The 63,895-nt window shown below is 36.9% G+C and overlaps 6 protein-coding genes across 6 annotated transcripts; 2 read left to right on the top strand and 4 right to left on the bottom strand.

Moving 5' to 3' along the window:
• Positions 1-7,344: 7,344 nt before the first annotated feature.
• On the bottom strand, positions 7,345-9,317 carry LOC126760052 (cell division protein ZipA-like). Its single transcript, XM_050475398.1, has 3 exons — positions 9,203-9,317; positions 8,683-8,912; positions 7,345-7,796 (listed from the first exon to the last, which is right to left on the bottom strand). Exons 1-3 carry the CDS (start codon positions 9,315-9,317, stop codon positions 7,353-7,355), a joined length of 789 nt encoding a protein of 262 aa, XP_050331355.1. The 3' UTR covers positions 7,345-7,352.
• Positions 9,318-18,518: 9,201 nt separating this feature from the next.
• Positions 18,519-20,471, bottom strand: LOC126758426 (succinate--CoA ligase [GDP-forming] subunit beta, mitochondrial). The gene is made up of 4 exons (XM_050472687.1): positions 20,245-20,471; positions 20,025-20,166; positions 19,854-19,953; positions 18,519-19,775 (listed from the first exon to the last, which is right to left on the bottom strand). Exons 1-4 carry the CDS (start codon positions 20,302-20,304, stop codon positions 18,806-18,808), a joined length of 1,272 nt encoding a protein of 423 aa, XP_050328644.1. The 5' UTR covers positions 20,305-20,471; the 3' UTR covers positions 18,519-18,805.
• Positions 20,472-20,701: 230 nt separating this feature from the next.
• On the top strand, positions 20,702-22,099 carry LOC126758427 (CAAX prenyl protease 2). The gene is made up of 3 exons (XM_050472688.1): positions 20,702-21,289; positions 21,349-21,585; positions 21,657-22,099. The coding sequence occupies exons 1-3, from the start codon at positions 20,890-20,892 to the stop codon at positions 21,920-21,922; spliced, it is 903 nt and encodes a 300-aa protein (XP_050328645.1). The 5' UTR covers positions 20,702-20,889; the 3' UTR covers positions 21,923-22,099.
• A 46-nt stretch (positions 22,100-22,145) lies between these two features.
• On the bottom strand, positions 22,146-23,211 carry LOC126758428 (glutaredoxin 3). Its single transcript, XM_050472689.1, has 4 exons — positions 23,029-23,211; positions 22,809-22,968; positions 22,466-22,713; positions 22,146-22,406 (listed from the first exon to the last, which is right to left on the bottom strand). The coding sequence occupies exons 1-4, from the start codon at positions 23,088-23,090 to the stop codon at positions 22,229-22,231; spliced, it is 648 nt and encodes a 215-aa protein (XP_050328646.1). The 5' UTR covers positions 23,091-23,211; the 3' UTR covers positions 22,146-22,228.
• A 262-nt stretch (positions 23,212-23,473) lies between these two features.
• LOC126758527 (glycosyltransferase-like domain-containing protein 1-like) lies at positions 23,474-25,606 on the top strand. The gene is made up of 4 exons (XM_050472824.1): positions 23,474-23,660; positions 23,744-24,026; positions 24,089-24,604; positions 24,672-25,606. Exons 1-4 carry the CDS (start codon positions 23,582-23,584, stop codon positions 24,910-24,912), a joined length of 1,119 nt encoding a protein of 372 aa, XP_050328781.1. The 5' UTR covers positions 23,474-23,581; the 3' UTR covers positions 24,913-25,606.
• LOC126758528 (abscission/NoCut checkpoint regulator) lies at positions 25,333-27,032 on the bottom strand. The gene is made up of 4 exons (XM_050472825.1): positions 26,848-27,032; positions 26,542-26,780; positions 25,977-26,478; positions 25,333-25,922 (listed from the first exon to the last, which is right to left on the bottom strand). The coding sequence occupies exons 1-4, from the start codon at positions 26,893-26,895 to the stop codon at positions 25,650-25,652; spliced, it is 1,062 nt and encodes a 353-aa protein (XP_050328782.1). The 5' UTR covers positions 26,896-27,032; the 3' UTR covers positions 25,333-25,649.
• Between the last annotated feature and the right edge of the window lie 36,863 nt (positions 27,033-63,895).

Genomic DNA, 63,895 nt, shown 5'->3' with positions numbered 1-63,895 from the left:
GCGAAAGTTGCTATTAGACTCAGAGAATCTGGGTGCCTAACGGAACACGTTTCTGAATATTCGGAAGTTCTCACACACTTTGACTTCATACTGGATCATCTTCACTTGGATCACGTAGTCGCCAAACCGAACTTTGGCGGCTCCTTTTCTACCCATATGCCAGCGAGGGAAGAAACCCTTGGAGGAGAGAGGCAGTGAGCTTCTTTACGGATGGGTCAAAGCTTGGAAGTAAGTTGGTCAGGAGCTTTCCATCAATTTCCAGCTTCTGACTTCCAGCTTCTGACTTCTGACTATTGCAGTGTTCCCGAAGTTGCAGCCATTAAAGTAGCAGTAGCGGAAGTTTGGACAGCGCTAGGTCACCATCAGTACATGTGTTATCGCAAAAGCCTTTTGGCTCAAGATCGATCGTAAGAGATCTAGTGATATTTTTGCCCTGAGTAGCGCTAGCCTCTCCCTAGTTGTGGACCTGTTAACAGGTCATTGCCCTGTTGGCGACCATGCTATAAGGCTGGGAACTTTACCAGACGCCATCTGCAGAAGCTGTATGGAAGAAGATGAGGTGGAAACAACTCAACACTTCCTACTTGAAGAGAAGTTTGTCTGTTGATTTTACCACGAAAACAAATTGAACAACGAGTTTGCTTGGAGTTTTGTGTTTGGGGTGAAACCACGTCTGCGGAATCCTCGAACAGAAGTGTTCTGTGGCATAAAGCATTCAACGAAGGTCGTCAAGTCATCGAAAACTTGCCTGCTGCGAGTCGTCTATCCAACTCTGTTAATAACAATCGAAAACATCGGAAAAGTTAAAGAAACAGAACTTGAAAATGGTCGCGCTGGCACCAGAGAAATTGCAAAGGATCTCAATATCTCTTATCGATCGACTGAACAATGCTAGACTCATGCCAAAATTACTGTTGCCGAGACTTCGAAAATATCCAATAATCTAGCGTATGATGCTCCAAAAACTAGCTGAATCCGAAAAAAATCAAAATTCGTTGAAGGCGCTGACGGTCGTCACAGCCGACGCTTAAAACAAATATTGAAAATTTTATTAAGCGTCGGTGTGCTTGCATTAACTTGGGTGCCTATATTGTACGTAAAAATACAAATTTGTATTGCAATCCGTGCAAATATATTTTTATATCACCAAGGGTCAAATTTACTGATTTTTCAGCTTCATAAAGTGCACAGCTTTCGAATTTGCTTAAACTATGATGTTGGTACAGCTCTTGCCAAACTCAAACGTTTTATATTACCAAACTTAGTCTCTGCCCTAGCAACTGTAATATTAAAACATTATCGAAATCATTGAAAACCATGCAAAAAGTATACAAAAACAAATTCTACATGTGCAACAAACAGATAAAAATGTAATGAACTGTGTCGCTGTCACATGACTTTTAGTTCCACTTTTGATGCCGCGCATAATATTATATTATAACATTATTATTGCCCAGTTGTAGTGTTCCTTTTACCAATATGTGGTAGCAAGTGTGTGTTAGTGCAAAAAGATTAAGCTTAAAATATGGGTTCCCAAAGAATTTACAGTGCTCTGCGAGTGTAGCGATCCTTATCAGCGTTCCGGTCAACTCAACAAAACCCCGACGCCGAGTGAGAGAGCGACAACAACGAGCACATGGTAATGGTATACATATATAGTGCATACTCACACAAAAAAGATTTTACTTAAAGGCATTAACCGGAATCTGTGCATGACACTGTAGTGCTCTTGTGATTAATGAGCAAAATATTTTATGAAATACCAGCGGTGAAATGCCAATACACATACCCCTTCATATACTCTCCATATTAACAAGAATGAAATGAGTAAACCATAAACACATGGAATTTATTTAAATATTCCTACAAACTCATGTGCTTTTATGTGGTATTAACTAAAATTTAAGCAGGAAGCTGATATACCCAGTAAGCAGTAGAAAAAAAATCGCAAGCGATATATTTTTTTAAATTTTCTCAAACCTCTTTCGCTGTTCGCGCCAATCGGAGATTCTAAGTTTAGCCAGGTCTTTCTCCATCTGGTCTTTCCAACAGAGTGGAGGTCTTTCTCTTCGTCTACTCTCAAAGCTGGAGTGTTTTTATCCATTCGGATCGACATGACCTTGCCAGCGTAGCCGCTGTCTTTTAATTCGCTGAACTACAAGTATGACAATGGCGGCGTATATCTCGTACAGTCCATCGTTCCATCGACTGCGGTCATTGCGCAAAGGACCATAAACCTTCCGCATATCCTTACTTTGAATGGTTTGGTCTTTATTCGTCGAGAGAGAACTTTACTTCTCAATTGCCTACTCGGTCCGAAGTAGCATCTGTTGGCAAGAGATATTTTGCGTTGGATTTCGACGATGACATTGTTGTTGGCGTTAATGCTGGCTCCTAGATAGACGAAATTATCTTCGACTTCGAAGTTCGAATGCGATGGCTGTTAGTTTAATGCCACGAGATATTTCTCCTTGCTTTCGTTCACTATCAGACCCATTTGCTTCGCTTATTTGTCTAATCTGGAGAAAGCAGCTCTTATAGAAGATTGTACTTCTCTATTCAGCTCGAATTACTTTCTCCAGCGGTAGATTGAAGAAGTCGCATGATAGGGAGTTTCATTAGAAATCGTCTATTGAATTCAGAGCAATTGAATCTGTAAATTTTGATTTGTTTGACTGGGTTATTTCATCTCATTTATGCATACATACACATATACATATAAGTACTCCAACTAGGCCTTTCAGAGTTACAAAAAATAGCGCTGTATACAGTATATATTTTTTTAGTTGTTATCGACTCTTTTTAGGGGTAATTCTCCACTGTTAAGCCGCTAAAGTAACACGACATTTTCCCAAGGACGTTCGCACGTATTTGAGCGAAAAAAAGGGTAATGAACTCTGGCCGACGCTGACTAATGTGTTTCCCGTATGAGAGTCAAAATGTATGCATGTGTGTGTGTTTTTAACGGGCTATCAGGAAGTATGTGGCAAATTTAAATGCTGTAACATTTCCTTTAAATATGAATGCAATGAGTGGAATGTAACTTTAATGCTGAAAGTGGAGTTATTGGTTTTGAAAAGAATAGAAAAGGCAATAAATAATTGGTGTGAAATATGGAGACCAGCCTTTGGATATATTTTTTCGCTATTTTTATAAAATACAGTAAATATTTAATGTATTGGTTCATATAAATACAAACTCGTATTCTTCGAAACTTCTGTGGTATCTACTACTGTGAAAGAGACTCGCATATATTGTATAATATATATACTTATATATTTACGGAAACTCACAATTTCTACTTTGATATTGTATGCAAATCCTCGCTATCAATGCTGGACAATCTTACAGCTGTAGCAAAATTACAAACAACAACAATAACAATTAAAAGTCGTCGTACGTGCCTTAAGTCTCACTGCCTAAAAGTACGTAGGTATTTGGAGACGCTGATTCTTACTAGACGTTGTGCCATCTAGACGTTGCGCCATCTTGTTCCGATCAATGGTACACGGTCTAGCTAACAAGCAATTCAGTTCTTATGAAGAAGTCAAAAATTAGATTGATACTTGGATCGACTCGAAAGATGAGGAGTTATTTCGTCACGGAATACGCATGCTGCCAGAAAGATGATCAAAAGTAGTAGCTAGCGACGGCCAATATTTTGAATAACATTTTTGTAACCGTTTTTATACAATAAAGCCTTAAATTTACAAAAAAAAACGGCGGCAGCAAAGTTGTAGACCTAATATTTCAAACATGTTAGAAGGGGTTAAATTCGGCCGAGGGCATAAAAAGTATAAAAAATTCAATATTTAATGTGTCCATACTTATTTATATGCACAAAAATTAAATATGTTGCAACAATTCAGGACTTTTAACCGGTTAAACACTGTCATTACAGCGGCAGTCGCTGAAAGCAGACCAACCAATTTAACTCATTGAGCCACTTGACAACAATCATGTTGTTGTTTTTGTAACGGGTACCTAATCCCCGTTAGGATGGTATGGATTAGATAAGTTGTCATCGACGTCAACCAACGGTAGGCCCAGGAAACGTGCTGTTTCGACGGGTTCGGACCAAATGAAGAGGGGTGTCAGATGTGTAGGATAAGCAGGGCATGCAAAGAGGTGGCTAGTGTCATGCGAGGAGTCAGTGCACGCTGGAAATATGTTTGATATGTCAGGGGTCTATTCTAGATAGGTGGGAGTTTAACCTGCTACAGTATTCAGAACGAAGCTGCGCAAGGGTCACTCTCGTTTCTCGCGGCAACTCGTGCTCTTCGACTGCAATTGGTGGTGATTTGATGTATGTTATTCACTGTGAGGGAGTCGTTGAAGGTGCTAATGGATCCACTCTGAATGTCGGTCAATATGTGGCATGTGGCATGTCTGAAGTTAGTTGCATCTGAAGTCTGATCGGCGTATTGCTTTTGTCGTCAGCGTTGTTGAGGAAGGACCTTTTGATACTCTTAGTAGGCGGTTCCACTCCAAGCAGGTGACTGCAGGGATGATATCTAAAAAAGCAGCCCAGCTGGGCGAGGAGTTCATTACGTTCCTTAAAGGTGAGCATACGGGCCTCAATATGCTGGTTTTCGATGGAAGATATCAGGAGGCATCCTGTCGTAGTTACCAAAGCCATCGGGGCTAATGTCTGGATATCCCTGCTTTATATCTGTCTAAAAACGGTTTTATTTTGTCCAAACTTGCTATAAGGTCTGAGATTTTTTTTTGAAATACTGAAGCGTTCGTCGGCAGAAATGTTCACTATAAAACTAAACCCCGGATACCTTTAATAGTGGGGCAGAAGTGATTTTCTTTCAACCTGAAGTACATATACATAAGATTTTACGTATAGTATATGTATGTCGTTATGTAGGGGTTCAATTAGTGGTTGAGAAATATACTCCTTTACTGCCATTTTTTCGATAATTTTCGTAAATTTTGGGTAAAGAATTAACTTATCCACGGATATTTCCTCGGATATTTAATGGGACATATTCATTTTTTGATCGAAACTTTACTCTCCGCGAGAACGCCATTTATGCCCACATCAACGCAACTCACCGTTCTATTTTTCCATTTGCAGTGTTGAAAATGGATACAATAATCGAAAAAAACGCACTCATCTCACGAAAAATTAATTTTGTTGCAAAAATGGTCAGATTTAAACGTGCCACATTTTCGTGCTTCCTTGCAGCTGCTACGAGAGCAGAAAGAGGTAATCTTTGCTGGCGCTGGCTGTGGTTGTCTTGCTATTGTTGTTGTTACAGTTGCAAATGCTCGCATTTTTTCACCGGCATCGATTTGAAACTAGGTTATTCGTTTCCAATCGGCAAAACGAATTCTATCAATTCATTGAATCTGGACGAAAACTAATCGCTTACGTTTTTGTTGTTATCTTTTTCCTTTTTCGTCGGTTTCGAAGCTATTGGTGAATTGTTTAGGTTTTTTGGCATTCGGTAGACTTTCGCATGCCAAAATTGGTGGCCTAGATTAATGCGCGTATGCGTTTATTTTGTATGAGATTTGGGTGGAGTTGAGATTAGTACGTGAATCTCACTTTTCTAGACTTTTTAGAATCGTATTTTGGAAAATTTAATTTTGCTAACAAAAACATCCATATACGAGGTGATACGATGAATATTTGGCCTACAAATAAAAAACAAAAATTTAAAAAAATGACGATTTATGAGATAATTTAGCTCGATACACTTAACCCAATGATGATCCAACTTCATTGACCCGTCTAAAATATACCTTTTTTTAGAAGGGTGCAAGGTGAGCGTCATGGTGGAAAAGCAAATCTGGAAGTTTTTTCACCAATTCCACATCTAATCTTTGCATTAGGGGTGCGTTTTAGGTAGCGGGCCCGAAACTCAGCGCACAATCCTGGGGAGTGATGTTCGCTTCTCACTTTAGCTCGCCCTCAAACGGATGTTTTTTGGCTAAGACCGAAAGTCGTGAGCTGATTGAGCCATATGTAAAAGAATTGCTTCTGGCCACTCTCAAGTGAATGGCGATGAAAAAACGTTCCTCACTTGGGTAACACCAGACCCGAAATCTAACGCAGAATAACTCTTGCCAACAGGTTCTACTTCGAACTGAGTAGGCAATTGAGAAGTAAAGTCCTCTCTCGACGAATAGAGACCGAATTCTTCAAGTCACTCATCATCCCTGTCTTGCTATATTATGCAGTGGCGTGAACAATGACAACATCTGATGAATCGTCGTTACGAGTTCTCGCATGTCTAATATTTCATGTAAGTTATGATCCACGCGCTATTTTCGGTCTTTGAGGTGCGTACTATCTTAGTTACCTCGGGCACCTTCAGTCAGTGGTCTACAATCACGAGATCGTGGATTTTAGTCACGTTATTTTCGATGGTGGCCGTTTTTGGATAGGGCGTGGCTTATCAAGAACCGAAATGAGATTTGCTCTTGCGTTAATAGCTTCACCGGTAGGTGAGGCTAATCTGACCGTCCCCTTATACCCATTCAAATCATGCGTGGACCGTTCTTTAGACAGGAGTGCCAAGTCTAAGCTTTAACTACAGGAAGAATAATGAAAAAACGTACTACAAGATTCCAAAGTAAACAGGACTTTTTGAATCTAGCGCTCCCTGGTGGCGCCATTTATATATATGTCGACTGGTGTATTAGAATCTGCTATCTTTATCGATTGTCCAGTGACATTTTATGACATTTCATGGATTGGAAGTGAAGTTATTGCGTTTTAAGTATCAGTATGTTTGTGTTATCGGTGCGAAAATGAGCTTCGAACAAAGAGGCAACATTAAATTTTGTTTTTTAAAGTTGGTAAAACTTTTACCGAAACGTTTCAATTGATGAAACAAGTTTATGGCGATGATTGCCTATCCCGTAGCAGAGTGCACGATTGGTTTCAACGTTTTCAAAGTGGTCGTGAGGACATAAATGACGATCAACATGGAAGCCATTCAAAAGGCTTGCACCGGCATACTGGCGGCCACACCGGCCAAGGAGCTAAAACACTCGGTCGACATGCTTTTGGACCGTGCTAAAAGCTACATTGAAGCAGAAGGAGACTATTTTGAATAAAATAATTTGATTTTGCCGAAAAAACCATTTGTTCTCTTTTTTTAAAGTCCTGTTTACTTTGGAAACCACCTTGTACTCCGACTGTAAAGGCAAAAGAAACATTTTTACTAAAAACTTTTGGGTTCGACTCTGAAATTGTATATTATTTATTACGCCATTCGAATATCTCTTTTATTAATAAAGTTATTTATATATTTAACGAGCTTAAAGTAAATCTTTCGAACGTCATTTTGTAAGCACATTGAAAGTTAAAGTGGCACACAAAAAAAAAGGATCTACTGGAACCAAATGAGTAGGAAAGCCATCATCATCATCAGGACGAGATTGGTTTGCAGTAACTTGTCGGCAGAGTTCTTTTTGAAGTAACCCGTTTTCTTCGACATAACAAATACTTGTGAAGGGCCTTGAGCCGGTTGGGCAGGTTGAGCCTGTTGAACCACTTGAACTGGTTGCATTGGTTGTGGGCCTGTTTGGCCACCTTGTGGCATTTGTACTGTCTGAACTGGTGGAACCGGTTGTGGGGATTGGACTGTTTGTGGAGCTTGTGCTGACGGTTGACCGGCTTGCTGAGGAGGTTGGACAAATCCGATTGGCGGACCATTCAATGCGGGTTGTTGGTAGCCTGCGGGCTGCTCCTGACTTGGCTGCGGAACAACAGCCGGTTGAACAGCTGGCGCGGCTGGCTGAGCGGGTACTACCGCCGATGGCTGGACAATTTGCTACAATAAGATTAGAAATAATATTCATAAGAGTGATGTACAAAAATTAGCGATTTACTTCAGCTTGTGCCGCAGCAGCGTTTGCAACTTGTTCGGAATTATTTTGTGGTGACTTATGTTGCTCTTCCGCTGGTGGATTCGGCTGATTAACTGCCTGTTGTATCCGTAAGTAGGAGTCTTTAATACTAATAGGGGTTTGTTGTGCTGCTTGCTCATCTTTTCGCTTCGCCACACTTTCCTGTACCTTTTTAATAAACGCGAGAAATGGTTTTGACCGCGCTGTTGTCTGAGGAACTGGTGGCGGTGAAGCCGTTGGTGTGGCTGGGATTTCTACGGCTTGAGGTACAGTCTTTTCAGGTTGCTGCTGACCTGAATGATTTGCACATGGAACGAGATGTGGTTGCTGGGCGACGGTCTGGTTGTTTTGTTGTTGTGCACTTGGATATATTTGGGGGAATTGTGCTTGGCTGGCGGGTTGCGGGTACCCAGCCACAGGCAGTTTTGGATATATGGGCATGTAGTAAGATGGTTGAGGCTGAACTTGTCCAGCTGATTGCTGCGTTTGCTCTTGAGAAGCAATTGGAGAGGGATGCCACTGAGTATGTTGGGACTGCTGCGATTGTTGGGATTGAGGTTGTTGCTGCTGCAGATACTGTGGTTGTGGTTGTTGTTGTTGATGTGGTTGCTGCTGTTGTTGGGGTTGTTGAAGATACTGTTGTTGGTGTTGTTGTGGCGATGGTGGTTGTTGCGGCTGCTGCTGTTGTTGATGTTGCAAATGTTGTTGTTGCATATACTGATGTTGCTGTTGTTGCGGTTGCTGCTGCGGCACATATAAATTAGGGTACAACGCTTGTTGTTGTTGAGACGAACCTATTTGGGTACTTACAATTTGTTGTTGTTGTGGCTGTTGCGGTTGATTTGGAAGCGGATCGCATACAATGTATTTGGTTTCAATGAATTTGTTCCAGTCTTCCTTATCCCGTTCAGTTCTAACCTCTCTTCTACAATTTGGTGGCAAGTGTTCGCTCATATCTAGTTTTTCCTTTTTCTCACGACGAGCGGCGACGGCACGTCCTATCAAATGGCCTGCGGTCATGCCAGCCAAGGCGCTGAGCGCTAATGGAATTGAAAAAAAACATATAATTAAAAAAAATAATAAATAAATTAAAGTAAAAATTAAATTATGTGGCAACTCTAGAGTGAGGCAACTATTTCCCCATACAACTGTTGATGAAAATTTCAAAATGTCCGCAAAAATGTGCGAAGAAGAAAAACCTTTTAATACGACCTAACCTCACTTTGAGCAGCACGTGATTTTCAGCTTCGTGTGAACCGTTAATCGTAATACAATGTGATTAAGTATCACCTAGCATTAGAAATAATTAAGATTTGCTACTTGAACCTACCCATATTTGCTTTCTTTCCAGGCAAAGGCTTGCTCTCTGCCCCCGGTGGCATAAATGTCTGCAACAACACCAAAATGACGAACCAACGACAGAAGTTCACATACTTCGTATCCATTTCACTGTTTATATATGCTTCTTAACTTATATATTTACGAGTATATATTTCAAAAAGTATAATTTTCAAAGTTCGATTTTCGACACTTTCGCTTTTCGCTGATCGACAGTGACACCTCGCCTTTTCGGCTTCAACTGGCACATTTTGGGTCTGTGCTAGGGTTTTGCCGTATAGCGGAAAGTACCGTGCGACGTTGGCCTTTTTGTCAGCTTTCGCATGACGGCACAATTAGAGTTTATACACAAAAGCCTTACCTTCGGTTTAAGCGACTGTTAGAACTTCTACTGAAGCTTCACTGCGAGCTTTCTGCGCTTCTTAGGGGGCAGAGCGTAGCGTGCGCGTTTTAACCAAATATTGACCCAATTTTCATTTGAACAGTTGTTTTGTGTATTTTTGAACGAAAATTCCGAAATTGAAGGCGTAATTGAAGCGCTGAGGAAGTTAATTTGGAAAATTACTTTATAATAATAATTTTTAAAGTTTTTAATTCTGCTTGCGGAAATATTGCGTTTTCTTAGGCTTTTGAACTTATTCCAGCAGATCTCAATTAAAATGCATCGGTAGGCATGATAAGACAAATGAACGATTATTTGTATATTATTTAGCGAGTGATTAGTTATTTAAAAATATACATATGTATGTATATGTATACATATGTATATAACATTTGCTTAAGACTGTACTGCGTTGACATTTATAGACCTTCAATATAGATTTACTATCTATGTTAGGAGGTCAAAAAACATGCGGGTTTTGTATTTGCCCTTCTGCATAGATATGAAAAAATATATAAGTTTTAAAGACAAAAAAGCAGAAAACATACCTATACATACTTGAGCCATATAGTCATATGAAAATTATGTTTGACTCAACAAAATATTCGTAACACACTTTTCTTCCAAAGAAGAAGGGAGATTGATTCGTTGGGAAGTATTACCCGTAAGAATTTTAAGGCGAGTCCTCCTCCTTTGGTCTTTGTTCGTCGAGAGAGGACTTTACTTTTCAATTACCTACTCAGTCCAAAGTAGAACCTTTTAGCAAGAGATATTCTACGTTGGATTTCGAGCCGTTTGTGTTAATGCTGGTTCCAAGATAGACGAAATTACCGACGACTTCGAATTTGTGACCGACAACTGTGACGTAGGAGCCAAGCGACCTCTGAAATAATTGATTTCATCTTGTTATTTTATAATTCAACAACTCCTGGACCTCGTCCAAAAAGCTTAGTTATTAAATGATATGCTCAAATTCAGCAAATAATTTAAGTTTAAGGCTTCCCCAGACCTGACATTATCAAATTATTCTGAGAGTAGGAAAAATGGAACCGGATTTCTCTCTTCTTGGCTTTATGTAAAATCTATTTAAGTCCTAGAAAAAAGTATTTTTGAAGGCTGAATCGTTTATCCAAAAATTAGCAGTAAATTATTAATAAACAAGAAAAAATATTAAATTCGACCGCACGAAGCTATAATACCATTTATTGGCTCAAGTTTTCCTCACAAGAACTTGACTTTGTATTGGTTTGTATCGCAACTATTTGCTGTAGTGGTGCGATCTGGACAATTTTCTTCGGAGATTGTATTGTTGTTTTGGACAATAATCCATGTCATTCGATATCACAACTCGAGTTTGCTCGCACAGTTTATAGGGCAGCTATATACTCATTTTTCACTATTCCACCGATTGAATAATGTGTATGTTTTGAAAATCTTCGACTTGCCTGACAACTCATCTTTCTTACTGCTTCGGCTTTGGTATCTGTTTCAGTTGAAATAAATCATACTTTATCACGTCATTACAAAATCTTTCGCTGTTTAACAATTGTTAGGACTTCCTTCTTAACTTAGAAAGAGTTTATAGTGAATTTCAATGAAAATTTACTGAATGTACGACTTTCGAAATCGATAAAATAAAAATGTCTGAGATGCAAAGGAAAAATGTAAAAGGTCATGCAGTTAGGGTTGTCAGGTTTTCATACTTTGGTTAGATGACTGATCCCTCGGCGTGGCGGAGAGATCACACTTAGACCTTTGTGAAGCCAAATGAAAAACTCCGGTAGTTGGATATTAGATATCGGCTAGCACCTAAACCCATCACAATTTTTGGCTTGTTCTGGCAAAAGCAAAACATTCGAGGAGAAAATGTTGAGATGTTGCTATCTCATCTTCTTTCAAACAGCTAATGCCTTAAACCCGATGGAACAGTGTCCAGTTAGAACTCCTAGACCTCCTCCTATTTACCACGGGTCCGAAGGACCTTGCGACTGCATAACTGGTGGTAGTTGACCAACGCTTGGTAATTGGTCTGAGACTGGTGAGCGGTCCAGTAGCAAATCTCATGAAGCCAACTCAGCTTCACATTCAGCAGTTATTGAGTGTCCTGCAATATCGCTGAGGCCAGACATCAAAACCAGTCTAATCCTAAAGTAACTTGATAAGGAGTCTAGAAACTTCTTCACTAGTAATGAGCACAGAGTCAGCAAAAATAAGGCTGTTACCTTACCTCCACTTAAAGGCTCAGCAGTGGTCAGGAAGGCTAAACTTAGAGTTGATGGAAAGCACAAGTCATGAGTCAGTTTATAACCGGTATTGAAAGAAGTGACTCCCTTAAGGGGTACCCCTACTTACTATATTCCGTGGTGTCTGAAGCTATACATTGTTGAATGGACCCTAATTATCGAGTAACGTCCCTACTGCAAACTCTTTGTTCCTCATACACCATTCGATTTGATCAAACAGTTTTCGTAATGACTTCAATAAGAACGATGAAATATTGATGGGTCTAAAATTCTTGGCCGACCCATGCGCTATTTTACCGGCCTTCGGTACGCTAACCTGTCTCCAAACCCCAGGAATATTTCGCAAACTAAGTACGTTAAGCAGTTCGCATAGATGGGTACCAACCAATTGCACGCAAATGTGACAGTTCGTAGTAGATGCGCTGTTATGATGCCATCCGGCCTATGAGATTTTAAAGATTTGATTCAGAAGGCTCTAAAAGGTTGCACAGTCTGCCTCAGGCACTCCGAGAGGTACGATACCGTTTAGGAGCAGCTTAAGGGTGTTCTGACCGCTCAAAGTCCAGCCACAGTCCAGTTCTTATCCTTTAAGTACCCTATGGGGAATATTTCCGGCTTTCCATGAAGACCCATTGACTTTCCTTATTTTGAACTTGCAGATTGTGAGTCCTTCTTTTCATTGGGTGTTTTGGGAAGCAGAGGAAGAGCAAGGTGTTCACCCCGTGCGAAAGACCAGGTGAAGAAGGACCTGTCTACATTTGGAATCTCGAATTGCCGTCAAACAACGAAGAGGAAGAACGACTAGCCCTCTGTTGCAAGCTCGGCTGTAACCCCATAAGTCGCGTCTACGCCAATAAAGAAGAAGATTGTGAGTCCTTCCTTATGCAGCACCCAGCCGTTAGTTGTCGAACTTCTGTGGTCCTTGTTGAAGTGTCGTCTACCCGAAGCTCCAATTTCCACCACTTTATATTAGCACCCGTGAAGGGAATTACAGCTTCGGTGCATGTTTACATTTTTTCTTGTTTTGACATGCTTGGTCGAGCTGGGCGTATGAGTAACGAACAAACATTGCATGCAGTAGAAAAAGTCAAGGCGTTGCAAATGTTTCTGTTAAACTTTAGAGACAGAATTTATTTACATAATTGTGTCTATTTTTATTATATAATAAGATAATCTCTTTAATTTTTCTAAAAATCGTTTTCCTCCATCGCTTCAATTATACCATCCACCATCATCCATCCATCCACTAACACCAGAAGAACTGCAACACCTGTGATTTTCCCACGTTGCTGTTTGCAGTGCGAACCGAGGTTTCAGCCACCACACAAACACAATCACACACACATATACACGTGCTTAGATTTTGCTATTTGCTTACGTGAAGTTCTAATGCAATGTCGTGTAACATCGCGAAGTGCGCTTCTGGCGAAAGGTGTTAATACAGTATTTGCATTTTGCATTTACGTAAAGTGAGGACAAAACAAACAAAAGCAAACGGAAAAACCAACAAAACAACAATTAAATTAGTGGTAAATGCTGGTTCAACAATAACCACAAGGAAATGGTACTCACACACATACATCCATTCATATATGAATATATTGCAAAAAGCTCGCAGCAAAATGTCATTGCAACACATCTGCATATACTCGTATGGGGTGACACACTTTGTATGAAAGTGACTTTTGGTTAACAAATATTTGTTGAAAGTGCCAATTAAAATATTTGTACAAGGCTTTTCCATAGAGACGCTACAAAAAATAGACCGATAGGGACAGCAAATTTATTTTTTCCCGCTCTTTTGACATTTCTCTTCAGTAAGGTTTGCCATTTCATCATGGAAAAATATACGATCCAACAACGAGTCGAAATTATTAAAATTTACTACCGAAATTCGGAGTCGGAGGCCTCAACTTTATGAGCGTTATGTCCAATTTATGGTCGTCATAATCGTCCTGTCAGATCAACAATTGAACGTCTAGTGGAAAAAATTGAATTCACAGGCACAGTCTAAAATGTTCCCGAGCCAGCGAGGCAAAGAAGTGCCCGTAGTGTCGAGAATATTGCTGCCGCCAGCGCATCAATTGAGGAAGACGCAAATCAGTCTCTCACATGTCGTTCTCAAGTGTTAGGCATCTCTGTGACGTCGTTTTTGCGAAGAGATCTTGGTTTACATCCTTACCAGATCAAATTGACGCAAGAACTGAAGCCGCTTGATCACCAGAATCGTCGTATGTTCGTGAATTGGCTGAGCAACAACTTGAAAATGATCCGGATTTTCATCGAAAAATCATCTTCAGCGATGAGGCTCATTTCTGGCTGAAAGGCTTTGTCAATAAGCAAAATATGCGTTATTGGTCAGGCAGCAATCCACACCTACTCCATGAGTCACCATTGCATCCCGAAAAATTACGGTTTGGTGCGGTTTATGAGACGACGGCGTCATTGGGCCGTACTTCTTCCGTGATGATCAAGACCAGCACTTTACTGTGAATGGGAATCGCTACCACTCAATGATAACCGAATATTTTTGGCCCGAATTGGATGATATCGATTTGGACAATATGTGGTTCCAACAGGACGGCGCCAAAAGTGATTTTTTTTTGTTTTCTCATCAAGAAGTATCAGAAAAATATGCCAGGACCGCCATGACAAGCAAGACCAACCAATAAAGCTTCCAAACTTACCTCAAAGCTTACTCACCACACAGTTTACTTACCACACAGCTTACTCACCACACGCTTCCTTTTTACCATTCGAGGATCGACTAATAGATCTTCCAAACTCACCTCACTGTTTACTCACCACGCTTCTTTTCTACCATTTCAAACTTGCCATAACCTAATTGGTAACCCTTTAACTTAAATTGCTTTTGTTACTATTTCGTTGGTCGCGTTTACCGTTTTTACGCATGCTGCAACCACAGTGACCTTGACGAACTACATAAATACTGCGAGTATACGAATAAATACATATGTATCTATATATGTATATACACATGAACAAATAGACAAACACATAAATGTAAGCGGATAGGTGTAACTACGCAGCGCTTCCGGAGCAACAGCAACAATGAACACATAACAGGTGCCAACAACAGAAAGTGAATACCTGCAGACACATACTTATAGTATATTTATATACATTCATACATATGTATATACAAATATTTAAGTTGCTTTCTGCGAATTCACGCATTAAAAATCATAACAAACCAACACAGCAGCGAGCGGTGGAGCAGCGGGGAGCTGAGAAAGTTCATGCGAAAAAAGCACAAAAGGATTTCTTTGTGACATTGGGCAAAAACTACAATAACAACTGCAGGTCTGTGAATGTATGCGTATTTATGTGTGCGGGTGTAGGTGCAGCACAACATTGGCTGCAACAGTCATAACAGTAAAACGCACAAACGTCATCAAATCGGGAGCAAAAGACCAAAAGGCAACGAGGCAGTTGGCAAAGTGATTGAATGGAAAGATGAGATTCAAAGAGGGCAAATTGTATATGTACACATGTGCATGCAAACATGAATGTGCCAACAGTTGACCATGATGGTTAACAGTGTCTAAACAGAGTTATGCTAAAATTTGCATATGTTACATGCAGACAAAAATTTTAAAAGCGATTAACACATGCAACCAATATAAATTGATTTTCGAAAACATTTACATTTTTTTGGATTTTTTTGAAAAAAATTTCAATATTTAAAAAAAATTTATAAACTTTCAAATATATATGTATGTACATAAATAACATAATGTAATATAAATTAATTTTTTTAAATAATTTTCAATATTTAAAATTTTATGTTTTTCAAAATTTTAAATTTTTCAAAATTTTTAAAGACTTTTTATTTATATTTTATTTTTTTGTAAACAACGGTTTTCCGCCATTAACAACATTTTCGACCAAATGTTTCGACAAACTGTAAACAAACTGTAAAAGCACGTCTAACAGACGCCCTTGCCGCATGATGAGAGCGCAATTTGAGAAAAAAAGAGTGTGAGAGAGAACTGCAGGAATTTGCTGAATACGGGTGGTGCTTGAAAATTTTAGTTGGAGGGGTTGATAAAGGTTAGGGGTGTTGTTATCATATCGTTTCAATGAAGATTTGTAAACTTTGTTGGTAGAGACAAGTATTTATGAAAGTCTGAAATAGAAACAAGCGTAATATGGAAAGGGAATTTTCCGTATATTTAAGTAGATTTATTTAGATAAATAAATGACGAATGCACTGCAACCTAAGTTCTATTCTGCCTTCTCCTGAGTCACAACGACTTACTTAGTCCCAGCATATTGATAAATTCCAATATACTTCGAGGTGTTATTGAGGCGATGTGTTATCAGGTGTTCTGGTTCCCTGTCGCAGAACCAGCAATTTGCACAAGAAGCTGTGCCCACGTTATATAAGTGTTTGTTGAGCTTACAGGGTACTTGTCGCCAGTGTTGAAGGCAACTTGGCATGGCGCATACCTTGGAGTTGCTCCCAATACCCACTTCTACCCACTCCTTCATCCTTGCGGAGCAGCTTCTCTATGGTATTGGAACCAACCGCAATGAAAGATTCGGGTCCTACCATGTTGGTGGATGCTGCGGAGCGGACAAGCTCATCAGCCAGTTCATTCCCGGCTAAACCTTTGTTACCGGACACCCAGTTGAGGTGCACTTGATTGGTTCCAATAGACTATTCAGCCGTTCTCTGAACTCATGCATCAATACCGATTTGTTCACGTATGAGAGATCGCTTTTAGTGCCGCTTGACTGTCGTTGAATATACGCAGATACGTTCATACTCATATAGTTCCATTGGAAATACGCACCGACTTATAGCAAAGACCTCTGCCTGGAATATGCTCGGAAAAGTACCCATAGGTATAGTGTTTGGTGCGTGGTCCTGCGACTCTTGCGCCAATTAATTCCGCCACTTTCGAGCCGTGGATGTACCATTTGATTGTCAGCGGAAGTAAGCGCAGAAAGACCAGTAGCGAGTACGATTCACTCAGACTTGCAGTAGTTGACATCCTATCAAAATCGGACCAACTGCGTTCGAAAAAACTGAAAATACATTACTCGCCTTTAGAGTTGGAACAACTATAATGAGTAGAAAGCTGATAGATTGGCAGCTGAAGTACCAAAAAGTTTTTAAAAGTACTAAAGAATTATGGTAGTTCTAATTTCGATTTGTCTTATCGAAAGTTAAAAGTTTTAAATTCACGGACTCCGAATTCATTGAATATTACAATTGAAAGTTCCAATAGAACTTATTTTGGATTCCATGTTTTTATCAATAAGGTAATCAAAAAGGAATTTATTTTTGGTTGTTTTTTCAGTTTTATGAGAAAGAGTCCAAATCTATGGACAGCTCAATGGTAAGGTATCCATATAATTTTGTATAGAAATTGCATGAACTCTGATGAACTGGTGAAAAGATGTGAAAAACTTTAGAACTTAAACTTTCTTGACTTAAGCCCAACACTTAACCGAAACTGCATCCTATCCAGATTAACACATTTTTTCACAGAGTTTTTAAGAAACTTCACTTCTATCACATTAACTCTTATAAAAAAGTCAATAGTTTCCATTGCAACAAGTTATGTTAGGTTTAAAAGTCGTTTCGTTTGGCAGCAGAGATCAAACTTGGAGGACCTAGGACGACTACCTCTATAAAGATGATAAAATCCTCGTATATCGACCACAAAATTTCTTGAAGCGGTTGATAACAGTTATGGCTATCTCTCCATTTTCACCTAAAGTATGACTGCCGAGATGTTTCAACCTCAATCTTACTAAAGCTAAAGTGCTTGTATATTTCTGACTTACCTTTCTCCATATATTTTTAACAACTTGCCACCGATAAGATATTTAGCCTAAACGCTCGGTTGAGTATTGGATCTCTGCAATAAGAGTACCACTGATTGAGGCAAGACAAATCTCAATCTACCGTTTCCAGTCGGGCCTAAGTAATCGAAACAGATCCGGATTTTTATCCAGACAAAGACTGTCATTCAGCAGATTTCTGCCGCTACAACAACAACAGAAAGACAAATCTTATAGAGAGTAAATAGTTCAGTAGGTCCCCTGCGTTGCCTAAAGAATTTTGCATTCGCACAGGAGCTGGAGAATAACGGGAATCCAGCTCATTCCCACTTAAGGATTTTAAGAGTTTCTGCCATTAAAATGAAATATTTCAACCAAAATATATTGATGTTTTATGTATATAAATAGGTACATATGTATGTAAAGCATCATACGAAAAGCTTGTATTCGATATAAATATATAAAAGCTCAGGATATGAGCTTTTGAATAATGCACCCTATAAAATTTCATTTCGGAAAAATTGTATAAAAATTGGTTATAATACAAATTGGCAAAAGGACATGTTCCCGTAATAATAAAAATTACCTTCAAACAAAATTCTCCAATTGAGAAATGTCCTTATATAGCAGGGAACTTTTAACAGGCGGTTGCATTAACAGTACGAAAAAGGGCGATAGATGTCAGGCTAAGCAAATTTTCCGCTATAAAGGCAAATTGTAGAAAAGGACGCTTTTCGAAGAAGAAGCGCTTTCAGCTCTCCGAATATTAAAGCTCACGCGGTATTGGGGGAAATTTTGTTCTAGATAATTTTTGAATTATAACGTATAACCAACGCATTTTAGCACGGTATTAAAAAATATTAATATTTCCGATATGAAAAATATTTTTATTCGTCAAATTTCCTCTTAATCACTTTCACAACATAAACTTTAATTTTTGTATCGCTATTTATTAACAATTTCCTAGTAACATTTAATTTGAAAACTACCACAAACATTTTAGATATAATGAAAACAAACTCTGACCATTCGACTTTGTTGTTGTTGGTGGAGAAATGCCTGTCTGTGAAATTAATTGCAAGACTTTAGAAATGTTGTATTAAAATGTGAAATTTACAGTCAACCAAAGTTAAGCGAGCTGCTCCTAGGAACTTTAATGTAATGCCGCCACAGCTTTATGCGCTGCGTCATCCAAATCCACCGCTGTTTGTATAGCCAGTCCAGAATCTTTTAGTATTTTTCTGGCCTCATCCACATTTGTGCCTTCCAAGCGCACAATGAGCGGTACTTTCAGATCAAGCGTTTTGGAAGCAGCAACAACACCATTAGCAATGGTGGCACAATTCACAATACCACCAAATACATTCACAAGTATAGCTTTGACTTTGGTATCAGATGTGACTATTTGGAAGGCTTTCAACACTTGACTCTCCTTAACGCCACCGCCCACATCGAGGAAATTCGCTGGCTCACCGCCATTCAACTTAATTATATCCATTGTGGCCATGGCGAGACCAGCGCCATTCACCAGACAACCAATATTGCCATCCATAGCTACATAATTGAGATTATTTTTGGCTGCTTCCACTTCACGCGGATCTGTGTCTTCTTCGGCAGTGTGCATAGCAAAAATATCTTTTTGCCGATACTCGGCGTTGTCATCAAAATTTAACTTAGCATCAACGGCGATTACTTCGTTGGTATCCGTTTCAGCTAAGGGATTAATTTCAATTTGTGTGGCATCGACGGCTTTAAAGAGGTCGAAAAGTTTTTGTATTTCTTTAGCAGCGCGTTCTACGCATTGTCCTTTGAACTCGAGGAATTTCGCGATTTCGATGAGTGTGTTCTGTGGTATTGGTTTGTCTAGATCTAAAGGTACAGTCTTGATTTTCTCTGGTGTTTTTTCGGCGACCGCTTCGATATCCATACCACCAGCAGGCGAGGCAATAAGTACTGGCCCATTGTGTTCTCGATCCAACACAATTGATAGATATGTTTCACGAGTGATATTTACGCTGCGTGCCACCATTACCTTTTTTACCAATATTCCTGATTTTGGTGTTTGCTTGGTGATTAGTCGATGGCCAATCATTTGATTGGTAAGCGACAGAACTTCATCCTTCCTGAGTGCGTAATAAAAAACGTTTATATGTAATGTAAAATATTATACATATATATATATTTCAGAGTATAATACTGACTTCTTTGTGAGATGTACGCCTCCTTTAAATCCATTATCGAAAACACCCTTACCGCGACCGCCTGCCAGTATCTGTGCCTTCACGACATATTCCGGGCAATCTGTAGATATAAATAACAAAAGTGTCACGCGAATAAGCTTATTTAAACTAAACAAACAATTATATACTAACCAAACTGGTTTATTAACTGCGCATCGTTGGGTGCATTTTCCAATACTTTGAACTCTTGTATAGCGACACCATATTTTTGTAGTAGTTCCTTGCTGTTGCACTCGAGCAAATTTAAATTACGCACTTGCTGCAGACGAGTTGTCTAAAATATGCAATAAAATGTTTTAGTTGATAAATATAAGCCTTGTCACCGATTATGTGGCTATCAGCACAACTTAACCTTTTGGAGCATCCGCATGGCGGGAGTGAAGCCGGCAGCAGCACGTAAAAGAGGCAGCATTTTGTTCTATGAATATGTTTACGTTAAGAAATTAAAATAATTTAGTGAAAACTCACTAAATAGTCAATAATTAAGTTTAAAAGTTTAGTGAAAAGTTAAGTAGACAGCAGTACTTTGAACTTTATTTTCAATTAACGCTTATTAAAAAGATAGAGTAGGTTTTTGTTATCAAATGTTTATATTTTTAGGAAAACTGAGAGAAGAGAGACTCATTCTCAACAGCTGATGCAGAGAGGTATTTTGATAGCACTAATTATAAATATATTTTTAAGAAAAATTTCTACGAATTTTTTTTTTTTTTAATAAAAAAATCGAATCTCGTTATTAAAATACCTTTTTTTCTTAAAGATATATAGAGATAAATGTGATTTTAAAATACGGTTTACGGTGCATGTGCACTTATGTATTTAAGTAAAAAATATGGCAACTGCACTTATCACGAACAGCTGTGTTAGTTGTATTTGTTTTTTTTTTGCAAACTTTGGACATCTGTATAAAAGTGATTATTTAAGTTTTATATATAATACAATACCCGTTAAACAACTCAGGAATTAACGCGGCCAATATTAAATCTAAGTGAATGTCATGAACGATAGCTTCGAAAGTAATAGCAGCCAAGGGACTGCGGATACACCTCTCCCTTTACCGCATATACCAATAGTGACATCAGTCGGTTGCTGTCTCATACTCTCCGTCATATATGTAGCCAGTTTATATGTTTGGAATACCAAACATAATCGGGATCACCCGTCAACGGTTAAGCGACGTTTTGTCAGCGTTATCATTGTTATGTTGATAGCGCCATTTTTCGTATATAAATTTTCCTCAAGAGAGCTACTGGAGCGTGCCACATTTGCTGAAATTTTGGGTTTGAGATGGCAAGGACTCTTTCTGGCCATTACAATACCGTACTTGCTGACAATGCTATTATTTTTGGGTCCACTATGCGTACAGATGCAAAATGAGTCTTTAAAAATATTTATGGGTAAGCAATGCGATATGTTAGATTGGCATTGTTATTAAAAAGTTTGTTTTATTTTATAGATACTGATTTTTGGATTGGTTCCTTTAAAAATATACTTTGGATACGCAACCATGTTATGGCGCCAATCAGTGAAGAATTCGTCTTCCGCGCCTGTATGATGCCATTAATTCTGCAGAGCTTTTCACCCTTGACAGCTGTGTTCATTACACCGCTATTCTTTGGCACTGCGCACATACACCATATTGGGGAACGCCTCAGCTTGGGTATGGAATTAAAAACTGCCTTAGTTATATCTTGTAAGTTGCATGAATACATTCCAAAGTCCTTAATTTTTTTATTAATAATATTATATATATTTTTTTGTCAGGCTTTCAGCTAACTTACACCACAGTCTTTGGTTTCTACTCGGCATTTCTCTTTGCGCGCACCGGTCATTTTGTCGCACCATTCCTTGTGCATGCATTTTGTAATCATATGGGCTTGCCTGATGTCCAAGAGCTGTGGCAACAACATATAGTACGTCGTATTATACTTATTTTGTGCTACATTATTGGTTTTGTTGGTTGGATCATATTACTGCCAATCGCCACACAGCCTTCACTATATTCTAACAATTTGTATTGGAATAATTAAAATAATGAACAAAGTAGCAACAATTGAAATTACATTAGTACACAAATATTGAAAGTGATCAATATTCATTAAGCATAATGTTTTATATGTATAACTACAAAATATGTTTCATACATACATACATATATGACTTTTATTAATAAAATTTGTCGTTACTCTCTTTTTATACAAGTAAAATTTTCGATGGCAGCATTTTATTTGTAATTTTAAAGTTATAACAACGTTTTTACCTGTTACCAAAACCGGTTGCCAATTTTATTTATAAATTAAATTTTGCATGCAAACTGAGTCATGATATTGTTTACTTTAACCCTTCAATGCAGTTTCTAATTCATTATTTGCTTTGAGCTCTTTAATAATGTCCAAGCCACCAATCAGTTCACCCTTAACATATACTTGCGGATACGTGGGCCAGTCGGAATATGTCTTCAAACCTTGACGAACTTCTTCATCATTCAATATATCGAATGTCTCATAGGGAACACTAGAAAAAATAAAATTTTATCAGCACTTGTAAATTTGTAAAGATTTGATTGTGCTAACTTTGTTGCATTCACGATTTCTATTATCTGGCGGGAGAAACCACAGCGTGGAGCATTGCGATCGCCTTTCATGAATATCATGAGATCCGCTTTATTGATCAGTGCTTTCAAACGTTCCTCTAAAGATTCACCGGCTACAGAGCCACCAAGTTTTTTACACTTCGCTGTAATTTCGGCTACGTTCACACCATCCACACGATCCACGGCCGTGCCTTTGGTGAAGAAAATTATGGTGGGAACTGCTTCAATCTAAGAAGTTCGCATATTTGTAATGAAGTGTGTTTGTTATAGTTCGCATGTTTATTATGAAGTGTTATAGCATATAGTATATTAATCTGAAGTACCTGGTGCTTCATAGAAATCTCTGGAAATTTTTCGGCTAGCAGACTAACAAACTGCAATTTGTTACTCAGTATTTTGGCTAGCTCCTCCAGTGCTTCCTGGACATGTTTACACTGTTCAGCCCAATCGGCTGTAAATAGTACTACTGTAGTCTTCTCCGCACTTGTGTAAAACAAAGCAATTTGTTAGTGTCTATGAAATATTCTTACAAACATTACTTACTTGATCAGTGTGTTATACTGGTCGGCATCTGTTACCGAAATAACTGAATTGTTAGTGGACATTTTTATAGTTATTGTTCAATATGTTTGTTTATTTAACTGTACGCTATGAGTTTTTGTGAAATTCTCGACAGGAAGACACCAAGTTTCGCAGCGAGCGAGGTTTTTGGGTTATGATAAAGCTAATGTCAGAAATGTCAAATAGATTTGGAGTTCCTAAGGGTTGTTGCCGTATTATTATGGGAATTATAGTCAAATAAAACTACTTTCTTAATTTTAAATTATTGTAGTCATTATTAATTTTTCAGCATTTTTTTAAATTATGTTTATAGCTAAAAGTTTTTTTTTAAATTTTTTGCTAAGATCTTAAATTCAATATTTAGCAGTACTTATTTATGCAACCCTCAACGCCACACATACCACGACAAGTGATTTTGTGTTCCTCCGCAAACAGATGAGGTACACACAAATTTTATATCAGTTCAAAATAAAACATATTTTACGTTTATGTGGCGAAAGTTTAATTAAAAATTTAACTATTTTAGTACGCTGCCATGTCAAAGCCATCGATATTAATCATAGAACCGTTTTATGGAGGTAGTCACAAGCAGCTGATCGATACAATCATCGAGTGTGAGTAGTGAATAGCACAGTGCCGGTTGCACTATTTCCACTTCCGCTGCACATTTTACATATTCGTTTCTATAATTTAATAGGCTTAAACATCTGTGACTATGAAATATTTAGTCTTCCCGCAAAGAAATGGCATTGGCGTGCGCGTACCGGCGCCTTATACTTCTCACAAATCATACCGGTGGATCATGAATACAAAGTGCTTTTTACCAGCTCAGTGTTGAACTTGGCTGAGCTTTTAGGTGTACGTCCAGATTTGGTTAGTTGTAAAAAGATTGTTTATTTTCACGAAAATCAATTAGTCTATCCAGTGCGTGAAGTGAAGGAGCGCGACTGTCAATATGGTTTGAACCAAATACTAACATGGTGCGTGTATGAAAATAGTTATTTTTTCATAGCATTAATTCTCTTTTTTCCCACCTCCATAGCCTTTCTGCCGACAATATAATCTTCAATTCGAATTTCAACCGCACATCCTTCCTGGACAGCATTACACCGTTTCTCAACATCCAACCCGATTTTAAATTGAAACACATACGCGATAAAATTGAGAAAAAATGTGAAGTTCTCTACTATCCTATTAAATTCCACGCCTTCCCCAATAAACGACTGATGATTGGCGGTGCGGAGCCATCTCTAACCGCACTGATGAGTGATAAAGACTGTTTGCATCTGATTTGGCCACATCGCTGGGAGCACGATAAGAACCCAAAGCTGTTGGTGGAGGTACTTTTGGAGTTGAACAAGCGTCAAGTGGACTTTAAGGTGACAATATGTGGCGAAAACTATCAGGCAGCACCAGAGTCCTTCGACGGCTTACAAGATAAGCTGGGTGCCAAGCTAATAAATTTCGGTTTCTTGCCGCGTGATAAGTACATAAAAACATTGTTGTCTGGTGATGTTGTAATCTCGACGGCGGGTCATGAATTCTATGGTGTAGCTATGTAAGTGCTATTAATTCTTTTAAATATATACATAAATAAGTGAAATTTTCATTTAACTTTATGACAGGCTTGAAGCCACGTACTGCGGCTGTATGCCGATAGCGCCGAATAAACTCGTCTACCCGGAAATATACCCCAAAGAAAACCTCTACAACACTTCCAATCAGCTGATTAAAATGCTCTACAATTGGTGTCGCAATCCGGAATTGTTTCGGCGTCAAAGAGACACATTTTTTGAATATTTTACATTCGATCGCTACTCAGCGCAACATTTAGTGCCTAAATTCCTAGAGAAATTGCGCATTTAATGACGCACTTCCTTCACTTGCCAGTTTATAGGTTTTGTGCAATATCTGGCGAAGCAAAAATTATCATATACCATACATGCAAGTTGTATAACAATATTCGAATGCAAAGCGATCTAAAACTGTAAGTATGTGTTGCCATGCAAACTTATCAACTAACTGTAAGAGATTGCAGTTTCGTCACAGGTGGCGAAAATCATAGATCAACTAAAAACTATGTTAATAGATGTAAATTAGCAGCCTGAAAGATTTACAAGAAAAATTTACATAGAGAAAAATTAGCTTAGAAATTGATATACATACATACATATATGTATGTATATATATATTTTTATCCTATTACAGGGTAGGTAAAACTCGATCATTGAAATTTGTTAAACTACTTAGATTTTGCTTTGGTGAAAATTAAAACGAATATATCAATAATTTTACAGTTAAAGTTTAATATATGTAATTGTTTGTTGTTTTCAAAGCATATACAACTGTTCAAATCATATCTTTAAAATATAGTTATGCAATATGCTAAGCTATTATAAAGTAATTATAGCAAAATCATTCATCGTTTAGAAGTTTTATACGTGCTTTTGATTTTTTACTCCCCATTGTTTTAATACCAGCTTACCGAATAATACAAATAAATATATGTTACATGTCTGTACCAATAAAATGTGCGAATACACAAAAACAAACATAAAAAGATTTTTGGTTGAGTTACGTTAACATTGCACAGCTGTTTCATGCTAAAAGTGATTTTCTTTAAATTTTGGTGGCGCTGAATAGGACACCTTTTCATGCGCACGATACTCTTCATCATCGTCATGGCACTCGCGATAGCATTGCGCACAAAAGAGTTCACCATCGCAACCTTTACAACGAAAGACTGCGTCTTCGTTGCAGATGTTACACCAGGGCAGCTCTTCCAAGTCGGCGGGACGCGTGCCTGCTGGCGGAGGCGGCACACCAGCCGCTAGCTCTGTTTCGAGTTCGGAGGGCAAGCGTGCTTCTGCTAAATACTATGGGAAAAATATTGAATTTCAATATATTTTATTATACAAGTGCATCTTTACCTTTGTCATAACGGCCTTCAAGACCGTTTCATCATCTTCATTATCACTAGGTGTGTTGTTATCTGGCGAGTGCTCTTTTTGTAATGCACCCGCACCATCTACTGGCTGCTCTCTCAGCGCTCTCAAGCGTCGCTCAATATCCGAAATCGCGTCATTGCGTTCGTCCGCTACTTGCCGATCGATTTGCGCTTCACCCATAAATTGTTCTAGCAGATCTTGCATCTTCTGCTGATCTGTACGCTCGTCTGTGGAGAGCAATAGATCTTTCTTGGAGTAATCTTTTTGTGGCATGCCGTTTAGCATAGCGAGTCTTGCGCGTATCTCCTCATCCGTTGAGGGATTTTCAATAGTTTTTAGATCTTTTAGACGTTTTGATATTACAGAATCCAGATTTTCTTCAATTTCCGCATTTTCTGGATTGGAATGTGTAGCATCAGCAGTCGTGGCAGTAGTAGTTGAAACAGGAGCCAACACCTCACCCAAGTCAGGTGGTGGATCATCTCTAAAAAGATGTTAAAGTATGCATTATTATTCAATATTTATGTTCAAATTAAATTTTTTATACTCCAACAACGCTGCAGCTGCTGCCACAAGCGGGTCAGTGCTATTATTGCCCTTTGACTTTGTCACCAAAACGCCAGGCAATGCTTCGACGTCAATGACCTTTTCCGTCGCTTGCAACTTGGAAAGTTTATCGTAACATATTAAGCACACGTTCAACACTTTACCACCGTGTCGTGGTACGGGCATAGGCCGCTTCAGGCATTTAATGCAGTAGGAGTAGCCACAACTGGGACAACCGTGCTGAAATTGATTTATGAAAGAAGTGCAGCAAAAAATTTCTATTGATTTTATTGCAATTGATAAGTACCTCTTTTGTGAAAAGTCCATATTTCTTACCGCAGCCAAAGCAAGACATGTTTATTCCAGTTATACATACATATAAAATATTTTTAAAATATATTCTAATTGCTTTTAAAATGATTATTTGATAAACCTGTATTATCTTAAAGACAATGGATTATTCATCGCCAATTAGACAACAATAAAAGTCAGCTGTTGTTTACTAAATAGTACCGACGCGACATCTACTTGTCAGCTTGTACCGTTGACATTTACCGGTTGTGCTAAACAGCTGTTGTAAATCAGTTCGCGCGGATATGGAATTTATAAAAGTTGCTCGCATAAGTGACGCTTTGCGTAAAAATTTCTTAAAAAGTGATTAGTGCGGTGATTTTCTGTATATTTTTTTATATTTGTAGTCCTTGTGCGTTTGTGTGTGTAGTTAAATGCGAGTTTAGTTCAAAAGTAGTTGCGCTGCAGTGAAAATGCAAGTTGTGCGGCGGTTGTGAGCAAAATTTTTTTTTTGTTAAAAACTAAGGTTTTTATAATAAAGAAAGGCGGTGTGTGTGCAATTAAGTGTGTTGTTGTTGTTTTGTAGTAAAATACTTGTGTGCACTGCTTCTCATGCATCCGGCGGATGCAGGCACAGGCAATTGGGGGTGCTTCCGCGAACAATGCACCCTAACCTCACAACATGAATTTATTGGTAAGCGTTTGTAGTATTTTTACTGTGATTGTGTATGTGAAATATTTCTATACAAGGTAGTGAATTTGTGCGTGTGCATGTACATACATACATACATATGTATTCATGCCATTGTGCCCAGCTGCAATCATGAATACATTTGTAGGCAAATTGAAAGAATATCAGTGGGAGATAGGTAATAGATGAAAATAAATTAAAATAGTTAAACTAAAATTTATTAAAAAAGTTATTCATAACCAATTAAATTATTAAAATAACCCTAAAAATTTTGGGAATGAAATTGTAATTAACTTAAAAAAAATAAAAATAAAACTGAATGATTAAATAATTTTAAAATATAAAAAAAACAGTACGCACATATGTACATACCACTGCAAAGAGAATATGACAAATTTTGAGAAAAGCAATAAAATAAATCACTAAAAATATGCAAACATAAGTATGTATGTACATACATGTGTATATGATAACCTATATATTATATTGCGATCTTGACAATGCGTTAAAAAGGTAAATGAATGGACATTTGAATTAAATTTTTATTTATTTTGTAATCTCGAAAATCTAAATAATTTTCAAATTGCTAATCCAAAATACCAAATTAAATAACTAAAAACAAATTTTTTAACCCAAATAAGAGATTAAAAAAAGCAAAAAATTTTAATACAATAAATAAATTAAAATAGAAGTGAAAATTTTTATTCCTAAAAACCAGAAAAACTTTTATAAACAAAGATTAAGAAAATAAATTATTTCAGAATCTACGTTTTTTTTGCGTTTGCGTACTTCGTGTGAGACCACTTTGGTTATATTTTGAGTAAAGATTATTTTTAATAAAATAACAAAATAGTTTAGAAATTGTGGAATTATCTTTATTTAATTGCTTTTAATTATAGTATTTCAGTTAGAAATATGTAAATTTTTGATTTTTTGTCCCATTTTCTTTCAGTCTATAAAATATTTTTTTATTTGGTACACCATTTTTCAATTTAAAAACATTTTCTCTATTTTTAATTTTTAATTTTAAATTTTCAATTTTTATTCGAAAACATCATTAATAATTTATTTATTTTAATTTATCCAGCTAATTTATTATGCCAAACTAATTTTTTGAGTGCAAAACTGTAAATAATAATATTAATAATAATAATAATAATAATAGTAATAATAATAATAATAATAATAATAATAATAATAATAATAATAATAATAATAATAATAATAATAATAATAATAATAATAATAATAATAATAATAATAATAATAATAATAATTATAATAATAATTATAATAATAGTAATAATAATATAATAATAATAATAATAATAATAATATTGGCGTAGACACCCCTTACCACCTTTCGGCTATAATCGCGTAAGCGGTGTCTACGCCAATAAAGAAGAAGAAGAAACCTCTTACGCGATTATAGCCGAGTTAACAACAGTGCGCCAGTCGTTTCTTCTTTTCGCTACGTGGCGCCAATTGGATATTCCAAGCGAAGCCAGGTCCTTCTCCACTTGGTCCTTCCAACGGGGTGGAGGTCTTCCTCTTCCTCTGCTTCCCCCGGTGGATACTACGTCGAATACTCTCAGAGCTGGAGTGTTTTCGTTAATTCGGACAACAGGACCTAGCCAGCGACTGTCTTTTAATTCGCTGGACTTCGCTTTAATTACATATATTATACATACACAAAATTTCTGATTAAATTTGGATTTTTTAAATTTAATTCCAATAATTCTAAATTTATTTAATTAAATTTTTGTGAAATTTTTACAGTTTTGATCAAAGTTTAAATTTCCTTTAATTGAAAGAGCTGTATTCTCCTTAAAGAGTGCTGGTCACCTTAAAAATTTGCATTTTTTTATAAAAAAAAAACAAAAACAAAAATAAATAAAAACAGAGAATGCCTTACAAATTTTTTGAAGTGCCGCGCAAACGATTTCAACAATCTCGAGCAAAGATCAATTGATTAATAAAAAGATTATATCTGTGAAAAATTTGCTGAACCCAAACGTGACTACGTTCCATAATATTTCCAAATAATGCGCACTAACAAAAAAAAATAACATTTAATACAAAAAAATTTATAATAAAAGAATTAAATTAAATTTTAACCTTTTCATGAGCACTTTTCGCACATTGCAAATTCCAATGGTTTTGCTCTTGACCGATCCAAACCAAATCCAAAGAAAATATGAACAAAAATATGCACACACACACACAATCATCAATAAATTCAGGCACATTCTTCAATCGGCATTTGGTGCCGCTCCTTTGGGCTCCAATACACATTTTTAATTTTTAATAACCAGCGCGCGGGGCAGCATTTCGCATGAATAAATAAGCACGTGACCGCAATTCCAAATTTACGCCAGCAAACCAGCAAGCCAGCAACAGCGTCAAAGAGTGTAGGCTGTTGCTGTTGCTGCGGCCGAGTGATAATAATAAATGGTGGAGCTGCAAAAAAGTGTGCTGGAAAACAGTAAAATGTGTGAAAAGTGCTTGCTTAAGTGACTGTATTTGCATATGTATGTATGTAGATTGTATGTGCAGGTCTATAAATGCCGTATGTAGTGCTATTTTTGTGGTATTTCATACAACTTTTGGCTTGAAATTTTTTGTTCTCAGTTCCATATGTATGTATTACGGTACACACTTATCACGTTCGTTAGCCTTAAGCTCTGGCTCTCGCCCTCGCCTGCATCTGTCAGGTGTTGAAAAACTAGGCTTTTTTGTTTTTTTCTTCACCAACTTGCTGTGGCTTTGTTTTCCAGGAAATTTCCACACTGAATTCAATTTTTTCGGTTTCTCTCTTTTGTATTTTTTTGTGGCCGAATAGAATTTCAACAGTAACGTCTACATTTGTCGGCCTGCATGTCAGTTGCTGCTGCTGCGGTTTGCCGCTGGGCGCATATTTTAGCTTGTTGCCCGCTAGTCTAGCGGGCGCTGAGCAAGTTAATCTGCCGCATATGGCCTGCCCGTGTTTGGGGAATATCACACTCGCTGCCAAACGGCCCCGACGGCGTCTATATGCATACATTAAATGCCTCTGTTTGTAGTAGAAATTTACGATTTGCCGCAGATTCAACCTACACCCACACATACATGTATTCATACATTTTTTATTGGTCTGCCTGCAAGCGGACGTTTTTGTATCGCCCATCCTTTGGGAATATTTAGTTTGTGGCTTTTAGGTGTTGAATTAGCATTTTATATTATTGTTGTGAATTTAAATCTGTTTCCCTGCTGATGTAAAATGTACATTTAAAGCAATTAATTTAAATGGCCTTGATATTTTTTGCAAGCCAATTGGCTCGCCATTGTTTTTTTGCATAGAAGTAAAACTAGGTTATCAGAGATTTGGTTAGATTAGGTTAGGTTTAGTTGTGTTAGGTTTGATTGGATGGAATTACAATTTTTTTAAGAGTTTTAACATATGTAAGAGTGTGTGTGTAGATATTACAATACTCATATAGTCTATCGAGTTAATCGATTTGATGTTTCTATCAACCCTTTGTTGTCATTTGGTTAATTTTTTTCCCTGTTGGCGGTGGCTTAAGCTGAAAATTGATTCTGTATCAGTATTTAGTATTTAGTATATTGTATATTTTTTTGGTTGATCGTCACTATTGTTGTTGCTAGACATCGGTAATTGACAATGATTTGAGCAAGGAATTAATATCACATTTTCTGACGAACTAACTACAATAATATGTGGACGAGACTACTGTACCTTCGGCCTTAACTTTTTTGAAGAGTTTGTAAGTCTAGGACCGGCAGTTAGCTCATTCTGTTTCTTTAGAGTTTCTCCTGTTTATACAGAACCTTTTCAAATCCTTTTTCCTATATCTAAGATAATTTTCATAGATTGCAAAAACAAACAAAACTACGTCATATTATTTTATTGGGTCTATAATTATATTCATGTGATTTTTTTTTTTTATTTTAACATTTATTAAAGAAAAACATCTAAAGATGATTATTTAAAATATTTTCTATCTGAAACTTAGACATTTTAAAATTTTTCGGACAATATGTTGATTCTATCTCATTAGGAAAATGAATCAAACTAATTTTGTATACTCTGCTCTGATGATAACCACATTCTAGTGAGGGCGTTCTACATCGACCGGAACAAATGTTGGTCAGAAGAATCCCAGTGCTCTAGGCTATAAGGCGGGTCGGGCAAAACTTCCCAGCCGTTGTTTTCCAAAAAGTTTTTGATTGGTTTTGTAACATGATGTCGAGTGTTCTCATTGATGGAAAATGATTGCCTCGTGTCTAGTAGCAAATTCCGCCCTTTTTTTTGGCAATCGCTCGCTTTAATGTGTTGTGTTGTTGTCGGTAGCGTTCCCCATTAAGGGTTTAAGACGGCACGTTTTTCTGATCACACCAGAGTGTTACCGCGGTGTCATGGATATTCGGTCCTCTGGGTACACAAAAAAAAAACGTTTGAACGTGAGCTAAAATAAGAATGCAAATTATCCGTCCCGAGAGTTGTGAGTTGGGTTTGGGTTTGGGCATTCACCCCGGTGGATGAACGTTTAGCCATAATCCGCATCAAAGCGAAGTTCTTCAACATAACGCTGATATGTGTCCACGCCCCGACGGATGAGAACGACGATGTGACCATAGTGTCTTCTATGAGCGCACCTATGACAGCTGCCCCCACCACAATGTCAAAATCGTGCTTGGTGACTTTAACGCCAGGGTGCGCAAAAAAGGTATTTTTGGCACAACGGTCTGTAAATTTAACCCCCAAATGGGTTGAGTCTGATCGACTTCGTCAGAGCCCGAAATATGGTTATCTGTGATATATAGTACTAGATTCCAGCATAGGAAAATTCATCAAGCTACATGGCTGTCTCCGGATCGCAAAGCCACCAAGCCAAAATCAACACTTTTAAATCGACCAGAACACTTTTCGCTCGTCGAAATGTCAATGTAGTTAATGCCCGAGTTTTTGAGCTCCTACAGCTTTTCTGTTCCAGTCAAAAGCAATGTTGTTAGCTCTCATTTCCATGCAGAGCGTATCTCTTTGATTTTAAGCGAATTAAAACAGAAAATGTAAAATACTTTCTTGCTATTTTAGTACGAAACTCTTCGTAATGGCTATTCATGGAAACATTTTCTGCTATTTCTTCTAACTTACGTGCATGTAACAGGCAGACAAAGCAAAAACTCCGATGCATAACTGTTCAAGTGGCAGACGAACGCCTAAACACGCTGTCTTATGCCAACGAAAAAGCCTCCCACAAAGATTCTATGAAGAGTGGCAACACTCAACATGTAATCGAATTGTCAAAAAACGCAATTATGGCACTTGTGCATCCTTTACAACAACTGCTGCAACAGCTACACATTTTGCATGCCACAACGCTGGGCATATGTTGGTTCAAATTGGCTTTTGCCTTTGCTGTCCGACGCCTTCGCTGGAAGTGTGGCTCGTGTGCAACATTGCGTGCAGTCAATCGGAAGAGGAATAGCAGATAACAATAGAACTAGAGGGACGCCACTTCATTTCCAAAGTGTTGTGATATTTTGAGCAAAAAGTGTGAGCAAAATTGCACTTTGAAGCTTTAAGTAAGTTCTTTGGAACTGACGCAAGTGAAGCGAGAATTTTGCAGGCCAATGCACACAAAGTTTTCCATATGATTAGTAAAGTCTATTATTCTTAAGCAATTGAAAAAAAGATTTAAACTAAGGTGAAGCTGAAATATGTAAAATGAGCAGTCACCCTGGAAGAAGGTGAAAATTAAAAATTTTTTAACTGAGAATTTAAGATTTTTATAAAATACGAATGAACTGTGGTTACATTATTTTTTGGGTGTGGTGCCGTTCGATCTCACTTTTGACCAAAATCAACGACTTGATGATTCGTAGTAGTGTTTGGGATGCATAATAAACCCGTTTGACAATAGAAAACATGACTCCATCATTTTGAACCACAATCACTCATTTGATGATTCAGTTTGGTAAAACGCAGTGTTTGAATTTTGATGTTCAATTTTAATTGCGTAATAAATCAACCATAACCTTAGAACCATTTGACAATAAAAACGCTAAAACATGACTCCATCATTTCTTCTAACAACCACAATCGACAGTCATACGAGTGGACTGCACAAGATGAACCTGCGTTTGGTAAAACTTAACAGTCGGTTGTCAAGGTTATGGCGTTTATATTTTGGGATGCTCATGGAAAAATTTTAATTGACTACCTTGAAAAGGAAAGAACCATCAACAGCGACTATAACATAACCTTATTGAACCATTTGAAGGGCGAAATCGCCGAAAAACGGCCGGAAAAGTTAGAGATTCGCTATAATCAATGTCGAAGAGAACTATGTTGAATTAAAAAAAATGAATTTTGCCAAAAAAATGTGTGTGAGTACTCATAAAGTTAATTGTCTTTGATATCACCTTGTAGTGCCTCACTCTATTTTTTAACACGTTCAAACAATAAGCTCAAAAGGCATAGGTGTATTTCTACTGAAAATTTTTAATTTATTAAAAATATTTTATTTTTGTCTGAAAGAAACGAAAAATGTTTTGAGAATATCAAAATCATAAAAGTCAGATTTTTCATCCTCTATTCTTTTTATTTTTTTGAGATTATACAGAAGTCGTAATTATTTATGCACGAATGGTAGCAGACAAATAGCTGCTGGAAATTTAATTATCCTTTGTACCCCCATATACCTGTATTGAATGAGTTGGAAATGAGATTGCAGCTGCTGATAAGAAGCCATTTTCGCATACAATGTCCATTTGTGACAGTGATGGAATAAAAATTAGGACAGATCTTAGCACTTCTATAAGCATAAAATGCGAGGCTTTAAAAACATTAAAATGTATTATAAATTTTTAATATACATACTTGTACATACATATTGTAATACGATATATACTACAATTCCCTAAAAGGTATATGTGCTTACTTTAGCTAATAATTCAAGGTCACTAAAATTACAAAAGGTTACATGGGTTTCAACGGTAATAAAACAGCCTTTTTCAACAATTTTTTTCTCAAATAAAAAATGAAATATTTTATTAGAATTTTTTATTGTTACAAACATACACTATTAACAAAGAAATTCTGATAGTTTTAGAAACAAATATCTTAAACTCGGCCATTGCGACGCCATTTCCGGTGACCCCACGAAAATATTCGCCCGCATTGGCAAGATAACTCCTTACAGAATCATCCAAAGTGGAAAAACACGTGTTTTAGTTAAAACCTTAACTTAGAACTTGGACGATGGAAAACCAAACAGGAAATTGGAGTTTTGGCAGATATTTTTATTAAAAAAAAATAAAATTTTCAAATAGTTGTAATCGAAAAAAATTCCTTCGTCCAAATCTTTAAGAATTGTACCTCAAAGACCTGTGCAAAATTTCATGAAGATCGGTTCTTGAAACATCTTGCCAACCGACTTCAAAAACACAGTTTCGAGAAAAACGCGTTTAAAGACGGCGCACTTACCCTAGCCTCGAGCGCACAAATTCTTAAGCTTTATCTCCAAAACTATTACTCGGATCAACTTGAAAATCTAGGACAATATTCTAGAGGTGTTGTAGAATTTAATAAGACCGTATAAATAAATTCGATTTTTTGAAACCCGTAAACCCATGCGATATGCGATCCCTTCATGAATTAGACGACGTTTGTATTGTGTTCCACAAGTTCAGTATGAAAAATTTTATATTAGCAGTTAAAACTAATAGGTAAAGGATTTTTATGAAGTGTTAGTTTTGTTTTACATCTGATCAAAAATGACCCGGACTGACAAAAAACTACATTTTCACATATTTTAATTTATTATAGGCTCCTGAGTCAATACAAACGTACTAACGTTTATTAAAATTTTGTACATACATACTTATTATAAGCCTCGGCTGAGACGTAATTCAGAGCCTTGAACGAATTTTGGTTTATATCGGTTTCGTTTTAATTAAGGGACGTCATTTGCAAGATTGTTCGACAGTTTCGATGTCATATTCATAATGTCGTCGGTAATGTTGACTTTTCTGAATGGGGAGTCCTAACGACGTTGTCAAGCATCTCTTTGGCGAGCTCAACTCGTCGTCGTTTGAGGTTTTTTGTACGACTCTAGTATTGACATGCTTCATACCAAAACATTAACCAAAATGTGTTGAGTCGATCCATCAAGGATATTGAGATTCTTTGCTTTCTCTCTGATGCCAACACGATTGTTTTCCAGCACGCACTGTTTCGAGATTTTCATTGTTATCGAACAGAACTTTTCAAGGCCACGGAACTAACGCCGCTGCAGCAGGCTGTTAAGGTGTCATGCAACTAGTTGGCACCTATCTATGCGAACTGCATAAGACTGGGTTACATCTCGGTGGCTTGGAGAGTCAGAAGCAGAGTTACGTTCATCCCGAAGGCTGTCAGGGGCTCACACGTTACGGCCAAGGACATTAGGCTCATCAGCCCCTCCTTCTGCTTACTTAAAACTATGGAGATACTGATGGACTGATACATAAGGAGGCGCATTCCGAAGGACTGTCTTTCTGGAGCGCAACATACCTATTGTAAGGCAGGTCAGTGGATACTATCGTGTCATGGCTTGAGGAAGCCATTAGAGTTAAGGAATTTGCTGTTGGGATCTTCCTTGGGGAGCTTTCAATAACGTCCTGCCGGAAGCAGTCGTTACTGCTCTGGACGGTCTTGGGGTTGAATCCAACCTCAAGCACCTCATTCTCAGTCTTCTTTGTAACAGAGTGATTGAAACGGAATGGAGCAACGTACGCGTTCGACGAAATGTGAGTAGGGGAACCCCACAAGATAGAGCTGTCTCTCCGCTTCTATGGATTTTGGTCGTTAACGACTTGTTTAAAAAACTTGGCTGTCGGGTGAAGTTTGGTGGAGAGGTTTACTATCAGGAATTCTTTATCAACTCCAGGTTAAGACTTCCTAAGTATTGCAGCGTCTTCCACACCGAGTTTACAGCCTCCTTCAGAGAAATTCCCATTTACTCAGATGGCAGAGCGGCGATCCAGCCTTGAACCCATTAACAGAGCGTTCAGTGTTGGTCGAGGAGTGTCTAACCTCGCTATCAAAAGCATCGAGGGTCTTTGTGATAAGATTGATGGGAGCCAGACCATAGCGGAATCGCAGGAAATTTCAAAGCTGATGAGCTAGCAAGGAAAAGTAACCTAGGACCGCTATCGGTAAAATGGGAGCATGCCGGTGCTCCCGTATCCTCTTATGAAAGCTAAGTATATAGAAAATCGTTAAATTGGTTAGACTTTATTTTTTGAATACAGGTACTCGTACTGTATACGGCTCATACTACTAGGAAAGTGAAATGACAAATATTGCTATTGGAAAATTATAATATGATATTCTGAGATCTTTTCCCGAATATAATGTATCTTAAAGAAAATGTATGCATGGCTATTCTAATATTTTGTCCACCACTGCGCATATCCATGACGCCTTTTCTCATCACTTGCAGTTGCATAAATTCCAACGCGCTTTGCATACCAAGCTGCTTATTGCAAGCATTTAGGTGTCACAGACGCACAAATACATGCACTGACATTTAATTTCCTTCACACACAGTTAATTTATTGGCCAAGACGTCCTTGAAATAAAGAGCAGACAATAATTAGCACATAATAATAGTAGCAATGCCGTGTCTGTCTCACCTGTACATACCTATATACCATATATGTACAAAGTGCACCTAAGCACATGTGAACACAAACGAGCACATATTAATAAAGCGTAGCATACTTACAGGCGCTTGAGAAGTCCTTTGTTCCCTGTTCGTGCGCCCGCCATGCGGCAGCTCTAACATATGGGCAGTCAAGCAAGAGTGAGCATATTTTTCACGGTGAAACGCACAAAGTCAACGCATTGTATGCACACGGGGCCCATAAAAAGGATGCGAGCACTTATTGAAAGTGTCGCAGGCAAACACACGCACGCACACACACACACTTATATGTATATATACTCGTGTCTACACTACACACCACTGAAGTGTTGATTGAGTGACACTTTTATAACTTCATTCAAAGCGTTTACTCTGCATACGAAACAAGTTTGCACTAAGTATTGGGGGAAAACAAAATTCAATGTCAGCGCTCTTGAGGCCCGTTGCCCCAACCTTCAAAGTCACCGAAGGTAAATTGCTTAGAAAAAAGGAGAGTTTGGTGCGCTACGTGTGTGTGCAGCATGCATGTTTGGATGCTTGGCTAATGGGCACGTGTTTTGTTAGTGGCCTTGTGATAAAATTCACCAGGTGCGTTGAAGACTTAAGCAGACACATGAAATCCCCAATAAAATGACCCATCACATTTCTAACAAACAGTTGAAAGTGTTTTCCAACGCACAAAACGGCTACAACGAACGAGACCCAAGCGCATAACTAATGAATGTGTTCGCCACTTACGCATATTGATATATTTACATATCTATTTATTTGGGTGCTGAGATGTAGTTGAACAGTGGGTCTCAACTATAGGTCTGTATGATTATCATTTGCTGCACGCACGTTGGCGAATGGCACGGATTAGGTTTTTAATATAGCCCAGCTCAACGACTTTATGCCACTACAACTGCTGCTTCTCTTCCCCACACATATTCTCCAAGTGCGCTTGAGTCGCCATCCGCCGGTGCTGCCTGTTTAAGGAGAGTGATCAAGTTAAGGTGTTTGTTTTCGGGTTTGGTTAGTGATTTTATGTTTTCACCATGTGTCCGTGTGTTGACATAATGGTGTAACTGCGAAGTGCTGTCAATTCGAACTACAGATGGTGCAGTATTTATTTATTTACTTAACAAGTTGTATATAGTGTTTGGTTGTGGCAATGTCATGTTGAAAAAAATATCCATTTTATTGGCATTTGTAGACATTTTTATTTGGCACGCAAGCAATGACGAGCTCGTCAGACCGACAACACACTTTAGTTCAATGATGTTAGAGGTACTCCTTTTTTACGTGAGCTGTTCCAGGCAAAGATTTGTGAAATTTTTTGCTCAGTGAATATTGTTAGTTAGCAAAACTGGTGGGTCGTCCATCTGCGCACCGGTGTTGCCACATTCTTTTTCTCCAGTCCCCTGTGAGACTTGACAACACGTCTAGCACCTTCGATGTCTAGGAAAGCCATAACATTACTTATCCTCATTCTAACGAACTCTATATATCCGAAATCAACTGGTACAGAGTAGTATTGGTCGATCTGGCTGCTCTGTAAACTTGCCGGTTCAATGTCAGGGGTACAATTTTCAGCACCTTCGATCTTATTTCATAGTTCATGATCTTCTCCACACTTTTTAGTATAAAGGAAGTTAGACAAATTGACCTGAAGAATTTTGTCAGTCAATAGTTCTTCCTTCCTAACTTAGGTATAAATATCACCTTCGCGGTCCTCCATAATTTCAGGCATATACGCTAGTGCATCAGCCGAACAAGGTGTGGCAGTAGAATCTGCTCTTGCTGTTATAAGAGCGTTGGAAAGATACCATCCACCCATGGAGACTCGAATTTCACGAACGAAGCCATAGTTCACTTGATTGAGTCCACAGTAAAGAGTTGCCTTGCAACTATCCAATCTAAGCTAGATGGCTTGAGTTTGACTACGGGTAGATATTGGTCTTCCCGAACGTGTTTCCGGGAAGTGCGCCCGCAGAAGTGCGTAAATCTTTCTTTTGATCTTTTGATTGCCAATACTGTGTCTGTCTTGGTTCTGGCCAGAGCCTTGTGCAGCCTAGCCTTCTCTGGTGTAGAAGTGACGTTTTCATAAAACTTTCTAAAGCTTGCCTATTTTGCAGATCCAATCTGCTTTTTATAGGAGGTTAGGTTGTTTCTAAATTCTTCCCACATCCCCGTATGTTTTGTCTTATTGAAAAGCCTTCGTACCTTTTTCCTAAGATCTCAGGGTTTGCTTGACCACCAGGGACAGTTGCGCCTGTTGTTGATCGCCTTTAGGGGGCACCTGCAGTGGTACAGATGGATGGGTGGATGGACAATCTGCTTTACAGTCGTGAATCCGTAACACTTCCATCAGGCTGCCCCTTCCCGCTCACATTCGTTTTTAGCGTATCCCGGAAGGTATCCCAGTTTGTGTTCCGGGGATTACCTTTGGGAAGGTGTTGCTTGACATCTACTTTTAACAGGAACCTTATGACTGTATGATCCGATAAGAAGGGCTCTGATGACACCTTCCATTGTAAGATCATTGCATTCATTGGCTCATTACTCCTCCTATTTATTGCAACTTGCTTAATGAATACTCTTATAAGAATTAATATGTCATCAACCTTGAGACTTGCTTGTGGTTTTGAGACCAAAACTTGCTGTGATTCGAGCAGACCTCACCTATATTTTGATATACGTATATGTAGCATAAATAAAATTTTCAGTTTGACAACTTCATAAGACTCTGCTAAGTCTACACGTGGTATTTTTAATCCGGATGTCCGTCCGTCTGTCCGTGCAAGCTGTAACTTGAGTAAAAATTGAAATATCATGATGAAACTTGGTACATGTATTTCTTGGCTCCATAAGAAGGTTAAGTTCGAAGATGGGAAAACCTATAAAGTGTCATAACTAAGCCATAAATAAAGATATTAAAGTAAAATTTGGCACGAAGGATCGCATTAGGGAGGGGCATATTTAGACGTAATTTTTTTGGAAAAGTGGGCGTGGCCCCGCCCCCTACTAAGTTTTTTGTATATATCTCGGAAACTACTATAGTTATGTCAACCAAACTCTATAGAGTCGTTTTCTTCAGGCATTTCCATATACAGTTCAAAAATGAAAGAAATCGGATAATAACCACGCCCACCTCCCATACAAAGGTTATGTTGAAAATCACTAAAAGTGCGTTAACCGACTAACAAAAAACGTCAGAAACACTAAATTTTACGGAAGAAATGGCAGAAGGAAGCTGCACCCAGGCTTTTTTAAAAATTGAAAATGGGCGTGGCCTCGCCCACTTATGGACCAAAAACCATATCTCAGGGACTACTATTCTAATTAATTTTACAGCAAAATAAAAAAATATGTAAATGACGGATAATCTCGAATCTCGATTATCACTTTATCATGCGAGAGTATAAAATGTTCGGTGACACCCGAACTTAGCCCTTCCTTACTTGTTTGATTTATACTTATGACTAACGTAAGTTCCCACAATCGAAGTAAAAGAATTTGTTCAGAATGAAGCACCGATAACTTAAGGATCGTGAGCTGAACAGAACTGCCTTCGAAAATCAATATATTCTCCCAAAAGTATGTTTATTTTGCCGTATACTCTGGAGATTACCGATAGCTTAATTAATGCTACAAGGAACTCCATCCAGCTCTGCGAAAGACGATAACATGGAAAAAGTTAAAGAAATAATGATTGAAAATCGTCGTATTGGCATCAAGGAGATATCTCATCATCTCTTATAAATCGACTCAACACATTTCGATTAATATTTTGACAATGAAGCGGGTCAATGATAGACTGATATCAAAAGTCCTGAATCTTTTACAGAAAAAGCGTAAGAGTTCACAAACCAGATGCTTGTCAACCAGGTGTGAACTATACATTCATCAAACGCATCATTACTGCTGACAATTAGTAGTTTTTGAATATGATGTCCAAATTGTCTAAATATTCGAAAAGACTAAGCAGTCGATCAAAAACCAAGCTGATGTTAGCATTATTGTGACTGAATTTTTAGCAAAATACGAAACTAGAGTCATTGTTCCGTCAGGTTTGGTTCCCTGTGACTTTTTCTGCTTTCGAAACTGAAAAATCCGCTTCGCGATACGTTCCATGAATCCACTGAAGCCGCTAAAAGTCATTCGCTGTAGGCACTGAAGGTCATCCCACTTCTTTGACATTACAACCGTGAGGCGGTTTGAACCAAACCAGTCAAGGTTTTTAACAAGTTTGTAGAGCGTTGGGGAGCTTTTATTGACTCAGGTGCCTATTTTGAAGACGATAATAAATATTTGTATTAAAATAAGTACGTGAAAAAGTGGTTTTTCGTCGGTCCGAGTCAAATTTATATGTATAGCATATATGAAGAAGACTAGTCCCAATTTATTCTCACAGAATATTCACGCCTTCAAAATGAACTTAAAACAGTTATCCGTAGAGACACAGAGTATTGCAGTCGCTTCTACCTTGAGAGAGCTATATTTTACCGTGAAAGTATTTCTAAATGCTTCTTGCGTGGTTTTTAAGCTCATAGATTGCTTTGAGGTATCTATTACAAAAACGAACTATCGGTTTTCCTAATCAGGTAAACATAAATTGTTTGAACTTTTTGCAGCCTGTTTTTCTTCTTTAGATCATCTAAATCTAACTGATTACCTAAAAGTATCTGTTACTTTAGATATATTAGCAGCTCGATTCCACTGCCGTTCTTGCCAACTATTGTAACATCACAATCTATTCCTTATACTGAGTTACTTACTCTTCCCACTGGTGTATTTTTCTCTGAAGTCTTTTCATTTCATATAATCACGCTTCGAAATCGCCCAAACTAATCTTATTGCCATTCCCCATATGATGGCGGTGTAAGTCTTTGCTTACTCTTTTCCACAACCGCTTTCAATCGTGTTATGATCATGGGATAGACCCATTTTAATTTTATTGAATCATATTTTTTTATAAAAAATTTTAATTTTTACCATAGCGCAATATTTCGAAATTTTTGATTTTTTTGTATGATTTGCCTTCGCACTCTTACATTTTCCTGCACCACTTTGGTGGCGCCACAGACACGTGTTGACTAGCGCCATAATTGAATTTAGTTGACACACTTACATAAATTGTATTCGAACTCGCTGCTTTCCGTTCAATAAATTAGCAAACAGGCATTCGGATGGCTATCCGCCAACACTGACCCTTCACACTGGCATTGTAATTGTACTTTTTGGCGACCGATTGTCACCATGCCCAACGGCGCAGTGGAAAACCGGCACTCAGTGGTTACATGCACACAGTTCCTCTCACACATACATACACATGCGAGTATTAACCAAGTTACATGCGAGCTGCCCCACTACTAACTCGCAATTCGTCCGGTTTACGTGACCTGCGCCTGAATGGACATTAATTCGTTGCTTTCGGCTAAACAATCGTCACGGCCTGTGCTACTCGATGGGTTTACGTGTGGCTACGCCGTCCAACGGTATTAAAGGCGATAAGTCTGAAAAATATTGCAACGAAAAATGTGACGCAGCGGGGGGAGGGAGTGTTGACGTGCATGAGGTTGGTACATTTGTGTGTGCATTTGGGGTCTGTGGACACAATTTTGCGTCAGAAAGGGAAAATTGGCATTTAGCAACATGCGTATGTATGTTGGAGCGCGTAAATATTTGTAGTTTAACAAATTTAATGCAATGTTACGTGTCGGAAGTTCTAGTTTGTTGCAAAAGTGGCTAACTTCTGTGTTGGTTATGGAAATATGAGGCTTCTAATTGATTGTTTGAGTAAAGTGTTTGCTGGCAAAGGCTCTGAGCTCAGGGTAGTAAATTTGTTCTTAGATAATTTTTAAAAAGCTGGAACTTCTGTTCCCAACGAGAGGTCGGAACCCTTCGAGAATATCAACCGTGCTTTAGTTTCTCTGTCTATTTAGCGAAGTTTGGACTATATAGTATGAAAATACTAACTTGTCTATAGCAGGAAGTGGAGGCAACATTATTTGTTTTGAGTTTTTCTTTATATGAATAAAATCAAAGTGTGAGAGATTACGTTTTCTTCTGGCTACTATTACTATTTCAGGTTCTTATGAAGTATCTTAGTTTAAGGACGTCATGTTAGCACTTAGATTGTTGCTTGGTTTGTGCTATTCAAAAACGGGTTCATGGGTTGTATTTTCTAATACATAAAAATAACGGCTCTTTTCAGAGGTGTGGTTTCCACTGATCAATACTTTTTTCGGAGTTTGTCCTCTTTGATTTGTTATTCAATTTATACTCATACTCAGTTTGGCTTGACATTTCATAGTGGACAGAATTACTCCGAAACAATTATAATAATTACCATGGCCAAGCAGAGTCGGTAACTCAGCAACCATGGACCGTAAGAGCATACTGAGAACTGCGGTACAGTACGTAACGAAGACGTTATTGATAGTTACGGGTCCTTAATTTTACAAGAAAGAGATCTTTCTCTGCTTTCTCTGGCGGATACTGCGTCGAATTATCTCAGAGCTGGAGTGTTTTGATCCATTCGTCGCCGCTGTCCTTTAATTCGCTGAACTAAGTCAATGTCGTCGTATATCTCGTACAGTTCATTGTTCCATCGAATGCGCTGTTCGGCATTGCCAATGCGGACCATAAATCTTCCGCATAATCTTTCTCTCGAAAACTTGTAACGCCGACTCATCAGATGTTGCATTCGTCCATGCCTTTGCATCATATAGCAGAATGGGGATGATGAGTGACTTGTAGAATTTGATCCTTGTTCGTCAAGAGAGGACCATACTTCTCAATTGCATGCTCAGTCCGAAGTAGCTCCTGTTGGCAATAGCTATTCTGCGTTGATGGTATTAATACTGGTTCCAAGATAGACGAAATGATCTATGACTTCGAAATTATGACTGTCAACAGTGACGTGCGTGCCAAGTCGCGAGTGCTACGACTCTTTGTTTGATGACAGGAGATATGTCGTCTTGCCCTCGTTCTCTGCCAGACCCATTTGCCTTGCTTCCTTGTCCAGTCTGGAGAAATCAGAACTAACGGGGAGGTTTTTATGGCCAATGATATAGATAACATCGGCGTACGCCAGCAGTTGTACACTCTTGTAGACTATTGTACCTTCTTTATTCAGCTCCGCAGCTCGAATTATTTTCTTCAGCAGTTGTTTGAAGAATGAGTATCTTTGTCTGAAACCTTGCTTGGTATCGAACGGGTCGGAGAGGTTCTTTCCGTTCTTTCGGTTTCTTTCCTGACCGAGCTTTTGGTATTGCACATCGTCCGTTTATATAGTCGTATTAGTTTTGCGGGGACACCAAATTCAGACAGCGGCATAAAGGCAGCTTCTTTTCGTGCTGTCAAAAGCAGCTTTAAAATCGACGAGGAGATGTTACGTGTTGCTGTTCTTCAGAGGGGTAATAGCTATTCGAACTTCTTCATGGTCGGACAATGGAACGTCTGCTTCATCGTCATCGATTAGAGAATCGGGTTCACTATCTTCTGGTGTTATGCTTTCACTGCGATTCAGCAAGCTGGAGAAGTGTTCCATCCATAATTTTAGTATGCTATTGGTATCAGTCACTAGATTACCAAAAGGGTATTACTCCGGTTTTGGAACCTTTTGTTAGTCGCCACATCTTTTCGTAGAATTTTCGAGTATTACCCCTGTCGGCCAGCTGGTAAAGCTCTTCGGACTCACGCATTTCGGCTTCTCTCTTTTTTGTCTAGAAATGCGTTTCTCTTTAGCTCTCGGTATCTATGCCATCACTCACTTGTTGTGGTCTGTTGTAACGTTGCGAAGTGGGCAGGCTGTTTTCTCTCCTCTGCGACACGGCACTACTCATCGTACCAGCTGTTCTTTTGCCTTTTCCGAAAACCAATGGTTTCGTTTGCAACTGTACGTTAGGAGCTTGAAATGCCATCCCACAGTTGCCTAATACCGAGTTACTTTTGAATGCTCTCAGACAGCAAGAGTGCAAGTCGAGTTTTTATTCGTTTCTAATCGTTCGGCTGTCGGTTGTGATTGAAGCTTCTCGACGTCGATTCCTTGACACAACGTTTGTAATGGTCGTCATCAAAGGGAGGATCTCTTATCCGAGTCTGTTTTGAACCTTTCATTAGGAGGTATGATTCGCTTCTCACTTTAACTCCCCTTCAAACGGATGTTCTTTGGCTACCCAGAGCATACTTGGTCTAAGATCGAAATCATGAGTTTGAGTCATATGTAAAATAATCCACAATTCAGAATTTTAGTTCTGACCAATCTCAAGTGAATGGTGCTCAGAGAACTGTCCTCACTTGCGTGAACTTCTACACATGACGCCATCCCCCATGGTCTATAGCGAGAGTTTACTAGGAATCTATACTCTCTCTTCTTTCAGCCCAGAGAACAAATAACATGTGGGTTCTAGAAAAGCGGTTCCTTACCGTCACTGGCCTTCCTTACGTGCCCACCACTAGTGCTTTCGGTACTGCAAAATACCTTTCCAGCTGAATATTGCAGCTACGAACAGTTATATCGTTTCCCATAATTAAAAAATAATGAGAAAAATATTTAAAAGGTAAAAGCACTTTGGCTTCGTTATTTTATGAAAATGCACATATTAACGGGTTCGCATAGTTTTACAATAAATGCAAAGTGCGCCACACAATTCTGAGTATTGTCTGCATTAATTAGCGCCAACATTGTTGAATATATTGTCGAATACATTGAGGTTTTTTCCCATTCACCATTTGTTTTGCTGACACATTGCAACAATTGCAATTGCAACATTGTGGCACAGCAGCACACACCCATACTAACACACAGATACATATATGTATTCAATATAAATATTGTCATAATATATACAATGAAAAAATTATAAAAATTGCTATGCTCATCAGCAACGGCAGCACTCAGCCGCTCAATATTGCCCGCCAGAAGTAATCATGAATAATCAAAAGCTTGTGGCTCTTCGCCGCCTGGCACAACAAACCGCTCACCGCGCCCCGCTCACCGCTGCATTGCGTTGCATGTCCATTTCGCCAAATAAATATCAACCCTGCGGCCATTTACACGCGCTACAAAACAAAACTATATCCCCATTTTCAGATCGCGCTGACATCTGTTAGCGATTGCGGCGAGTTCATTTAATTATTAAATTTTTTCTCTTTTGAAATTTTTGTTTGCTCTCCTCTGGAATTCGCATGAATTTAATGAAATAAAATATTTCTTTTTCTTTTTTGTGTCTTTGGTTTGCATTTTATGCCAACTGCAGCAAGTATTAGCCAACTGTTAGGTGGACAAAAAGCGGTGAATGCTGGCATTCAACCGTAAAAAGAAAGAGAATTAATGCTGCGCGTTAATTTGGTTTAAATGTAATTTCAAAATTTTTGATTAGATGTGTCGCTTAATATACGTACATATTTGATGACTGTGATGATTTTTTGATACGCAGTTTTAAAATTAATGGACTTTAGCTCTTTCGCTTAAAATTTTAGATAGTGGAAGTTTTTAGATTCTATAAGCGACTTTCTGTTGAAGTTGAAGTTCTCCTTTTAAGCACAGAGATCTCGATTCCGTTCTCGGATATATCTGACGTTAGCTTTTACCTTTTCAAAGTTCTATGTATATCTACTTCTACAGTTCTTCTTTTTTGGTGTGAAATGCTAATTTGCGGTTGTGATTATCATTGAAATGTCAGGTTTTAACTCAAATCCAATAAAAAGCTCACGCGTGTCTTTTTCAAAACTTAAGGGGTCCCGGTGGTCTAGAACCCTCAAATTAAGGGTGTTTTCTGGATTTTTTTTAAGGTTTAAAAAAAGAGCAATCAATTTAAAATTTTTACAGTTTATTTATACACTTATGAAAAGTACAAAAATATTTTTTTGTTAAATAAAAATTTTTTTTAACAATATTAAAAATGGCGTCCAAAAAAAGCTATCTTAAAAGATGACTCCCGGTGCCGTTGTTGATTTTGGCTCTTATGAACATCTAAAACATAAAAACCAAATAAATTATTAATCAGCAGGAGTGCAGCTAGGGACTATAACCAAAAAAAAAATGAAATTAAAAAAAATTCCCGCTTTTGAAGTTCAGATTCTGAAAACAGCTATTTTTGGATCAGTTTTAGATCGAAAAAAATCGAAGTTCTTAAAATTAAAATTTGATCGTGGTCCCAGCGATAGATATTGATCTTATAAACACCATATTATAATTTCAAGTTATTCGGATAGATAGTTTTTTTTCATCATAAATGAGTACAAAGCATCCATTCATCGAGCCCCTCGACCGCGCGCTACCTGCTAAAACGGGTGTAGAAGCTAAAATAATGTGAATATCCTTCCAAAAATTTTACAGTATATTCTTAAAGGATGATACTTTCGAACTATCAAAAAAAATTGATTTTTTTTTTGAAAATTCTAGACCACCGGGACCCTTTAATATTTGGAGTGAAATAATTTATGGTAAAAGTTAACGTAGTAGAGTTCTAGATCAGAGAACTCGTGAGTTGTGTCGAGCTGTCACGCCGAATACAACGTGAAGAAAATATAGCAGCCGTAGCTGAGAGTGTACACGAAGTCCGCGGAGAGTCAATTTGGCGCCATTGACAGCAAATCGGACTCACGTATAGAACTACTTGGCGCATTTCTGTCAAGATCTTAAGGGTTCAGTAGGGTAATCTGGCTGTTTTTTTTTACATTTTTTTTCATAGAAATTTTAATTCTACAATAGAACTTTTTTCACATTTCATGAGGTATATCGTGGAGTGTATAAACAATTTTTTTCGGAATTTTTCGATGACATCTGTCGGAGAAATGGCTGGGCGAATGAGATGCGTTTTTTCACTGGCGGACACAAAATCCCAATTTATTCTTGAAAAGTACGTAAATGGTTAACGTCCCTATTAGAAACATGAAAAAATGTTGATAAATAAAAAAGTAATTAACGTTTTTTTTAATTTTTCTCCATGTTTTTTTACATAAATTTGTCATAACATTGTCAATTAATTATAAAAAATCTAAGGGACTATAGCCAGGCGTTTTGTAAACATTAAAAAAAAATTAGCAAATCGGTTGAGTAGTTCGACCGGAATCGTGTCCGCCAGTTTAAAAAAGTGTGTTTTGAGAAAAACGCGTTTAAAGTTTGAGGTATGCATTCCGAGCGCTATGAACGTCGAGCGGTATTATTATTTGTGGGCTTTTTCGAAACCTTCCAATGGTAAAGTGGGTTTCTACATTAATTCTAAGGGTATAAAGGAACAGAAAATGCAAAAAAAAAAAATTTTTTTTGAAAAAAAGATTACCCTACTGATTCCTTAAATTGAAAGATTACAAAAAAAGCGCTCGACCTTTCCAAGCGACATCGTTTCGCTCTATGAGCTCTTGATAAGTTCCGCGAGGATCCGACGTTTTCGCGCCAAATTTTGTTCAGCGATAAGACTCATTTCTGGCTCAATGGGTATGTAAACAAGCAAAATTTGCAGCAGTTGATAAGCACAACTTGAAGAGATTCATATCATCCAGAAAAATCAACGGTTTGGTATGGTTTGTGGGCCAGTGGAATAATCGGTCCATATTTCTTCAAAAATGAGAATGAAATGAAATAGTGAGAACGTAATCGTCAATGGAGACCGTTATAGCGCCACGATGACCAAATATTTGATGCCTGAAATTGAAGCTCGTGATCTCGGCGATATTTAGTTTCAACAAAACGGCGCCACTTTCCACACATTGCATCAATCAATGAATTTATTGATATAACACTTCGATAAGAAGATAATTTCACGTTTTGGGCCGATCGATTGGCAACCAAGACCTTGTGATATCACACTGTTAGACTTTTTCTTGTGGGAATAAGAAAAGTCTCAAGTAAATGCGGACACTCCGACTTCGATTCAGATCTTGAAACAAAACATCACGCGCGGCATTCGCCAGTTATCAGCCGAAATGCTTGAGCGATTCATCGAAAATTGGACTCAACGGGATTGACCATCTGAGACATAGCCGCGATCAACATTTGAAAGAGATAATCTTCAAAAAATATATGCTAAAGTATGTTAATAGAAAAATGCAATACTTATATTCAAAACTAAAAAATATCACTAAACAAATGTTTTGAATTATTTTGTTTAAACAGTAGGTTTTCGGATATAAAATCGAAAATATCGAAATTTTATGAGACGACAGTCAACTACCAAGTATTTCAGTTTGCTTGAACAGAAAGTTTATTGAGTCAATTTACAACATAATTGCCTCGGCTAATTGACTTGGTCTTTATCTGCTTCTATTTCTGTATATATTTGTATATTTGTATGTATCTGCTTCTTCGTCATGCAAATTGAATTGGCACTTGAATAGTCTGCCAAAAAAGCTTCCTAGAAATATCTAAGGTAAATTTGTCTAATTGCGAGCGTTTCATTACGCAATTCCGTACAAATTAAAAGGCAAACATGTCAGTGTAAAGAAGAATGTCAAGAATATAGAAGAATGCAAATATGACACAGAAATGCGAACGTCTCTTCAAGAATTTATTCATATTAATTTAAAGTTATTTTAGTTTTAGTGAATGCCAGGCGAAATTCCAGATGCCAATTATTTTCATTTTATATATTTGTATATTGTACGAGTATATATAAAAACAAAGTTGTATATATATTGTACGAATATATGTATGTATGTATAACAAAGTGCAGTTAGGTAGTGTGTTGTGGAAGCAAGTACAAATAAGCGCAGACTCTTCAATGTTAATATATATTTATTTATTTGTGTATGTATGTATATGCATGTTTGTACATATGTATATTTATTGTAATTCTATGAATAGCAGCTGAGCAGAACGATGTCAATGCAAAGTAAATAAACACGCTGCCAAACAAAAGCAAAAAATAAAATAAAATAAAAAAAAAGCGTAAGCTTTTTGTCTAGATTGTCCACTTCTGGTTGTACCTTTGTTGTAATCTTTCTGCGTTTGCTTGTGTGTGTGGACTGCTCGAAAGTCTGTATGAGTGTGTGTATGCGTGTATTTGTCTGCATATTGACCCTTTGTGCACTTAATTGTTGTTTGGTACACAAAGCAGTGGGTAAATAAAGCCAACCAGACATACAAGTAAACACACGAGTCCTTTACGAGTGTATACATAATATACAAATGCTATAATATATATATATATGTATATATAGATATATAGTATATATTGGTATACCAAACATACTCGAGGACGCCTGAAAGTATGCCACGTGCATATATGTATGTATATGTAATACATATACATATGCACATACAAGTATATGTATATGGATGTGTGTATTATGAATTTTGTTTATTTAAATTTTATTAAGCTAACGCTCCATCTAAAATGTATTTTAATTTATAAACTTTTCCACGAAATACTGCTCGTAACATTTTACATTGAGTTATGACCATTCACTGAATTTTGTAATTCTCGAATAATTGCTAAAGGTAATTCCCGTAGCACTTCACTTTTGATAGAAAATGAAAATAATAACCTCAAATTGCGTTAATGCCGTAATTGATTCTTGGAATTTGATGACAGCAAATTTCAGCGCAATTTTAACTTTCGAAATGTCATGGGAAGCATTATAAATCCTTTTTCAGTATTTAGTACTTTTTTCATAGAATATTTAGTTGCTGGTATGATAGTGTATGTGGTCTTTTTTGTTAAGGGGTCAGTAGGGTAATCCTTTAAAAAAATTGTTTTTTTTTTGGTATATTCTGTCCTTATACCCTTAGAATTAATAAAGAAACCCACTTACAGTTGGAAGGTTTCGAAAACTTTGTTTATACGAGTACACTTCAAGATATACCTCACGATATGTGAAAAAAGTTCTATTCTAGAATAAAAATTTCTGTGAAAAAAAGATGTCAAAAAAATTAATAAATAATAACATAAATTTTTATGTTACTTAATAATTTAAAAACGGTTGGCAACTCAGTGCCAACTTGTACTTCATTGGAAATCTTAAAAAGTAACAATAAACTGAATTTTTGCATATGGCAAACTTTAATTTATTGCAATAATTGTTTTTAGACTATTTTATTATGAACAGGTGGCAACTCCACTAAATATATGGCAATAAATAAATTTGTTATAATAACTTAAATAAGAATCAGGTGGCAACGTCTTGTTATAAATTAATTTAACTGTCAAGAACATTCCATTTAATTTTATTTTAATGTGTAAATATGGCAACGCAGAAATAATTTATTCATCAAACCTTAAAAAGTAATATTTTTAAAAATATTTAAATTTTTGCTTACGAATTCCAACTTAGTTTTATTATATTTTCAATAAAAATTTTTTTTGAACAGGTGGCAGCTCCAAAATATATATTTTAAAAGTTTGCTTGAATACTTCTAACTGCACAGTTATATTTTAAAGCAAAATTTAAATTTTTTTAAAATTTTATATTAACACCATTATTTAATAATAACTAATGCAAAACAGGTGGCAATATTTTTATATGAAAGTGTTTGATAGGTATATTTCTATTTGGAAATTCACAATTTGTCGAAATTCCTAACTTAATAGTGTTAATTATTATTGAAAATTTAATTTAATTTTATTTATTATGAGCAGGTGGCAACTCCACAAAATATTTTTTTTTATTTAGCTTAAATATTTTTTTAGATACTTATGTATGTATTATTAGTTTTATTATTTTTGCAATAATTTTTTTTTTTGAAGAGGTGGCAGCTCCACAACGTAAATTTTAAAAGTTTGCTTGAATATTTCTCACTAAACAGTTATATTTAAAAGTTATTCTTAATTTTTATATTAACACCATTATTTAACACTAACTAATGCAAAACAGGTGGCAATATTTTTATAAGAAAGGGTTCGATAGGTATATTTCTATTTAGAAATTGACAATTTGTCGAAACTTCTAACTTAGTAGTATTAATTTTCAATACTTATTTATTATAAGCAGGTGGCAACTCCATAAAATTTATTTTAAAAGTTTGCTTAAATATTTTCCTTTGTTTAAATACTTATGCATTTTTATTTTAATTTTTTTTATTTTCTATATTATTTAACACTAATATGGCAATATTTGTATATGAAAAGGATTGATAGGTTTATTTCTATATAAAAATTGACAATTTGTTAAAACTTCTAACTTAGTGGTATCAATTTTCAAAAAATAGTTTAAATTTTATTTATTATAAGCAGGTGGCAACTCCACAAATATATTTTAAGGGTTTGCTTATATTTTTTCCTTTGCAGATACTTACGTAATATGTTTATTTTAATTTTTTCTGTATTCTGTATATTACTTAAGAGTAACTAATCGAAAACAGGTGGCAATATTTTTGGATACAAAGGCTTGACGAAATATCCCTTTTTGATGATATGATATTTTTTATAACATAAAATCAAAAATATTTTTAAAGACCAGTTTCGTGATTATGAGCAGGTGGCAACTACACAAAATACATTTCAAATATTTTCTTTAATATTTTTACTGGGACATTCATATTTTAAAACTGTCTATAATTTTTATATTACGTAAAACAAACTATCCAAAACAGGTGGCAATATTTTTGTATTCAAAGGCTTGAAAGGGATATTTCTTACAAAAAAAATTATTGTTGATACTTTTTTATAACCAAATTCAAAAATATTTCAAAAAAAAGTTTGTGATTATGATATTTTTAACATTTTCTTAAATATTTTTTTCAACATAAAACTAATTCATCCAAAACAGGTGGCAATATTTTTGTCTGAAATGGCATCATCATGATTTTGCTTAGAAAAAATATATTGTTGATATTTTTTGTATAAGAAAAAAAATAATTAAAAATCCTTTTAAAAACGAATTATGTGAGTTTTTTGTCTGAAGGTTTCGGAAGGATTTCCTTTGAGCGTGAGCAAGCTTAAGAATATCCTCAATTAATTTTTTCACAATCTAGAATATGTATCTTAATTACATAACTTTTGTTTTCGCTTTCGCCATTCTGCATTTTTGACCTTTATTTTATCAAATTCTTCGCGCATCATCGCATTCATCAACAAGCGGACAATAGCAAATACTCAACAATCACAAGAAAAGCAGCAAAGGCAAATTGAAGTGGGTCACGTGAATTGCGCTTATCTACAAATGAATTTGTAAACACTCACTGAGTTATATGTACGTTGAAACTTTTTTTATTTCAACACTTTTTTATTCAGTTTAAGTTCTCGCACTTTTCCTTTGCGGTTTAAACATCACTGCCAGTACAATTAAAATTACGTATACGCCATGGCGGTCCGCCAACTTTATACATTGCAGACCGCCTTGTATGGCATATTACGTATACGCCATGACTGTCCTCCATGTACAATCTCCTTTTATAACATGATTTGTTATGTTTGCCATTCCTTCCTTCGATTCGCCTTTTATTTTACCATTTCGCTGAAAAATGACAGCGTCTGTGGTTGGTTTTGCGATTTGTTATCATTCCAAGTTGTGTGGAAATCCGCTGAGCGCTGCGAAAAGCGTTAAGAGCAATGACATTTAACAATTGAAGGGTAAAATCAACGCGAAAAACTCACATATATATACAGAAATGCAAAGGTGCAGGAAAGCAAAAACAAAAAGGCAAAAGGCAAAGCACAAAAATCATTTGATTCATTAATCTTGCGGGTGCACCACCACCGAACGGCTAATTATTCATTGACGCATAATATTATCTTAGCAAATTGCATTAATTATCTGTAATAAGGATTTGTTTTTGTGTTTTTTTAATGATAGTGGTGAGACAGCCCCGCCGTGGTGCTCGTAATTGCTTAATGAATGACAATGAAATTGGGCGAAAAATTCAGGTGAAAATCATAAATATTTCAAGATAAATTCGAAAGCATTCGCGCTAAGTGAAAATAATCATTAAAAGCTTCCAGAGTTATAATGAATGTTTTCATTTATCGCAGCAATTTGTTGTAAGTTATTCTATACTATAATTAAGTGCAAACTATAGGCTGCTCACACACATTGCTCATCCACCCAATAAGCGCAATAAAATTCCAAGAAAAGGAAGTAGCAAAAGAAGCTTATACGTACTTGGCACAAAATAGCTGCAGGCGCCTATTACAAGCACAATAAATGTCAAGGCGAAGTAATATCTGTTGATTTCATTGTTTGTCCGACGTTTTGTCGTCGCCTAAAGCCTTGCTGAATTGTTGAATTGTTGACAGTTTGTCGTCTTATAAACTTTGATGTGCGTACGAGCGTTGAAAAGCAGTTTATTGATTGTTGCGCTTGTTTTGCAATCGCATTGAGTAAAAAAAAAATTTTTATGAAATTGAGTTACTTTAGAACTGATTAACTTTAGAGTGTAGTATGGTCATATGAGTAAAAAAAGTCTTTCATATAATTCATAGTTGAAAACATATATTTTTTTATTTAGGTTGAGTTAGGTGAAGTTTTTGAAATTTTGTTTTCAAAGACGATTGAGCTCATCTGAATGATGGCTTCTATAACTATATTTATATGAATGAAGTTTTTTTTTTTGAAAGTTTATTTAAGAAAATCATATCATCATAAAGTTAGAAATTTTTCCCATCTTTCTCGTAATTTGAGAATTTCATCCCAAAAGAATTGCGTCAGCTGGGCTCCTAAGAATCATCAAGTCAATTTTAGATACCTGTTACTAGTACAAACCATATACTAGTCAGGGCGTTCTTCATACAACGGAACAAATGGTAAGCAAAAGGGGCAAGGTTTAATGATTTCACACAGTTTTAGTGGCACAAAAAACAGCACACCTCAGGGAGGTCATGCATCAAATGCAGAACATTAGCTTGGCGTCATTTATATTCGATTTTGCCGTTGCTTTAGCTGGTTGGCCAGGTTTCTCATATGTTGTTGTCGTAATGAATTCAGTCACAAATCAATTTCAATACAACTTCTCTTTGTTATGTTCAAGGCGCACTTCTGACATGCAAAATTGTTCTTCAACGTCTCTTGGATTCAATTAATATGACTTCCAATTTCCTTGTTTTTGAATATATTCGGTTGCTTTTGTAACCGCTTTGAAATAACTGTTTGAGTAAGTTTTAAATATTAAAGTATGCGAGCTCTTCTTGTGTTTTACAACCGTCGAGTAGTGCTTCCAATATATCATCTCCAAACTTTTTTGGTCCTCCAAAACGAAGAAGAAATCGTCTTTCAAATCATATTTACCATTTCTAAATGGAAATTTTTTTGATGCTGATAAAATCCAAATGGAATTTCAGCTAGGGCATGTTCACCAGAGAGCGTAAAAAAACAACGATTGCCTTACATTGCTAAAGAGAAGTGGGGGTCTCTCACCGAAAGTGGTCGTATTGCTCTACGACACCATAGTCAAGTCCATTATTTTCTATGTAGTCTTTATGTGGTTGAGGCCTTCTAGAAAAGGCCAAACTTACAAAGAAACTCGAGAGCGTTCAACGGGCGGCGCTCATCAGCATGTGTCCATCTTCCACATAGTGTCCATAGCCAACGTCGGTAATATTAATGGAATAATATAGAATAGCATTTTTGGATCTCTAAGCGTAAAAGTAGAACAAGAGAACTCCATATCACTTGAGAAAATCTCATTTATATAACCCAAGGGAAGTCACACTTTTTTCGGTAAATTGCTCATAAAAAGGCAGTGCATTGTCCATTCAAGTACAAGTGATCTTTATTAGAAAAAATTCATTTCACTCTATTAATCATACTTTTTTAACAGCACTTGTGGCAATTTTAAATGTTTCAAATCATATTAAATTCACATAGTGATGATTTTAATTTTAAATATGTCGGTATACTCGTATACATACATTTGTGCTTTCACTTCAAACTATCTCTTGACACCATATTTTCTCTTCATGAATACAAAAATTTATAAAATTGCGCCACATGCACGGAGGCAGCACATAAATCAGCAGCAGATTGTACTGAGAGGGATACTTTATTTTTGCAAGCATTATGCAGTGGTTGTATGTGTGTGTATGTACTGGTAGCCTGGCTGCACTGTATAATAACATTAAAGTGATTAAGTAGTTAAGAGTTTGCTTTTCATCCATAATGTCAAAATTTTCGTTATACAATTACTCAAGTTAAAAGAGCATAGTCACTTATAAATACATAGATAGACTGGCCAACTACAAATACAACTAACTATATATATACAAATAAAGTGTTTTGTGATACTCAAAATTTGATGTGCGGAAATTATGCAACTCATGCAATAAAATTGCTATGGCTGGCACTGAAAAGTTGCTTTACTCGATTATGGTTGATTTTGAAAAAAAATAAAGCGATTTTTGTTGATTAAAATTTATTTTTGCGCTTTAATCCCGAAATATAAAAGGTAATATATTCGAAATTATTCTCGGAAGATTCCATTTACTACTTAAATCACTTTGAAATAGTCTTTAGATTTCATAAAAATGTGGTTTGCAATAAAATGTTGCCTACATTACGGCGCGCTGATACAGTTTTTTTGATGCTGATAAAATCCAAATGGGATTGCGTGCAGAGAACATTAATAAGAATTCTTTTATGTTCTCTGTGAATTTTAGTTGAGCTTATGAATTATGAGATTAAATGGAAATGAAAATTTATATTAATAAACAGTGGCGTAGCTAGGGGGGGCCGAAGGGGGCCGTCGCCCCGGGCGCAACGTCTTGGGGGCGGCAAAATGGTACTTAAAACCTCCAATTCGGGCAAAAATTCTTGCAAATTGTGTCAAAAGTGTGCAAGATATAGGGCGAAAATGGATGTTTTCTATGGCTTTTAATAAGATGTCTTGTAAATTTACTATCAATTTCCTCAAAAACCGTATTGTGAGAATTGTGGAACTTCAAAATTAGCGTGGCTTCTAGTTCCTAAATTTTATATACATACTTAATATCGAAGGTATTTTGTAAAAATTCGCTTTTGTTCGAACCACCTCATGAAACTTGTAGGTAGGTAGATAAAGGGGGCGGCAGAACATCCTTGGCCCTGGGCGTCCGAAGTTGTAGCTACGCCACTGTTAATAAATGAATGAAAGTGAAATTTCAAAACTACAAAAATATTGCAGCTTCAGTAGCAATAAACGCTTAATGAAATATTAAAATATTTTTATTAAGAAACTTAAATTTTCAAAATCAAACATTTTTATGCACCAAATTTTTCTTAATGAAAAAGCATTAACACATGCTATCAAACTTAAATGCTTGCTGAAAGCTCTCTAAAATATTGCCGTAGCTAAACTTTAATTTTCATCATAAAAATTTCATATGAATCTTTACGAAGCATACTCAACTAGCTGCAGCCACCTACACTCCTACACTATATTTTACTTGCAGTTTTATTGCATTTTCTTCCCCTTATATAGCCACGTGGTATCTCTCATCACCGTTATTGCTGTTGCAATACTTTACCACGGCTTTGATGATGCTGGCGCTTGCTTTTGATTTAGTTTATTTAATGCCCGCTTGCTTGCTGCTTCCACGCCCCACTATGCATTCCCCCAGTCATTTATTTAACCATCAATTGAGCGACCTCTTTGTTGTTGTGCTGCGCTGATTTTGTGAAAATAAGTAGAGCAGCGCACACAACTTTCGGCGATAGCAAGCCTGAGTGATATTAGATAGCTTGGAGGTTTTGTGAAATGCAACTCACATAAGGAGTAACACTTACCGAAACTAAACATTCGAAAAATGACAAAAAAAAAGAAACAAAAGGGAGTTGCTTTCAAGTGGTGTATTTTGGTTTTAACTTCTTCTCTGCTGTAACGGTATCGTTTTCTCTTTGTGATAAAATTCTAAGGAAGGAGTGATATATAATATGAGTAAGAAAAAATAGTGTACGAAAAGCGTTAAGACTAAATGGCTGAAAGAGCGGGTACTCTGGACAGAGGCGTTGTAATGTGGGAGGGTTGGTTTCTGCTGGTTTGAAACACCTAAATTGTGACAATTGAATTCGAATTTGATTCAAACAAGGGATCGCTGACTTCAATTATGCTGTTTAGTTAATCTGTTAATCTGTCCGTCTGGTCTGTATACGAGTATATATGCATTTGTTTCCTATTTTGTTTCGCGGTCCTCCATATGTCAGGGATATACGCCAGTCCCAGGTTACCTCTCATCAGCCAAACAATGTGCGGCAGTAAAATCTGCTCTCCCTGTTGAAAGAGTGCTGGAAAGATACCATTCACCCCGGAATACTTGAACTTCCTAAACCTTGCCTGTTTTGTATACCTAATCTCCTTGTTATATGAGGTTATGTTGCATTTATATTCCTCACAGATCCCCGTACGTTTCGTCTCATTGAAGAGCCTGCGCACCTTTTTCATAAGATCTGAGGGTCTGCTTGACCACCATTGACAGTTGCTTCTGTTGGTGACCGCCTTTAGGGGGCAGCTGCAGTGGTAAGCCTCTATGATGGGCTGGCTTTGCGTAGATAATCTGCTTTCCAGTCCTGAACCCGTAACACTTCTATCAGACTGTACCTCCACGCTCACATTCATTCTTAGCATATCCCGGAAAGTATCCCAGTTTGCCTTCCGGGGATTTCGCTTGGGAGAGTGCTGTTGATTCTATGCTCCGATGACAACCTTCATTCATCATTCATTGGCTCATTACTCAAAGCGATGTCGAGCATTTCACTTCTTTTTATTGTGACGAAAGTTAGTTCACAACCCACATTATCTAGACTTAAGTTACTACTAATTATATATTCTAAGAGGGACTCACTTCGTGTGTTGCAGTCCGTATTGCACCATTCCGTGCGGTGGCCGTTCTCATGCTACGATCAGGGCAGCTTGTGTCGCCTACAGTGACTCACCAGTCTGTCCACATCCTCTAGGGGTGCTGTGGATGACTCTTGCGTGAAGTAAGCTGCAACCAGGACGAAGTTTGTTCCTTCACTATCCCTGCCTTGCACAACAACTAAATCAATATTGTTATACCCTGAACAGGGTATATTAAGTTTGCCACGAAGTTTTCAATTGTTCATAGAATTGGTTACAGTAATGCGATTCAAATCAAATATGCGCCGTTTTCTTCGATGACGCGTTCCCATATATACCAACTAGTAATGCCCAGTTTTTAAGATATCGTTTTGAAATTTTTCAAACGCCTTTTTCTCTCTTGTGGTTTATTTGTCTACCACCGTCGCCATGGACAGAAACTATAATATATATCTGCTTGGTGCGAGATCAAACTAACGATCGGATGCAAAAGCTTGCCATCCAAAACTTCCCATTTGGCGCGTCACTAAAGATGTGTGTGGCCTGGCGTTGTCCTGATGGAAGAATGTAATTCGGAAGAAACTGTTGATCAAAGATGGCCTCTTCTGCATATATGCTGCCAAACAATGATCGGAATCAAATTGTTGGCAGGACAATCCGAATTTGACGATTTTCTTCATAGAGCAGTTTGACATGGATGATTCCTTAAGATATCCCATATAACACACAGAAAAATTTCCTGGCCGTCAATCCAGGCTTGGCTACCGTCTGGGCCGCTTCACCGCTTTTCGACCACGACACACTTTTCATCGCCAGTCACCATACGCTTCAAAAACGGGTCGATTTTGTTGCGATTCAGAAGCGATTCGCATGCGTCGATACGGTCAAAGATATTTTTTTGCGTCGATTCGTGTGGCACCCATACATCGAGCTTCTTAGTGACTCCAAGCTTCTTCAAATGGTTTATAACGGTTTGATGACTCATGTCCAGCTCTTGACCGATGCTACGGCTGCTACTATGCCGGTCTCTTTCGACTACAGGCCTTCAGGAGCGTTGAAACCTTCGTTGTGTGGGGTCGGGTCCATAAACTGCACAAATTTTTATATATGGAATCTTCTGCCTTTGAGAAGTTATTACACACAACGAATTTCATATCTTAAGAGCGATTATATAGAGTTAGACTATATTACAGTCATCCGATCTACCTTTGACTAATAATTTTTTGCATTTGTTTACCAAATATTAGTTTAATATCCGTATCTCTAAAACCAAAAAATAAATTCCATTCAAGAAAGATATGGGCAGAGCTAGCTTGGCTCAGCTTATAACATCTCCTGCATCTATATATTGTTTCGATTCTCTTCTGCTAAACTGAAAAAAGTAAAAATTTATTAAATTTTTTAGTAAAAAAGGAATACCCTTTATAGCTTCACTCTACCCACGCCCCTGCAATCTTCAACCATTGCCTTCTTTTTATTGTTGTCTATGAAATATTGAGCGTTCTGTTGCGGTTCTGGCTTGCGAAAAGTTGCTACAAATAGCAACCAACAAACGGTACAGCATTAATAGATAACAAAACCAGCCAACTCGTTGTCACTTTCATGAGCTAGAACACATGGTGTCAGGCTATTTGAAAGTGTGAAACAGTGACTGCGTATGTGTTTGTTATTGTTGCTGTGTGTGGTGTGTGCAACACCGTGGTGTCCCGTCTAAAGTTATACAGTGGCTGGTGGCGCTGAAGCAATTTACTAAGTGGAATTTCATGTTGCAACTCGCTGCCATTGCTGGCGCTGTTGTGCTGCTGTTGAAGGGGTTCGTCGAAGTTTAATTTTTGTAATTTGATTCGCAAATAGTTTCAATCACACTCTAAATGCAGCATTATTATTAGACATATGCAGACAAAGGAAATCACTTTCCGCGACATTGGAGGGGTGTCTCATTTGTCGCAGTTTGATTTACTTAAATGAGTGTAAAACACTGTAACTTTAGGTAAATTGCTTTAAAAGATGATTGTGGATGCCCAAGAGGATATTGTAATATCAGGTATGCGGTATATTTTGTAATTTCCCGGTAATTTTAGCTACTAACTTTGGATCTTTAGAGCTTTAATTTTTGAGTCTTAACGTTAGAAAGGTATCATTGTTTTCTTAAAAATCGAAAATTTTGCGCGAGGAGCAAAATATTTTTTTGAAGAATTTGGTATTGCCACCTATTTTATAATTTAAAACCTGCAATACATTTAAATTAAATACAATTTTACAACCTGTGACTCAAACTAAAAATATTTTTGCAAAAAATAAAATAATTAAATTTTGAAAAGTGTTGCCAACTGCTTAAAATTTTATGTTCTATAAAATTGTTGAGATAAAAAAAATCTTAGAAAATGTGTCCCAAACAAAAAAGTATAACCAATTTTACTAAAAAAATATATTTTGAAAAGTGTTGCCAACTGCTTAAAATTTTATGTTCTATAAAATTTTTGAGATAAATAAAATCTTAGACAATGCGACTCAAAAGAAAAAGAAGTTTAACATATTTTACTGAAGAAACAATATTTTGAAAAGTGTTGCCAACTGCTTAAAATTTTAGGTTCTATAAAATTGTTGAGATAAATAAAATCTCGAAATTTTGACTAAAGCAAAAGCAGTTTAACATATTTTATTGAAGAAAATACACTTTTAAAAGTGTTGCCAACTACTTGGAAATTTCGGTTATACATATTAAATTGTTGAGATAAATAAATTCGTAGAAAATTTGACGCAAACAAAAAAGTATAACCAATTTTACTAAAAAAAATATATTTTGAAAAGTGTTGCCAACTGCTTAAAATTTTATGTTCTATAAAATTGTTGAGATAAAAAAAATCTTAGAAAATGCGACCCAAACAAAAAAGTTTAACGAATTTTACTGAAAAAAATTTTTTTTGAAAAGTGTTGCCAACTGCTTAAAATTTTATGTTCAATAAAATTGTTGAAATAAATAAAACCTTAGAAAATGTGACTCAAACAAAAAAGTTTAACCAATTTTACTGAAAAAAATATATTTTGAAAAGTGTTGCCAACTGCTAAAAATTTTGTGTTCTATAAAATTGTTGAGATAATTAAAATCTAAGAAAATGAAACTCATACAAAGAAGTTGACCAAATTTTACCGAACAAAATCTATTTTGAAAAGTGCTGCTAACTAAAAAAATATAAAAAATTGAAACGGCATTTGAAATCTAAGAGACAGAGATGAAGCTCTATTTTAAATTAAATTCGGATTCCTCACTTAGATGACTTCAAATTAAATCCAACCACCACAAAAGAGTTAAAGCGCTGAGTTTTCTTGCCACTAGAGATGTTACAGAAGCAAAAACTTGGCAAAGTTAAAAAAAAAAAATTACGAAATATTTTAATAACTAATTGTTTTATTAATACTGGTATACTGAAGTAACTGTAAATTGATATATTCAAAACATAAAATTAGCTCAGAAATACGCTATACAATTTTGGCCTCATTTTTGAATAATTACATCGTCTGTCAAATGTAGTTAAGACTTTTCAACACCGTTTGTCTGCCAGTTGATTGATGCGTGCAACACAGGTGCTAATAATCTGGTAGGCAGTCGCTAGGCAGCGCAGGCGTTTAACGAAATTGCTATGCTAAAATCATAAGCGCGATTAATGTGAACATTTAATATTTGCTAAAAAGATTTTTTGTTACACTTTTTAATTTTAAAACTTTTATTAATTATTTCAAAGGTAGTTAAGTGTAATATTTTAGCGCTTTGACCTGCTTTGCTTTGTGGCAATTATTTTCCTTAGCATTTTCCGCTCTTCGTGGAATTCCGCGCAGTCAAACGAATTTTTGTCCATAAGTTGTTTGTTGTTTTTACGCTACAACGTGTTATTTAAACGCTTACCTGAAATTTTAATTAAAAGTGCCCCGTGTCGTATGAGTAACATTTTGGCATATGCACTTGAACTGGCATTGACGGGTAGTTTCGTACTCAGTGCTTGAGTTATTAAAAAGTCTATAAGTTAATACTAAATTTAATTTAAATACATGCACGAATGGACTAACTTTTTACTTTGAACCGGTTAGCCTAATGAAATTGTGTGTTCGTTTCAGTCACTCGTTTTTTCCGATTTTCCTGTGTAAATTACACAGAAATTATTGAAGAATACCAATTGTCCTCACATCTTCATTAATGTGGAAGTTTCACAAAAAGAATTTATAAAAACATATAATAAATATTAACAAAAAAAAAAAGAATTAAAAAGTAAGTAGGGAGGAGATAAGTTCGGTTATAACCGAACATTTCATACTCTTGCAACTTGCAAGGATTAAAGCCAGGGAAGTACCTTCAGGTGACAATGGACCGCACGTGAACTGATAAGGAGCAAGTATAAGCTTCTTTGTAGAATATGGTTGGACGAAAGCATGCCCGACGATTGGAATTTACATGTGCTCTGACTAATCCACAAAAAAGGAGACCCCACAATCTGCGCCAACTTACGTGGGATAAACCTGCTCAAAATCGCAAATTAGAACCTGCGCTGCGTATTGGGTGAAAGATTAACGAAGGAAAATCAGCAACTGACCAAATTTTGCGCCAAATCCTGGAAGAAACCATTGAAAAGATCGACACTCACCACCTCTTCGTCTTTTTCAAAGATGCTCTTGACAGCACGAAAAGGAGCTGCCTTTATGCCGCTTTGTCTAAATATGGTAACCCCGCAAATATAATACGGGCAAGACGAAATATCAGCAGTACCCACCAGAGGAAGCAGAGGAAGAGGAGGACCTCCACTCCGTTGGAAAGACCAGGTGGAGAAGGACTTGGCTACACTTGGAAACTCCAATTGGCGGAAACTCCAATTGGCGCCAAACAACGAAAAGGAAAAACGATTGGCGCGCTGTTGTAAACTCGGCTGTATCTGCGTAAGCGTTGTCTACGCCAATAAAAAATAAGAAGAAGGAATGCGCATATCAATTTCCATCAATATTTTTCAACTTTTAC

The sequence above is a fragment of the Bactrocera neohumeralis genome, chromosome 5 (assembly GCF_024586455.1).
Source record: "Bactrocera neohumeralis isolate Rockhampton chromosome 5, APGP_CSIRO_Bneo_wtdbg2-racon-allhic-juicebox.fasta_v2, whole genome shotgun sequence".
Classification (NCBI taxonomy): Eukaryota; Metazoa; Arthropoda; class Insecta; order Diptera; family Tephritidae; genus Bactrocera; species Bactrocera neohumeralis.
The sequence above is the reverse complement of the archived record's forward strand: the minus strand, read 5'-3'. Positions and strand labels throughout refer to the sequence as shown.

Bases quoted from the DNA above. Each gene is read 5' to 3' on its own strand.
- LOC126760052 (XM_050475398.1), bottom strand. From the start codon at position 9,317: ATGGATACGAAGTATGTGAACTTCTGTCGTTGGTTCGTCATTTTGGTG. The intron at 8,913-9,202 runs GTAGGTTCAAGT...CAATTCCATTAG, and splicing joins TGGAAAGAAAGCAAATATGG to CGCTCAGCGCCTTGGCTGGC. The intron at 7,797-8,682 runs GTAAGTACCCAA...ATCTTATTGTAG, and splicing joins AGCCACAACAACAACAAATT to CAAATTGTCCAGCCATCGGC.
- LOC126758426 (XM_050472687.1), bottom strand. From the start codon at position 20,304: ATGCTGCCTCTTTTACGTGCTGCTGCCGGCTTCACTCCCGCCATGCGG. The intron at 20,167-20,244 runs GTTAAGTTGTGC...TGCATATTTTAG, and splicing joins CCATGCGGATGCTCCAAAAG to ACAACTCGTCTGCAGCAAGT. The intron at 19,776-19,853 runs GTCAGTATTATA...TTACGCACTCAG, and splicing joins GGCGTACATCTCACAAAGAA to GAAGGATGAAGTTCTGTCGC.
- LOC126758427 (XM_050472688.1), top strand. From the start codon at position 20,890: ATGAACGATAGCTTCGAAAGTAATAGCAGCCAAGGGACTGCGGATACA. The intron at 21,290-21,348 runs GTAAGCAATGCG...TTTATTTTATAG, and splicing joins GTCTTTAAAAATATTTATGG to ATACTGATTTTTGGATTGGT. The intron at 21,586-21,656 runs GTAAGTTGCATG...TTTTTTTGTCAG, and splicing joins AACTGCCTTAGTTATATCTT to GCTTTCAGCTAACTTACACC.
- LOC126758428 (XM_050472689.1), bottom strand. From the start codon at position 23,090: ATGTCCACTAACAATTCAGTTATTTCGGTAACAGATGCCGACCAGTAT. The intron at 22,969-23,028 runs GTAAGTAATGTT...GTTTTACACAAG, and splicing joins CAGTATAACACACTGATCAA to TGCGGAGAAGACTACAGTAG. The intron at 22,407-22,465 runs GTTAGCACAATC...TATTTTTTCTAG, and splicing joins GAAATCGTGAATGCAACAAA to TGTTCCCTATGAGACATTCG.
- LOC126758527 (XM_050472824.1), top strand. From the start codon at position 23,582: ATGTCAAAGCCATCGATATTAATCATAGAACCGTTTTATGGAGGTAGT. The intron at 23,661-23,743 runs GTGAGTAGTGAA...ATAATTTAATAG, and splicing joins GATCGATACAATCATCGAGT to GCTTAAACATCTGTGACTAT. The intron at 24,027-24,088 runs GTGCGTGTATGA...CCACCTCCATAG, and splicing joins TTGAACCAAATACTAACATG to CCTTTCTGCCGACAATATAA.
- LOC126758528 (XM_050472825.1), bottom strand. From the start codon at position 26,895: ATGTCTTGCTTTGGCTGCGGTAAGAAATATGGACTTTTCACAAAAGAG. The intron at 26,781-26,847 runs GTACTTATCAAT...AATCAATTTCAG, and splicing joins ATGGACTTTTCACAAAAGAG to CACGGTTGTCCCAGTTGTGG. The intron at 25,923-25,976 runs GTAAAGATGCAC...TTTTTCCCATAG, and splicing joins TGAAGGCCGTTATGACAAAG to TATTTAGCAGAAGCACGCTT.